This window comes from Marmota flaviventris, chromosome 6, assembly GCF_047511675.1.
Source record: "Marmota flaviventris isolate mMarFla1 chromosome 6, mMarFla1.hap1, whole genome shotgun sequence".
NCBI classification, from domain to species: Eukaryota; Metazoa; Chordata; class Mammalia; order Rodentia; family Sciuridae; genus Marmota; species Marmota flaviventris.
This window is the reverse complement of record NC_092503.1, coordinates 109,968,197-110,037,538: the sequence shown is the minus strand read 5'-3', so window position 1 is coordinate 110,037,538 and position 69,342 is coordinate 109,968,197. Positions and strand designations below refer to the sequence as shown.

Here is a 69,342-nt window from a genome sequence, read left to right as displayed (position 1 = left end):
CCAGGCCCAGGGCTCGGTGCCAAGAACACAGCGTGGATGAGGTACAAGCCCTTCCCCTGACAGGGTCTCCCAGATAAGCAGGTGCCACTGGTAATTGGAGAGGTCAAGATTGAAACTTGTCAAGTCAATTCATCTCCCATGATCCCCAGTTAAGAATCCCAGCTTCATGGAACTCATAACCAAGTCAAAAAGCAGAAAAAATTCCTACTGGGACAAGCCCTAGAAGAAGACAACCAGGTAAGGGAGAGCAGAACAACAAGGCAGGAGATTTAGAGCCGGTGGTCCTAGAGGACCTCTCCAGGAGGTGACACTGGAGGTGGAGGATGAGAGGGAAGCCCGTTCTAGGTAGAAAACAGCAGGTGCAGAGGCCAGGAGGGAAGAAAGGGCTCGGTGTGCTCAGGAAGAGCAGGGGGCTGGGCCAGGGCTGTGGCTCAGTGGCGGAGTGCTGGCCTAGCAGGCGTGAGGCACTGGGTTCGATCCCCAGCACCAAAAAATAAAGAGAAAGAAAAATGACTCTGGTGCAGGAGCCTGAGGTTGGGGAGGGGGGGTGGGCAGCTGAACTAAGTGGGAAGACAGAGGCTGGTGGAGGGGAGGGAAGGGAGATGGAGAAACGTGATCAGGGGGTGCAGAGAGTCACAGGGGTGGAACAGGCAGGGCTCCTCAAACCTAGAGGGCCCAGGACAGCCAGTTGCCCCAGACAGGGGCTCCTTCATCCCCTCACACACTCCCCATCAGCCTGGCTGGGGAGGAGACGGGGGAGCAGAGAAGCCCAGGCTGAAGCTAAGGGAGCACTGCACAGACCCCGAGATGGGATGTCCCCACCGACTCACTCTGCCTGTCTCCCAGCCTGGTCGGCACCCATAGCTAGAGTCCATTCCCAGTCAGGAACCCCAGAAACTGCTGCCAGTGACCCCAACAGCACAGGGCTTTTTTTTTTTTTTTAGAATACTAGGGATTTGAACTCAGGGGCGCTTAACCACTGAGCCACACTCCCAGCCCTTTTTTTTGTATTTGATTCAGAGACAGGGTCTCACTGAGTTGCTTAGAGCCTCACTAAGTTGCTGAGGCTGGCTTTGAACTCAGGATCCTCCTGCCTCAGCCTTGCGAGCCTCTGGGATTACAGGCATCGGCACAGGGCTTCCTCTCCAGGCTCCACAGTCCCAGGCCCCACCCTCCCCAGAGCCCACAGCCCCCACTCTCTGGCAGAGAGTCGGCTTCACAGGGGTGGGGAAGCCCTCAGAGAGCAGCCAGCACACAGGTAGTCCTCACCTGGAAGGGGTGAGGTATGTGCTTTTTTTCCATTCACAACATCCTCATAAGAAAGGCACTGCTGCATGCCAAGGAAGGGAAACGGAGGCACGAGGGACTAGTCCATGCTGCAGGGTCCTGCTTGCCGGCTCTCCTCTGTGCCACATCCGGGTCAGTCTGCGCTCTCAGAACTCTGAGCATTTCCAATCCCGACTCTTCTCTGTCCTTTTGCTTTCACAAAGGTCCTGCCAGATGCTCCATTTCCTGCCAGGACCAAGGGCCACGTGTGGGGATTGGGCTTCTGAGACCCAGGAACCACCTGCCTGCCTGCCACAAGGGGTGGTGAGGAGTGGCCCCTAAAGTTAGCAGGCCCTCTGGGGAGTAGGGGCAGGCAAGTCTGTCAGGACCCTCCCCACCCTGCACCAGAAATGGTTGCGTCCCCAATAGCCAGACCACAGCAGATTGCTGAGCCCCAGGTGACCCTGGTCAGCTGTCACACCTCACCTCTGCTCCGGGGGCCCAGGCTAGGAGCTCCTACCTGTGGTGTCCGCATGCTAACTTTGCACACCACTTGGGATGGGGCAGCTGGGAGCCTTCATGTCATGTCCACTAGATGGCGTAATGTGCACAGAAATATGGGTTTGCCCTCGGCCTCCCTTCCCATGGCAGAAGGACTGGGTTTCACCACCCACCCTTTATATTTCTCTTCCTCTCTTTCTCTTCCTCTCTCCTTTTGGTACTGGGGATGGAACCCAGGGACGTTCTACAATTAAGCTGTATCATTAACCCTTCATATTTTTAATTTTGACACAAGGTCTCTAAGTTGCCCAGGTTGGCCTTGAACTTGGAATCCTCCTGCCTCAGCCTCCTGAGTGGCTGGGATTACAGGTGTGGACACCACCACACCCAGCTGTATTTATCTCACTTTTATCCCACTCCCTCACCTGCCACCCGTAGCCAACCATTTGCATGTGCTCTTGCAAATCCAGAACACGTATCTTTTTAGTTTCATACTAGGTACCTTAGATATTTCTTATTTTCACTCAGCACCATGTTTTTAAAACCCACCCATATTGATGTGGACAGGTTTAGTCCCTGGTGGGCACTCCTCACTTACTTACCCAATTTGAGAGTGAGGGGCACCCAGGTTCCCTCCCACACTCCTACCGCTGTGAGCATCCTCACAGGATCCCTATGGCCCTTCCTGAAAAGAGAGAGCATGAAACTGCCGGTGGCAGGGTATGTGCTGACTTCATTTGACACAGGACGGCCAGCTAGCTCCCAGGACTGCTCAGCAGGCCATCCCTTCCTGAGTGAGGGCTGGACCAGAGGATCTCAGCTTGGACCCTAGGGAGATGAAGAGCTGCTGGCCAAGCTGTCATGAGCATCTTGCGATTGTAAGACCTCAGGCCCTGCACCCTCCCCTGGGCCTGCACTCATCAAGGGAGCGGCTGGCCATTAACTCCCAGCATGCCCCTCTTCAGCAGACTTTCTGACTACAAAGCACATTTGGCCCTTTCCCCTCCCACGGGACTACCCTGATTCTCTGCATTTTCTCATTGCTCTTCCTCGGTCCAGCTCTTTCCAAGTGATTAGCTCTGTGATCCCAGCTGTGTATGGGGGCAGGTTAGGAGACTCTCCCAGTCTCTTCATCTATGACATGGAAGTGAGCCACCCAGGCGCTCCCTCTCCGGCCTCTGCACACAGCCTATCTCACTTGGCCTCACTTTCCATAAAGAATGAGCAGTTCCAACTTCTCCTCCTCCAGGAAGTCTTCTCAGATATATCCAGATAGTCCCAAAGTCCTTAACCCAATTGTCACCTCATGAGAGCTTGAATATTTTTTTGGCTAAAAGTTGAAAGAACAATAAAGCCTATGATGCATTAAGTACCTACTGTGTGCTAGATCTTTATCTTACCCCACATCCTCACAAGAGCCCTGGAAGGCAGGCATAACCATCTCCATTTCACAAACAAGTGGGCTGAGGCTCAGAAGGTTAAGAGACTTGCCCAAGGTTATTGGCAGGTCATTGTCAAGGTCAGAATTGGAATCTAGGCTTGTATAACAGGAAGATTTTCTCCTACCCTATACCACCTCCTTCAAAATCCCTCTTCTTGTCTCTCCTCTTCCCATATACCCAGAGTGCATGCCATATACATTTGTGTGTGTGTGAGTGTGTGTGTGTGTGTGTGTGTGTGTGTGTGTTGCCTTACCACTGAGCTACATCCACAGTACTTTTCATTCTTTATTTGGGGAGAGGGTCTCAGTAAGTTGCCCAGGCTAGCCTTGAACTCTTGAACTTGCCATCTTCCTGCTTCAGTCTTCCAAGTCACTGGGATTACAGGAAGTACAGCACCACAGCCTCCCAGTGACATGGCTATGGAAGCGAATTGTCCTCTACAGATGGCCCAGTCAGTGCTCTATTTCACAAAGTTAGTTTTAAGTATATAAATAATAAAGGGATGCATTCTCCTTATTTAAGAATTAAGTACTATAGATAGGGCTGTCTCCCCTGGACTGGGACCTCCTCCCTCCACCAAAGGAACCTCTGCTATTGGCAGTCTTGAGTGTCGTTCCAGGGCTTTTGTGTGCATTTACATAGAATTTTCTACATCTGTAGGAAATAAGTAATATGGTTGAGTGCTTTTACTTTATTTGACGTGAGTGATGTGTGCCTTACCCTTCCATGTGCCTTCTCCCACTCAGCCGCACGTCTTTTGAGACCTACATCCATGTCTACTCGCACGGCGCCTGCTCAGGACTGCTATGCAGTATCCCGTGCCATGGTGGGCTTGGCTTATTTACCTGATTATTTACCTTGTCTCATACAGATGACATCATCCGTGACCTTGCTAATAAACCCCTTTCTAACTCTCCAGGGGGTTCTACACCTGGGAGTCACTGGAGGCCTTGGGGGCTCCCACTTCTAAAATTGTACCCAAAGTTACCTCCATGCACACACTGGGGAGAGCGTCCCTCTCCTTACTGAGCTCCAGGCTTTCAAAGAGCCCCAGAAGAGCTGAGAAGTGCTGACTTGCATCAGCTTTTGAAACCTTATGTCCCAGCAGCGCCATGTTTCAGGCTCAAAAGGACCAGTGGAAGCACGAAGCCCCTCTCTCCCTCACTTTGCCAGCCCCGGCTCCATCTAGTGCTAAAAAAGAGGATCTTGGGGGTCAGTCCCTATATCAGAGCCTGGCTCCGCCCCTCACCAGGTGGTTTGGGCAACAAATTAACACCTGAACCTCATTACAAAGGGAGGCAGGTAATACCTGCCCAGGTGGAAAGTAAGTGAAACCCCTTGTGCTCCATGCCCAGCCTAGGCACGCTGCAGCCTGTCCCTCCCAGCCAAGTGCTTTAGGCAAGGGGACTTTCTCAAGGGCATCTGCAGCCCCCTTGAGTTCTGAGCCTAAGTCTGTCGTGGACAAATTAGGAGCAATGACACCAGATTCCTGGCCCCGGCCCTCGAAGTTGTGCAGCAGCATTGTCACCGGGAGGCTGCAGGCCAGGCCTGCCTTGCCCAGGCCTGGGGAGCAGCTCTGACAGAGGCAGTGTGTGTGTGTGTGTGTGTGTGTGTGTGTGTGTGTGCGCGCGCGCACTGTGTGCTCAGGCGTGTGGGTGAGAAGACATGTGACTGTATGTCCTGGTGCGTGAGCGAATGAATGGGTGATTTTCAGAGAGGCACTAGCCCTGGCCCTCCCCTGAGGAGTCTCCAGGGTGCTGGAACAAATTTCAAATTTGATCATTGCTCTGTGCCAAGCACTTCTCATTTTTAACCAGTGATTGAACCCAGGGGTGCTTACCCACTGAACCACATCCCCAACCCTTTTTTGTATTTTATTTAGAGACAGGGTCTCACTAAGTTGCTGAGGCTACCTTTGAACTCATGATCCTCCTGCCTCAGCCTCCCAAGCTGCTGGGATTACAGGTGGGCATCACTGGGCTTAGCCCATGCTGGACACTTCTTTTTTTTAATATTTATTTTTTAGTTGTAGTTGGACACAATATGTTCATTTTATTTATTTATATGTGGTGCTGAGGATCGAACCCAGGGCCTCCCATGTGCTAAGCGAGGGCTCTACCGCTGAGCCTCAGCCCCAGCCCCACGCTGGACACTTCTATCCCTTGAGGAACTCACAGGACAAAAGCAATACAACTAAGTTCAAGCGATATTCTCAGGTGCTGACATTGCACTAAACACTAGAAATGCAAAAAGATATTTCCTGCTCTCCCAAATGACACATTTTCTAGAGTCACTGGACATGTAATTTAATAAGTACAATCTCGTGTGGCACCGAGGGACAGAAGTGTATTCAAAACCCAGAGACAGTGGAGAGCAGAGTGACTCTGTCCTGGGCAGCAAACCCTGTAATAGAGAAGGGGCACATCCCCTCTCCTGCAGACCACAACCAGGATGTCCCCAGCCACCTCCCCTCCTTCCTCACACCCACATGGCCACCAAGCCCTGCTGGACAGTCCTCCTCAGGTGGACAGGAAATGGTGGGGGGCATGATAACCCTTCTGGGTCCTTGTCCTCGCCTTTCCCACGCTGCCCCCTCACTCCCAGCACACAGCCTCCCCCGCCCCAGGCTTTCAACACCCTCCCACGCAGGCAGGCTTGCCTCTCGGAGCAGCCAGTCCACACCCGCCCCAGCCAGGCTCCGAGGGTGAGATGCCCGTTCACTTGCTCAGGTTCCTGGCATCTCTCCTCCTGGGGCTCCTTCTGTGGTCTCCTTGTCTCCACGGCCTCCCCTCCAGCAGCATCTCCCTCTCACTGCAGAGCACTTAGGCCCCACCATTTCCCAGCCTAAGACCTTAGGCAAGTGACCCCACCTCTCTGAGGTTTGGTCCCCACATCTGTCACACAGGGCAAAACCCAGTGGAATCAACAGAAGCTCACAGGGGGCCGCTGGGAAGACGCGATGATACTGGGCACATGAAATGCTTAGAACAGGAGTCAGGTCCGGAGCGTTCTAAATGTGATCTGTATTGCCGTAACCCTTGGCAACGCCCAGCATCTGAAAGGACACAAAGTCACTAATATGGTTTGGCTTTGGAATATCCCCCACCAAAACTCATGTGTCCAAGACTTGGTCCCCAGTGCAGCAATGTTCAGAGGTGGGAAAGTGATTTGATCATGAGGTTCTGACTGCATCAGTGGATTAATCCATTGATAGCTTAATGGGCCACTGGGAAGTGGTATAAACTGGAGACAGGTGGGACATCATGGAAAGAAATAGGTCACTGGAGGCATGGCCCTGGGGACTCTGTCTTGCCCCTGGCCCCTTCTCCCACCTGTTCCTCTGCTTCTCAGATGCCACCGGGTGAATTATTTTACTCCGCCACGTCCTTCTGCCATGATGTGTATGCCCTGGCGTTGGCCAACCATGGAGTGAAACCTCTGACACCATGAACCTAAATAAACCTTTATTGTCCAAGTGTGGGTGTCAGTTACTTTGGTCACAGCAACAAAAAGCTAACACAGCTACCATTAGGTGATCACTGGATGATCAGAGATACAGAATCCAGGGATGGTGTCAAATGGTTATCCACTGTCCCCATCAAAGTATCCTCCTATATAAGTCAGATTCTATCCCTCCTGGGGTCCCTGCCCACCCTCACCCAGGACCCTGGTCCTCAATCCGGCAGTCTTGCTTTACTTTCCTCCGGGAGTGTCAGCTCCACTGGGTCAGAGCACCCTGAGAGGGTCCTTGGAATGAAACCCCATCCCAGTGCCTCATCTCTTACTGAGCTTGGTGCCTCTTAGTACTTACCGTGCTAACATCTTCTCACCAGAAGCCTCTCACAGCAGGGGAAGAGCCTATGTGTTCACAAAAAAAGTCCTTAAGTCCCCTTTTGCTACAGCTCATCTCTCCTACCCTTCTCAGCCAAGCTCCTTGAAGAAGTTATGGGCACCTCCAGTGATCATCTCCTAACCCATCTCCTCCCCACCCCATTGCAGGCTGCCCTTGACCCCAAGTTCCACTGGTGACAGCTTGTGGTCGCTTCATATCCCTCTGTGGCATCACTTTGTCTGATGAGGTTGACCACGCTCTCCTCAAACCTCACTTCCCCAGTTCTCCTCACGACCTGACCATTTCTTCTTGATCCCTCGCGCAGCTTCCTTCTCCACGCTCACCTCTAGAACCTCCCTGTTGTCTGTGCCCTGGGCTATAGCTCCTCCCTCCCTCCCTCCCCTCTCCTTGGGTGACCTCATGATTTGAAATACCACCTGTATCCTGATGCCTCTGAAATCTCTCACTCTGTTCTCTCCCCTGGCCTGAGGTTTTGCATTTCCGGTCAACTCCCAAACTGTGCAACTCAACAGGCAGACAAGACTCCCTTCCTCCCTTCCCTCTCCTCCCAGGATCCTGGATCCTATGAGGATCCCACCTCACCCACTGAGCCAGAAGACCCAGGGGCCTCACCTCTTTCCAACTCTGTTTAAATCTTGCCCATCCCACTTTGGGGATGTATGAGTTGGGTGGCCCAGTAGGTTGAAAGTGCAGGGACACATGGATGCATTTTATTTCAAGGCCATAGCCTTGTCCCAGAGAGAGGCTGCTCCAGAATGCAAAGGGCAACAGCCCCCCGACTCAGATCACACAGCCTTCCAACCAGACCTCCCCACAGAACCCAGTGGCCTGCGCAGCTGCACAAAGAAAGCTGTGGACATCTCCCCTGGGGCGCTCTTAGCCCACGTCTCCACCAATCACCTGCTGAGCTGGTCAAGCTCCCTAACGGGCACAGCCTGCAGCCCCCCTACCCATTATTCTTCCCTTTGGAGTTCCTCTCCATACAAATCCCATCCCTCAACAGCTTATCCCAAAATATTTAGTTGTGCTAACTTCAATTTTTGGATACTTCTCTATGCCAAGCTACTTCAACCTGCTCAATGTCTTCCACCAAATCTCTCTTGACCCCTGTCTTCCACCCCTATCTTACCCCACCTTAATTCTCTCATTAACTTTTTTTTTTTTTTAAGAGACATGATCTCATTCTGTTACCCAGGCCTTAAACTCCTAGACTCAAGCGATCCTCCTAGCTCAGCCTCTTGAGTATCTGGGACTACAGGCAAGTGCCATCACCACAGGCTTCTCATCACCATTTGAGCTTACTGAATTCCCTGTCTCCTGCCTGGGCCCCCTTCCATCTCCTTAGAGGAGTTCTCTACACAGCCATCTATAAATATTCATCTGGGCCAGGCGTGGTGGCACAATTCCAGAGACTCAGGAAGCTGAGGCAGGAAGATCTCAAGTTCCAGGCCAGCTTTAGCAACTACTTCTCAAGAACCCAACTCAATAAAAAAAAAAATAAATAAAAAGGGCTGAGGCTAAAAAGTTCAGTGGTAAAGTGACCTGGTTCAATCTCCAGGACCAAAAATAAAGATAAATAAATAAAGACTCACCCGGGGTGAGGAGCCAGGGGTGTTTGAAGCAGGAGAGTGACAATGTTAAAGTCCCTGTCATGGTGCAGCCTACATGGCCCTCCCTGACCTAGCTTACCCCATCCCCAGCTCCCTGTCACCTCTGTGAACCTCAAACTGAGGGCAGGTCTCAGTATACCTCACTTGTTGTCACATGTCTGGCTTTGGCTGGAGCGAGGGGTGTTCCCACTTGAACCTGTCACTTGACTAACCCTTGCTGAGGTCTCAGCCTCCGGGCTCTGGAATCTCCTCTGGAAGTCTTTCTGGCTCTCCTGGGTTGACTGCCATAGCACACAGGCATCCCAATCCTTGCTGAAGTAGAATGAAACTGTCCGCGGGGCTGTGTCCTCCCAGGAGCTTCTCCAGGGCCGGGAGCACATTCGCCCGTCTAGGTGCAAACTTAAATGTTCGCACTGGGCAGGGCTGGAGCAGGCAACAGGTGGGCCACTCAGGGCCAAATTGGGATGATTTGAGTATCACGATGCCCAGGGTCCAGTCCCTGAAGAAAGTGGAGAGCAGCTGTGATGTGAACAGGGATGTGGCCAGCCCTTCCTGGAGAAAAGGGGGTAGTGACAGATACCCCATACCTTCCCTCTCCTCTCTCCTGTCCTTCAAGCTCCTGCTGGTACCTCCCACTCTAGTGAACCACACAGCTTGCCCCCTCCCCCAGGGCAGAGCAGGATAGAAGGGGTGGGAAGGACTCTCCAAGGAAAATTAAGCGTCCAACTTCATACCATAAATGTCAGTTGTTAACAGTATTTGCTGGATGAGGTGTCTGAGCAAAGTTCCTCGGAATGACCGGCCACCACCCTGGGGAGGAAAGGATGTTGCTAGCCAAAAACACATCAGTGGGCCCTTCATGGCTTGTGCTGGATGCAACAGCAGCAACTGTGTGGACAGGGCAGGAGAAAGGAGGAGGGAATGAGAAGTCTTGGAGTGGGACAAAACCCCATCTCCATGAAGAAGGGACTAGCAAGCTGAACTGTCTAGTGAGTCTCCACAGGACTTCCTTGGCCTGGATTTTCCAGGGGCTGAGGAACTAGGTTTGGTGAAGCAGAGAGGCAGCCTTCCATGGGGATGGGGAAAAACCCACACCCTCCACCGATAATTCATTCAGGGAACATTAGGAATCCAGTAGGCGCTGGGTGCTGAGAGCCCCGTGGTGAACCAAGACAAGACTCCAGCCCCAGGAAGCCCCTGTGGGCCAGGGGCAGAGAGGGGAAGATAAGGGCCCATTTCCTTGGCCACAGCAGATGACCAAGTTGTGGAGTGGCGGGAAGCTGTGTTGTTAAACAAGGCAGAGGCCAGGCTCCCCAGGAAGCACAGCTCTTGGCTTGGGCTTGAAGGAGGTGAACTGATGGGCAACTGGGAGCACGGCGGTGTCCACAGTGGTCATCCAATGGCTACTTCCGGAAAACAACTTTAATAGCCTAAGGAGGGCACAGTACCAAAAAATATTTCCACTACAGGTTGGTGCAGCAGAAAGGGCAGGAGCTATGAGATCAAGCGATCCTGGTTTCAAATCCCAACCTGGCACTTTCCCACGCGTCCCTGAGCTCCTCTTAGCCTGGTTTTTCTCACTCATAAATCAGGCACACAGTGACACAAGCACCACTGTGAGGACAACTTGGAAGAGAATCCAAAGTACCCAGCACATCATGGGCCCAATAAACCACTTTTTTTTTTTTGCTTATTGGGATTTAACCCAGGGGTGCTCTACCACTGAGTCACATCTCCAGTCCTTTTTATTTTTTGAGCCAGGATCTCACCAAGTTGCATAGGGCCTTGCTAAATAGCTAAGGCTGGCCTGCAATTTGCAATCCTCCTGCCTCAGCCTCCCAAATCACTGGGATTGCAGGTATGCACCACCACCATACGCAGCAGTTTTTTCCTCTCTGCTTCTACCAGCACGTGATGCAGATCCAGGCTGAAAGAGAGATGGCTTCTTCCTCCAGGAGCTGCCTCTGGTGGGTGGCTAGATTGTCGTGATGAGTTGGCAGTATGCCCAGGCTGGGTAGGAACCCTGGGATGGAGAAGGAGCAGATTGACCAAATTCTGGAAGGAGGAGGAATATTACTTCTGTAGGAGAATGTGCAACACTTTGCCAAGACCCAAAATGGAAAGGGAAAAACAGGACAAGCTCAAAAGTGACTCCACAGCTGTCAGATTCGTAAGGTGGGAAGGTCGCAAGCACCATCACTAGGACAGTCACGGAGAACAAGGGCATGGCAGAAACCAAGGCTCCGAGCAGTGACCAGCCAGGGTGAACCAACACGTGGGTCAGCAGCCAAGTCCAAGCCAAAGCTCGACCTTGGCCCCCAGCCCAGGAGCTTGTGCATGCGCTCATGTGGATCAGGTCCCCAAGCTCATTCTATGGGCCAAATCACTCCATTCCTCTATTGGTCCATGTTGCAACCCTTCGGGAAGCTGCAACCTTTCTGAATTTTCTATTACCTGCTCCAGCCACTAGGTCTCAAATCATGACTGGTCAAGTGGTCAAGTAGAATTCCATAGGTCTCATCCTACACCATTATTTATGAGCCAACAGTTAGTTTACTGAATCCCAGGTACTCTCTGTCCCTTCTACACATTACAGGCCCCACTAAGTCTCATCCTCGGTGCTATTGACACTTGGGGCCAGAGCTGCTTTGTTATGAGGACCGTTCTATACATTGCATGGCCAGCAGTATCCCTGGTCTCTACCCACTAGAGCTGCCAATGTCACTATGACAACCAATAATGTCTTTAGATGTTGCCAAATGTCTCCAGGTGAGTACCATGGCCTATCTCTTATACAGCCTTTTTTTCCCCCTCCAAAAATGGAAAGGAAAAAAACAATTGAACTTTAGTCCATCAGTAAATTTTATTCCACAACATTGTGGGTGGAGAGGGTAGAGAAAACAAGGGGAGGAAAGAGAAGGCTTGTCAAAAAGAAACAACAGACAGCCAGCTGTGGTGGTGCACACCTATGATCCCAGCTCCTAAGGAGGCTGAGGCAGGAGGATCACAAGTTCAAAGCCAGCCACAGCAACTCAGCAAGGACCTAAGCAACTTAGCAAGACCCTGTCTCTAAATAAAGTATAAAAAAGGGCTGGGGATGTGGCTCAGTGGTGGAGCGCCCCTGGATTCAATCCCCAGTACAAAAAAAAAAAAAGAAGGCTGGAAATGTAGCTCAATAGTAGAGCACCTCTGGGTTCAACCCCTTTTGAGAGAGAGAGAGAGAGAGACAGAAAGAAGGGAAGGAGGGAGGGTGGCAGAAAGAGAAAGAAGAAACTGATACCCTGAGAATGAGAACTGAAGAACACTGAAGTCAAGTTGTAGTGACACAGAGTCACTTTCCCTCATGTGCATCTGCTCTTACTGCCTTATCTGTACCCTGCCAAAGCCCGAGGACTACTACTGCTTCCAAGAATACCATTTAAACCCAGGTATGGTGGCATATGCCTATAATCCCAGGCTTTGAAGGCTGAGGCAGGAGGATTGCAAGTTCTGGGCACCATAGCATGACCCTGTCTCAAAAAAAGCGGGGAGGAGGTTTGCAGATATAGCTCAGTGGTAGGGTGCTTCTGGGTTAAATCCCCAGTACCACAAAAACCAAAACCAAAAATAACAAAAAAACACACCACACCATAGCTTCTCCCCAAGAAAGAACACGGTGATTCTTTGCACATAAAATGTGAACTCCTGTTTAACTGGGTCATCGGTATAGACTTGGCTTGGGAAGACACCCCATGAGCAGGAACCACTGGGCATCTGGCCAGAATGGGTCAAGTCCATGGGGTAAGGATCTATGGGAGCTGTGTATAGATCCTTAAGCAAGGGTCCTTGTAAACAGTCTGCAAATGTTTGAATTTTTACCAACCCCACACTAGACTTTGATATACAGACTTCTAACTTGAGGATTCAATTTTTATTTTAATATTTTTAGTTGTAGATGGACACAATAGCTTTTAGTCATTTTTATATGGTGCAGAGACTCGAATCCAGTGCCTCACACTTGCGAGGCAAGTGCTCCACCGCTGAGCCACAGCCCCTCAATTTTTTTTTTCTTTTTTGAGAGTTCAAATTTTAACCTTTGAGCGCTCAGTATTTTTCCACATTGACTGACAGATGATAGAGCTATGTCCAAGACAGACTGCTACCATCCTGATAGGGTTTGTCTAATGCCACCCTAGTGTGAGACACGTTCTGCTGGGGAAGGACTGGACACAGCAGCCCCCCGCAGCGGAAGAACAAGAACACTGGGCCTAGTGTCCCTGCTTACATACTCAGTTTCCCATCGCCCCCCTGCCACCACAGCGTGGGACTTGAACACAGGGCCTCTCACCTGCTAGGCAAGTGCTCACCACTGAGCTGCACCCCCCAGCTCTCTCCCATCTTTAAAACAGGAATATCAGCCCTACCTTCACCCAGAGTGATCATCGGGCCTGGAGTCATAGAAATTCAAGGCTGGCAAAAGCCCTAGCAGCAGGCATGGAGGAAGACCACCAAGGCAAAAGCACTCCAAGAAGGGAACAGTGTTCCACAGAGGAAGCCTGCCAGCAGGGGCTCAGAAATCATGGGGTCCCAGTGAAGAAGCACCCACTACTCAGGAGGAGGGAAGAAAGCAGGAAGGGAGCTTCCAAGCTCTCGGTCCAGGGGTGAAGAACGGACTCAGAGAAGAGGAGTTAGACCATAGCACTCCCCGCCTGCCTCCCTCCCTCCCTTCATTATCGCTGGGTCACTCTGCCTCAGGAGGCCACTCGGGGGCAGCCAAGATTCCCTAGCTCCTTGCAGGCTGTGCTGCCTCCTGTCCCTTCAGGATGCATCATGATGGCCCCATGCAAAATTATTCTTCAGAAAGTTCATCAGATTTTCAAGCTGTAATGGAATAAAATGCTGTGGCCCAGGAGGAGAATCAGAAAACCCACATTCCCGACCCGAATCTGATACTTTCATAAGTTAAATCTGGGGAGTCTTCAGCCCCCAAGTCTCTGTGGTCAGTGAAGGGTCCAAACCTAACTGATGGGAGTTCACTTTAGCTTTGTTTGGAAATAAACTTTTTAAGCCACAGATGGGTTGACTCTGACAAGGCCTTGGCCTTGGGAGAAAGATGCCCTATACACTCCCAGCTCAAAAGGAAAACTCCAAGTGCACTCTAGACTAACACTCGTTACTTAGGAGGCACTTCAGGAGGTTCCCTTAAAGCCTTAACCTTGGGCTGCAGTGTAACTCGGTTCTAGAGTTCTTGCTTAGCATGTGTGAGGCCCTGGGTTCCATCCCCAGCACCACAAAAAAATAACCATAAAAACCTCACCACAAGCTTGAACAGGAATGATTTATTAAATCAACACTTAACTGTGTGCCTACTATGAGCCAGATGATGGGAATACCAAGTTTGAAGACATCATAGAGCCACAGTCCTAAACTGAAGGGAAGAATACAGCTCAGGCCTAGTCCCTGGGGAGAAGGGACAGGAAATGAGACAGGCAGAGCCAGAAGCCGGGCGTGGTCAGGAGTGAGTAGACTCAGGCTCTTCTGGTTCCTACCATTAGCAATTCCCATCAGGCAGCCCAGAGCCACGAGCTCAGGTTTATGCTTGGGGATAGCCAGTGGAAACACATTTCAAAGTGGGCTTGGTTTAGTCATGAGTCATTTTTTTAAGGCATCAGTCATTAGTCATTTTTTTAAGGCAATACTTATTTTTTCACCACCACCACCCCCAGCACTGGAGATTGAACCCAGGGACACTCTGCCTCTGAGCTACATCCTCACCCCTTTTTGTTTTGAGACAGGCTCTTATTAAGTTTTCCAGACTGGCCTGGAACTTGGAGTCCTTCTGCCTCAGCCTCCTGAGCAGTTGGGATTAACACACACTCCACTGCATCCAGCAAGATTTTACATTTCAAATAATATTAGGAATATAAGAAATATGGAAGAATTATTGCAGCCAGGCCCAGTGGCACATGTCTATAATCCCAGTTACTCTGGAGGTTGAGGCAAGAGGATCTCAAGTTCAAGGACAGCCTTAGCAACTTAACAAGACCCTGTCTCAAAATTTAAAATTTTTTTTAAAGAGCTGGGGATGTAGTTCAATGGTAGAACACCCTGGAGTTCAATCCCCAGTATCAAAAATATAAAATAAAACAAAAACACACCACACAAATACATGATCTTATAAAGGGAATGAGTAAGACTAAAATTCATTGCTATATGAAACAAAAGAAAATGAGTATGTATATATGGATTAGCTCTGTGTAAACAGTTACCTATCCAAAAGTAATTTCATTAAGTACAAGGGGTCAGGAGGTCTAAACAAAGGCTGTTGGTAATAACTGGAGAAGCATGTAACTATTTCAATTGTGAGCACCCATCCTGAAGAAACAAGGTCCACAGAACACCCTCAAACTTCAGTTCAAGCAAGGGGTTCATTCTTCTGTACCAGAAACCCTTTGATTGGAACTGGCCGAAAGCCAATGAATTAATGCAATTGGCTAAGGACACGTGCCAGTGAGCTATGTGGACACACAAATGCTGTTCCCTGGCCTTTGTTTGCCTGTCCCTTTATAGGCATCAGCTATGGCCAACCAGGAAGGCACTGGATTAGCCTGGATGTGTCAGCTCACCCTCTCCCAAGCCCTGGAAATCCACCAGAGGCCAGGTGTGGTATCTCTCGAAAAGGCCAGCACCTGGAAGAGAAGGTCTCTCTTTCCCTGCTCCTCCTATGCCAGGCAGCCCCTTGAGAGTAGGTACAAATTAACAGGGAGCCCAGAGTGGGCAGCAGGGAGGACAGCTGTGATTGCTTGCTGGATCCTTAGTCCTGGATGACCAAGTGCTGCTCTATTGACAGCATATAAATATTGACATGTAAATATTTGGCCTCACATCACTCACCCATCAAGGTTTCATAATACTCAAGAATATCCCAATTGTGCAAGAGCTCTTTTGATAATAAAATTATCAAAATAAGTTTATTTTTTTAAATGACTCTGGTACGTCTTAGGGGACAGCCTGTCATAATACCAAGCCAATGGCAACAGGTTATCACTGTTGGGAGATCTGGGAACCACTGGCTTGATGCCGAAATAATTTGGAAAATTATTAATATTTGGCAAAACAATTTAGCAAGAAAGTATCTAAAATGCTGAGAACTGAATTTCCATAAGCACCCTCCAGGTGGGAAAAAATAAAACAAAATCCCCCAACGTTTTTAAAAAGATTGAATTACAAAATTAGAAGGAGGAAAGGAATGCAGCAATTGCAAGGGGAGAGTTGAATTTCAGTTCAGCATTTGATTTCAGTATCATGCAATTTTCTCGGCCTCTGAGGAGGACTCTGAGAGAACAAAAGGCAAAGGGGAACAGGGAGGGGACTGAGATGGAAGCCGAGTCGGCAGGGAGCCTGCCTACTGGAGCTGTGCCCTGCCATGCTGTCTGCTGAGGGTCCCCCTCACCCTGCCCATGGGAGCAAGGTGCCAGCTGCCTGCCTTACAGCAAGCTTAGGTGTGGGGATTCCAGGAAGGGGCTTCCTGACATTCAAGGCGCAGCCTGACACCCCCTGCCACAGTTGGTTGGTCTCAGGAGTGTTGACGGTGAGCACCGTCTGCCACACTTTGGCCAGGCCCCCGTCTGCAGCCAAGGGCACGCCCTTCAAGGTGACTAGGGTGAGGGCTGTGGTCAGTGTCACCGTGGTCTCCTCTTCCAAGCACCAAGCCATCATGCAGTAAGCTCCCACTTCCCCCTGAGGCTATGCCCTGCTCAAAGTCACACAGCTAGGTGGCAGCAAGGTCCCAACTGGAACCCCGGTCTCTCAACCACAGCTGTCAATCTAGAGCTCTTTCCACCATATTTCTTCTGAAGTGGCCTAGCAGGAGTCACAGCATGGGTGGAGTCAGACACTTCAGCAAAGACACTGCAGTGAAGTCCATTAGTCCAGAGAGATTGGCCCGTCAGGGGTGGCTTCTTGAGGGCACAGAAGGGGAAAAAACAAAAGCAAGTTTATACTCATAGAAGAAACATAATCTGTGATTATAAATATTTCATGGGCAAAGAAAGCAGCACTGGCTGAGAGACTGGGGTGGGGGAGGCGGACAGCAAATTAGATCCCAGTTTGCAAAGTGATAGGGCAGCTGGAAAAGCAGCAAGGCTGGGCTATTCTGAGCTGAGTGCCGTGAGAGCCTGCGTCACAGGCCTGGCCACCCGGTGGTGTTGAAACCGCAGCCTTCCAGTGGTCAGCGCAGAATACCTTGGGAGGAGTGCCGAGGTCCATGGGGGATCAAAGGGGACAGCAAGGACAGAGTCATCTGGGTGGCTCTGGTGAGCTCAATAGCAGGGAGGAGGGCAGGGGGTGCAGCAGAGCAGTCAGCACCCTGCGAAGACATAACTGAGGGCAGAAGGAAGAGGGCCTGACCCCAGGAAGCAAGTGGCCAGAAGCAGCAGGACAGTGAGATCAAGCTGTCCCAGAGGAAAGGTTCAGCCCCAAAGCAGGCTGAGAGTAACAATTCCACCGCTCCCGTGTGCCAGGCCCGGGCTCTCGTCCTCCCACAGCCTCTGGGGAACGGCACAGACAGCAGAGAAGTCGAGAGCCCACTGAGTACCAGAGAAACACCCCGCACTGGCCATGCTCGCCAGCCCTTCTGGAGGGCCAGATGGAGAGGGGCCTGAGGTTCCCAAATCCCCAGAGCACCCTAAGTCAAGCTTAGTCAGAGGGGAGCAGAGAGTTCCTCAGCTGGAAGATGCAAAGCTGGCAGCAGTGGGCTGCAAGAGGGACCCGTGGGACCCGGAGAATCAGCACAGTAGCCTGCAGGATCACAGCTGGCCAGAACCGAGGCAAGATGGCAAGGACTCGCCAACTACAAAAACGACACCCAGTGATGCTGTGGCCAGACCCTGAATTTTAAGTCACAGGATCTGGCTTTGAAATCAGCTTTACCACTTATTAGGAATGGGGTCCTGAGAAACCATGATACCTCTGAAACTCAGGATACATCAGAGAAATGGGACCAATGCCTGCAAAGCCCGAGGACTGTGAGGAGCACCAAGAATATGCATGCACCCAGATGTTTTCAAAATTTACTTTTATTCCAATGTTCAAGATATTTTACATACAGCTACCTGCTTGACATCTCTTGAATGTACCAAAGGTACACACACCTAGCCAGCCTGCTACTGCTCGCCCTCCCCAACCCTTGGCACCCTAGCTGAGTGCTCAGCATGACTAACCACCCAGGTGTGGAAGCCAGAAACCTCAGACCCACCCTTGGCCTCCCCATCACGTTAGCTAGCCTTAGCCAAGTCCGGCAAACTGTTTTTCCCCGAGGCGTCCATTTGCGTCCATTACCCTAGTCCACTTCAGTCTCTTGCTCAGTCTATCACAAAGCCATGCTCTTCCACTCTAGCCTCCCTGGGCCCCTCTGAAGAGAAGGGCTGACCTGCTATCCCCTCCCATGCCCCAACCCTGCTTGCGAAATTCCCTCCTGAGCAGCCCAGGCCCTTGGGATAGCGCCTCCTTCCTGAGGCCAAGGCCCTAGCCAGAGGAGCCCCACTCTTCTCCTGGCCTATTAGTTTGGATCTTAAGTGTCCCCCAATGGTCCATGTGTTAGAAGCTTGGTCCCCAACCCATGGGGCTATTGGAGGTGGTGGAGACTTAAAGAGGTGCGTCCGTGGGCTGGGATGTGGCTCAGTGGTAGAGCCACTGCCTGGCATGGGCAGGCCTGGATGCCACCCCCAGCACCCCCCCCCCACACACACACACAAAGTGATGGGGCCTAGTGGGAGGTCTTCTGGCCACTCTGGGCATGCCCCTGAAGGGAACAGTGGCCCCTCATCTCTTCCTTTTCTTTCACTTCTGGGCCTTGAGGTGAGCGGCTCCGCTCGGCCCCGGCTCCTCCATGATCTGCTGGAAGCCAAAGTGAACCTTCAGGTGTGGACGATCTCAGGCAGTGGTTACAGCAACACCAAGGTGACTAATGCACAGCCTCGTGCTCAGCTGCTCCTGCCACACTGGTTTTTCCTCCAGTCTGTGGTACTTACCCCAGCCCCTGCCCCAGGGGTTCACCCACATGCTCTTCTCTCTGCCTGAAACCTTTCCCCTCCTCTCACCTAGCTAATGCGTATCTCTTTATTTCCACTAGGGTACAGCTCATTAATTATTTACAAAGATATACACTCATCTAGATTTAGAGCATGTACATCACTAAGAATAATTCCTCACTGGGTTCAGGAGGCTGAGGCAGAAGGATAGCCAAGTTCAAGGTTACCTTCAGCAACTTAGTGAGCCCATATCACAAAATAAAAATTTTTTAAAAGGACTAGGAAATATACCTCGCAGTGAGCACCCCTGGGCTTAATCCCTAATAACCGTCCCCCCCCCCAACACACACACACACACACACACACACACACAAAATAAGGTTCCTCTTGTCCATTTCTGGTCTACACACTCCCAATCTTCTAGGAACCCTATTTTGACTTCCATCATAACACCTATTCAGACTCTAGCTGAGGCAACCCTTTCTTTGGGAATCTGCCTCTAATCCCACTGAGAATCTAACCCTTTATCATAGGCCCTTGATAGGCTTGGTGTTTTGCATCCATCTGGGGAGTTAATTCATGTTGGCTTGGTCTCCCCTGCGAAGCTGTAAGCTCCCTGAGGACAGGAAATCTCTGAGAGCAGTTAGTGCTTATTATTGCCAGGTACTGCTCTAAGCATTTACAGGCACATCAACCCTATCAAGTATTATATCATTAATATATCCCCATTTTACAGGTGAGGAAATTGAGGCAGAAAGGTAAAATAATTTGCCCAAAGTCATGAAGTGTAAGTGGTAGAGATGGGATTCAAACCCAGGCAGTATGGCTACAGAGCTGTGTTCTTTACCATTACACTACTCTGCCTCTCAGAGGCCACTGAAATATTTAAGAAGCACCCCAAAGTATTTTATTTTTTGACACCAGGGAATGAACTCAGGAGCACTAGACCACTGAGCCACATCTCCAGCCCTATTTTGTATTTTATTTAGAGACAGAGCCTCACTGAGTTGCTTAACGCCTCATTTTTGCTGAGGCTGACTTTGAACTTAGGATCCCCTGCCTCAGCCTCAAGAGCCAAGCTGTGTGCCACTGTGCCCAACCCCCAAGGCATTTTAAATGAATGAATTTATAAATGACCTGATAAGATTCCATTAAAGACACTAAGAGAGCTCCTAATCTTCCCAACGAGGCCAACAAGTGATCAGAAGATAAACTGTCACTGAATCATGTGCACAGGCCCAAGATTATGTCATCTCAAAATAGAAGGACCTGTCCATTTCTCCACCAGTCCTGGGAGGAGGCCCTATGCCACTGGGCAAAAAAGGAGTGTTCTGGGGGCTGGGGATGTGGCTCAAGCAGTAGCGCGCTCGCCTGGCATGCATGCGGCCCGGGTTTGATCCTCAGCACCACATACAAACAAAGATGTTGTGTCCACCGATAACTAAAAAATAAATGTTAAAATTCTCTAAAAAAAAGGAGTGTTCTGAGAAATACTCGAGTGAAGAAAGGCTGCCACTGTTCCACTGCTCGATTCCAAAACCCAGTAATCTTTACAACCATTCCAAAACTCAAGTCCTCTAAAACATGGAGAGGATACTGTGGATGGAAAACAGAACAAAACCCTTTTTAGTTAGAAAGTGACAGACTCCGTGGTACATTATAAATTGTCATTTGATTCATACCAGTTTCCCAGAGCCTGACAATCCTGGATAAACTCATAGCATAGGATCCAAACCAGAAAGGAAAGGGCCCAGCCCCCGCATACAGCCTGTTCCATACAAAGACTGTCATCACACGTGGCCAGACAGGTTGGCCACCTTTCAACTGCTTGAGTGTCATTTACCCCATGCCCACATTCCAGAAAGCACAGAAAGAAAACATACATGAAAACGTTTATTCTCTCATGGAACACTGTGACCCTGCACAGCAGCCACATGGCAGGCGGCTCCTCTCAGCCAAGGTGCAGCTCTTGGAGCTGCTCTATCCACACGCCCCCTGCAGCCAGAGGCCTGGGCTCTGTTCACACAAAGTTCTGAGCGATGGCCAGCACCTTGGAATATTCTCCTTCCTTCTGGCGCAGGCTGCTGGGGATGGGTACTTTAATTCGGGTCCCCACAGGGTTCCCATTGTCCTCAATGAGGACGACATTGTTAGAATCAAACCTGGGGGTCATTCGGGGGCCAGGCATGCGATGTCCCACAATGAGCGCCTTTTTCTTCTGTCCCCTGATGGCCAGCAGTATCCGGTCACCCACCTTGCCCACCCCATTCTTGTTATAGACGTGGATGCACCGAGGAGGGCGATGGTATGGGGTGCTCCCCAGGGCGCTGTTGTCGACCACTCGCACCCGGGTCATCTTCTGAATTGCACAGAGGCTCCCAGTGGTGCTGGTGGGAAAGAAAAAAACAGGCTGTGACCTGTTCCCGCCTAGGCCAAGGTACATGGCCTTGTAAGGCAAGAGAGTTCATGTCAGACACACACACACACACACACACACACACAGAGCACAGTCAGCCCTGGAGTCTTGACAGGCAGGCAGGACTATGTATTCCCAAATTCCCTTACAATCAAGAGCTTCTGCTGCTGTGGCAAGATCTTGATTTGGATGGATTTTAAAGAGAACTCTACTTTTCTATTACACCATCATTCATGGCAGCTCTAACTTAAAGCCTCTGATTTCCAAAAGATCTCTGAGAACTCAGGAATCCCTTATGGACCAGGCTTACAGCCAATGCCTATCCTGCAAAACCTGCTTCCCCAGATACACTCGCTCCCAAATGCTCTCATCTACGTGTTGCTGGGAACCTGGAGATGGGAATGAGCAGGCTTGCTAAGGGAATCCGCTGGCACATGCTGCAGAAACTGGAATTAAGTCAAGGTAACAATCTTTTAATACTAAAAAGGGTTGGGTTTTTTTTTACTGTTTTTTAGAGTTTTTGTATTAAAGGCCGAGATGGTGTTTACAGAGTGATCTCTACAGTGAGATCTCTATTTTCCAGATGCTCACTGCTGGTAGTCACCTTAGGGTCTCTTTTCTCATTCTACACACCTGGGCAGTTTCAGCCACTCTCCTTGCTGCCAACTAGTGAACTCCATCTCCAGTCCTATAGTTCCACTCCCCAGGGCTCCCTAGAACCCGCCCTACCTCCAATGCACACTGACCTCCTGGGGCCCTTGCAAGCCCCGTTCTGCTGCTGCATTTCCTATCCAGGGAAGAGTTTCTCCAGAAACTTCAGCTCCCACCCATACACCTCTGTCACCATCAAACATCCACCAGCAGCATGTCCTACTGACGCCACTTCCTAAGCACTGCCCTTTCTCTGTACCCTCACTGACGATGCCCCTTGTTGAGCAGTTCCCTCTGCTCTGCAACTGTGACACAGGTGTGCTCACTGGTTCCTGCCGCACCCCACTCTGCTGGCCAGGGCTCTATTTGGAAGACAAAAACTGAGGCAATTTCCCGGCATAGAAATGTTCAATAGTTCTCCACTTTCACAACCTGATCCCAACTTACCCGCCTCTGAGGTCACACATCCTACCACTTGCACACCTATGCTGGGCCCCAGCAGCTGGCAGGAAACTCTAAGTACACTACCTCCCAGCCTCCCTGAGGACCTGGGCAGGACCTGTGCCCACTTCCCTTCTGGGAAGACTGCCTCCTTGCCTTCCTCCCCCCCAGCCCCCACTGGCAGCTCCAGGCTCAAGCCTTCCCAAGTACCCTATTATTATACTCATCAATTTTTCTTGGAGTTATTTGTTTTCAAGTTCCTTCCTGTAGCCCACTTGAGAGCTCTTTCATGGCAGGAAGCAACTCTCATTTGACGCTGTATGACCAGCCCCAGGCACAGTGCTCAGAAAATGCCTGTGGCCTGGGGACCCTGATGGGGTAGGGCTGTCCTAGCTTAGTGTCTGGAAGGAGGACAGGAGGTCACACTTCTAACATGCTTGATTTTTTTTTTTTTTATAACAAGCAGTATTATTTTGTAATTAAAAAACATTTTCCATTCTTAAAAGAGAAAGTTTTAATGCCCCAGGGAATGACAGGTCAGAGATGTCAGAATCTCTGTAAGAGTCTCACAGAGACTGAAAAGTAACAAGCTTCCATCATATGCTAGTCCCTGTCACCTGCCAGACAGAACTCGCCTCTTTACCCACTGTCACCATTCACCATCCTGCCAAATTCCAGCTCAGCTGATTTCCTTTAGCTTTCCCTGACCCCAAGACACTTCCCTGAATTTCTCCTCCCAATCTAGTTTCCATACTAACCAGCCCTGATGAGAGGTTTACTCAAAGGCACAGTTTTGAGAACTTAATGCGGAAAGTTACCTGAAACAGCGCTGGCTGAAGGCTCTGCTTGCACTGGTGACGGGGCCCCAGAGCCCACTAAAGACAGCCATAGGCGCCAGACAGCAAATCCTGATGGAAAAGGGGGAAGAAAAAATTGATTTCAAAGTCAAAGTCCTGACTCAGAGCCAGTTTTCTTTGGGGACTTGTGTGGGAGATGGCACTTCTAGCACAAGACTATTAGTCACTAAATATAAATCTTAGTGGTTAAAAGATATACAGACGATTAGATGGAGAACTCCAGCTCCAAATTCTGCTGATTCACATTCTGACTCTGGGGTCAGAGAGCAGGACTGGCCCTCAACACTTCCACAGTAAGTAACATCACAACACAGGGATGCCTGCATCGCGGTCACTTCCACAGGCAGGAGAACTTGAGTCCTCTAGCGTGCCCTAGCTAGTGACTACTGCCCAAGAACCCCAAGGAGCTGCACACACACTATTTCCCTTGAATACCTTTTGATATCAGACCTTAATCCCCTAAAAAAAAAGTAGATTGGCCAGGCATAGTGGCACATGCTTGTAACCCCAGTGGCTTGGGAGGCTGAGGCAGGAGGATTGCAAGTTCAAAGCTGGCAAGTGTGTGCGTGTGCATGTGCGTGTGTGTGTCTGTCTGTGTATAAAAGGGCTGGGATGTGCTCAGTTAAGCACCCCTGAGTTCAATTACTGGTACAAAACAAAGAGAAAAAGAAAGTAGGTGGTCTAAGCAGCTGCCCATCTGCTTGTCACTACATCACCTTTCCCCCAAATGTGAAAGTCAGAACACCTGTATATCTCAAGGTCAACAAAGTAGAGCCAAAGACCGCCCTTGCCAAGTCACTGACCAAAGTCTATATTTGGGTCAGTCTCCCCAACAACACTAACATGGAAAAACCACTGACACCATCTTAGAGCTGAAAGTGGGCTTGGGAAAGCAGGCGGAGGTGACAGAGCCAATACCAGCCTAAGATTCGTGACTCCAGTCTGCAGACCTCAACCTTAACAATCAATTATGGCAGTCACCAGTGTTCTGCAACACCTCAACACCACGCACGGGTGTGCTCAAGAGCACCTACAGCCTGCTGTGGTTCTAGCTGCAGAATATGCCTGTTCTTCCACCCAAACACTTGGCTGAGAGGGTCTCATTCAAGAGCTCTGCAGAGCCAAACTCTACACTGTAGTGTTTACACAGGGCTTTGTTTTGCACAAGTTCAAAGCACCTCAGATAAGACTTTATTTAATAAAGGTGGGTGAGGAGGACCCTTTAACTACCACAGAAATGCCTACACATTCCACAAATGCAAGTTAACTACAAGTTAGCCTCAAATCACAGGCTTACTCCCAAGTATTTTTCTTAAAACAATCCATGAAGCACTGGCCAAATATAATTATGATCAGAAAATTAAATCAAAGGCAGGCAGCTAGCCTATGAAACTATTAACAACTGACACACGGAATCACAGGCGACAGACAGAGAAGGCCACGTTCACATCTGCTAGCTGAATGACCCTGGACAAGTAATTAAAGTGCTGAGCTTCTCCCACGTGAAACGCTGGGACACTGACAGTCCCTGCACTCAGGAGGACTGGGCCAGACGCACTGCACAGAGCACTTGGCCCAGGGCCTGGTACCCCATACCTGCTCTCCTCCTCCTCCTCCTGATGTCGCAGCTCATCTCACAGAGACATTAAGTGACTTATATCGAGCCCACAACCTGTCAAGGGCAGAACTAGAACCAGAAATGACTGCGGCCTGGGTCTAAGGGCATTCCCACCACAAGCACCTTGCACATGAGGAGCTCCCGAGTTGAGCAGCTTCCAGGGTCATCTGGCCCGTCTCCTTTCTTTCTGAACATATACTGGCTGGTTACAATGTGTTGGGCACCAGGCTAAGTGCTTTACATTGCCATCTGATTTAAGGCTCACAAAAACTCTATGGAAATGAGTACTATTATTAGTCTCAGTGTTACACACAAGGAAATGAGGCCCAGAGAGGTTAAATAACTTGACCAAGGACACACAGCTAGTACGGACAAGGCAAAAATTTGAACCAAATAGCTGGCTTCCTGAACCCATGATCTTACTTATCAGGGAGTAAACCTGGCAACTGTAATTTAAATATTAATATTTTTCCAACTGTTAAATCACTCTTGTTCCATCAAGAAATTGCCATCATGAATGAATAAAGAAAATGTGGCATATATATATATATATATATACACACACACACACACACACACACACACAATGGAATATTACTCAGTCATAAAGAAGAATGAAATTATAGCATTTGCCAGTAAATGGATGGACTAGAGACTATCATGCTAAGTGAAGTAAGCCAATTCCAAAAACCCAAAGGCTGAATGTTCTCTCTGATATGTAGATGCTAACACACAATGGTAGCAGGGTTAGAAGTTCACTGAATTAGACAAAGTGGAAAGAAGGGAAAGGAAGGGAGGTGGGATTAGGAATTACAGTGGAATGGACTGGACAGAACTTTCCTATGTTCACATAAGAATATGCAAACGGTGAAACTCCACATGGTGTATAACCACAGAAGGGAAGTTATACTCCATGTTTTATGTCAAAATACACTCCACTGTCATCTACTTCTAAAAAGAAAAAAGAAAAAGAATACTGACATCACATGCTCATTCTACTCATAGCCAACTCTGTGCTGCCGAATCAATCAAAATGTAGACAAACACCAGGTGAAAATCATTCACTTTAATCCAATTTAAGTCTTGAGATAATCTGTAGAGTGTAGGTGGTGAAAAGAACTCCACACTAAGCAACAACTAAAACTAGGGCGGGAGGGGAAGGAGACACACAGGGGAGTAGTCCTTCTGGTCCTAGCTGCTGTCCCCTCTGGCCTGACGCTGGCAGGCCCCTGGTCTGGCTCCTTGGGAGAAAGGAGGCTCCCAGGCTACTCCTTAAGATAACCCAGCACCACCCACCTTCCCTCTCAGGAGAATCACAACACCCAGCCTCCTCCTGCCTCTCCACTCTGCACTGCTCCTCAGGAACACGGACAGAGTGTCTAGGGGCTTCCCAGAACTCTCCTGGCTTGGCTTTCACCACAAACCCCAGCACTCAAGGCACCCCACTAAACTCCTTAGATCAGTCAGTGCACAAGCCCAAACCTCCTCCCCACGCCTCGCTCTCAAGCCACCCCACAACCTATGGCCCTTCTCTGCCCACCCCTCTGACCTGGTCCCAAGCCCACTATCTCCAAGAAGCCTGTGTAAAACTGCAGCACCAGCTGCCGTCCCTCCTGCACACTGGGGACGCTGTGTAACCTGCTGGAACTGTCAGAGACAGCACGCACTACCTGAACACAGACACTAAACAAACTTGGACCCTTTTTTTGATGTCCCTTAACATTCTATTCCTTGCTACTTATTATCCAAAACACACAAACCAGAGGACCTGACAGCACGGCATCTGAACTGGCTACAGGAATTCAGGAGTCACACAGACTCAGATGGCAGTGATGACATGTCTTGCCTTGGACACAAGAGTGACAGTCATGCCTCCAGGGAGCGCTTCCATTTTTACAAGGAAAAAAAAAAAAAAAAAACCCTGAAAACTTTCACTACCTCTTTAGTGATTTTGATATTGACCTCCATCCTGACCCAGACAACTTAGTCACCAAATGGACACCCATAAGCATTACTATGACCTTAAAGTGCAAGAGTCAAATATTTCACTTACTATATTATATACCCCTTACCCCCCAAAAAACATAAAAATTAAAAAAAAAAAAAAAAACCCTATTATCTCCTCCCTATCCTCCCCAGCAGGTCCAAATAAATAGCAGGAGCATAACAGGCATTTGCTGAATGGAGTAAAGTGAGCCCCTGGGAGAAAACCAGGCCCCACCCCCACCCCACCCCAGCTCCAGGCCACAATCCCAAGCTGCAGGCACCTATCTGCACATGGGGACCTGCACCTCTCAGGTGAACACACTGCAGAACGCTGCTGGTGGCAGGAAGGTGCAGTCCTGGGAGGAGCCTGTGCTTTGTTTGCAGGCCCCTGGATCCACCTCTTGGCCTGGCGCCTGCCCTGCCCACTATGGAACGTGCCTCATCCCACCCCCGAAGATCTGCTTCTGACCTGGGATGAGCAATGGAGGCAGCAACTGACTTCAAAGCAACTTTGATGGACTTTGGTGGTTATTTCCCAGCATATATCCCTCCCGAGGACATAGGGCCTGGTTCACTTCAAACCTACTCTATACATAACGCTTTCACAGCCAACATTGTTCAGAGTAAAAACTCTCAAAGAGGAAGCCAGGTATTTGGAAGACAGTGGTGCCAGAGAGGGGTTTTCATGCTACTTCCCGGTCGGTACGGAGCACTACCCTCCATTTCAGGGTATAAATCACAGCCTCTTTGTTAAAAGAGAAGAGGGAAGAGAAATTGCTTAATGCCATCCATCCAAGAGCCAGGCTCATTTTTCATCTTGGCTTAACTTTAAGATCCCTTCGGTTGTAGAAGCACAGTGGGGGGAGGGAGTGCAAGGGGCATGATGGCTTCAGTTTCACAGATACACAAATGAGTTGTTTCTTGGCTCATCACCCTACAGGTCCATTGGAATAAACGCTCCCTGGGAGCAGAGACCAGAACCTGCCTTGGTCAGCGTGCAGCACACAGCGAGAGCCAAAGAACCGTGTGTCAAATGGACAGAACTGATTTGCAATTCAACCTCCAGCACAAGAGAGTTTCCATGTTGGGGGTTTGAGGAGGTTTTCTTGCGCCCTTTACCCAGGCTCCCAGTGACTGCTTGGGGGACTCATTTTTAGGTAGATCTCATACACAAAGTCTGAGTTTATAAAACAGACAAAAAGAACCGACACCTCAAATGTTTGGTGGAAAGCTGGAAAATAACCATTACTTGAGTTTTGAAGATCAGCCAAATGTACTGCAGCTCTACCCACCATGCAGCAAGCCTAGTAACCAGCGCACATCTATCCATACATTGTCTCCACCTCAACAATGACAATATTCAGGTGCCTGGAATGGGTCATACATTTCAAAGGCTTTTCAAGGGGAATGGGCTCTATAGAAAAGGAAGAAAACAAAAAGTTCAGCATAATTAGAAATGAGTGCTTAAAGGAGATTTTGTTAGTATGTAACAGAAGGGAAAAGAAACACTAAGAAATCAAATGCAAAGCCCAGCCACAAAAAGAACAAACTGCCAGTGTGAGCTTGTGAATGTCCTTCTTCATCAAAGCAGGGAAAGGCAACGGCCTGGCAGCTTTGAAGAATCAAATAAAGGAACTCTCAGGCGGGTGCGCTGGCACAGGCCTGTAATCCCAACGCCTTGGGAGGCTGAGGCAGGAGGATCCCAAGTTTGAAGCCAGCCCTGGCAACTTAGCAAGACCTTGTGTCAAAATTTAAAAAAAAAAAAAGCTGGGGATGGAGATGTAACTCAGTGGTACAGCAACCTTGGGTTCAATTCCCAATATTAAAAAAAAAAAAAAAAAAATGAGGAACTCTCAAGATGCTTCACCCATCATGCAGGTTTGATACCTTGATCTTGGCAGGGTCCTCCCAATCATCCTGGACTAATAAATACTTCTACTGATACTTAGAGATTCATTTCTATTTGGCTATCAAAAAATTCCCTTTCAGAAAGATGAATGTGTGTTCACACAACTGTAACATGCTGCAATTCCCAAAGTATTCTTGCCCAGATCATTTTCTTTGATGATTTCATTCCTAAGCACCCAATGAAAACACAAACACAGAAAGCAACAGTCTTGTGAGGTTGAACAGACTAAGGACTTGGACTAGATATGAGGGCTCAGGGCAGTTAAGTGTCATTTTACAGATGAAGAAATAAAGTCAGAAACACTGTGACACTTGCCAACTCATCCCAGGTTAGAAGGCAACAAAGCGCAGACCAGAACCCAAGGCTGTTTCTATCACACCCTGCACAATAACGGCACACCTAAGATGCTGCTTAACCTCTAGCAGACATAAATAATTTTTTAATATTTGACAGGGACCTTCCTACTCTTTCCCATATTTCCCTAGTGAATAATAAGCTACCTGCATCTTTCTTAATATTCAGCATATTACCTAACCCAGAGAACAACAAAGCTGAGACCTGAATCTCAGTCCTCTCTTGCACACTGGTTGTCATTGTTAACATACCTATAAAATCATACCAGGGTGAGCAACAACCCAAACAACCATCAGCCTCTGAAATGGAAGGTTAAATCATAACCTGACTTTGAGTGACACTCCCAAGCCCCTCCACCCCAAGCTGTAAGAATTACCCAACTAACACAAACAATAGAAAAATACAACCAGGTGCAGCGGTGCCTGTAATCCCAGCAGCTTGGGAGGCTGAGGCAGGAGGATCACAAGTTCAAAACCAGCCTCAGCAACTTAGCGAGTGAGATCCTGTCTCAAAGTAAAAAAAAAAAAAAGTGCTGGGAATGTAGCTCAGAGGTAAAGGGCCTCTGGGTTCAACCCTCAGTACCAAAAAAGAAAAAAATCTATCCAAATATCACAATAATGAGGACAGGAGTGGAGCAAAATAGGTTTTAAAGGACCTTTGCATCCTCTAAGATTCTAGGAGCTGAGGAGATTCTAAATTACTATGTTTGCAGCCCTCCTGAGAAACAGACTGTTTCTTTATGGATTCTACAATGCACCTAACTCAATTCTTATCAGGCTTGCTGAAATGCTTCCCATCTTCTAACTAGAAAGAGTCACCTAATGGTCCATATACTCCTTAATAGGTGATGAATCTAACTAGGGATAGGCAGGAGTAGCTCAGGAATCAACCAACCATATGTTCAGATTCATAACTTTATAATTTTTAAAAATAATATTTAAGAAATGTCTTCCAGTGATCTTGGAGGTCCAAAACCAGGTAACTATGCCCCCAATTTCCATTTTCAAGTATCCACTACTAGTGTTCTTTGGCCCTAACGTGAATTTGATTGATCCATGCAAACAATGGGTCACATTAGTTTTGGGGGTGTTTGTTTGTTTTTTGGTACCAGGGTTGGAACTCAGGGGAATTTGACCACTGAGCCATATCCCCACCATCCCTATTTTGTAATTTTATATAAAGCAGGGTCTCACTGAGTTGCTTAGTACCTGGCCATTGCTTAAATTGGCTTTGAACTCTCCAGCCACTGGGATTATAGACACCGCGCTGGACTGGTCACACTAGTTTTATTACGATAAAGTTAAAAATGTAAAAAGTTCCACACAAAATATATATCCAAAAAGGTCTAAGGGTAAAATGAACAATCCTTTAAAAAAAAAAAAAAAAAAAGGAAAGGAAAAACTAAAGCAGTTTAGTTCATCTAAACTGCTTGCTCCTACCCAAAACAATTCTTAGAATCCAAGCCTACAAAGACTCCTGCCACCAGAAAGTTCACAAAAGCAATTTCACCCCACCCAACTTTTTGTCACAGTTGAAAAACTGCCCTTTCCCAAAAAAAAGCCAATCTATCTCCTACCCTCAACGAAATCCATTTTTCGGTATTTCCAGTGAACTTTCTCTTTCCCAGGAAGTAACCTCTTGGAAGATACCACTCTGTCCTTCAGTGTGTATTCCTGGTATACTAACTGCATCCCCTGGGCAATTTGAACAGACAAGAAACTCAAGCTAAGGAAGACAAGAGGGCAAACAGGGTACAGGAGATCAATGCTTTTCAGACTTTTCTAACTGTGACACACGGAAACACATTGTACAACACCTCTTTATACACTCACGTGTGTACACCTAAATCAAGTGTCAAGAAGCAATATTCTTACTAAATGCAACACCCTCGGATAATTTTTACTTCATCTTTTATAAAAGGATAGACGAGATTTACTAGACTGATTTCTAACTCACCGATAGGAATCAACAGTTTGGAAAACATTGCAATTAATCAAATCTTACAGTTGCAATTTACAAGCTACCCTAGAACCTTTGAAAAGCCATTAGACGGCACAGACAAGAACAAGTCGCTCCCAGATAGGCAGTCTCCTTCTGTCCAGCAGTGGTTGCAAGGTTTAAGTATTTCCCACATCGCCAGCATTTCCCAAGTAACCCAAAGTGACTGTCAACTATGGAAAGCAATGCTTCCTTTTTTGTCCCCTTCAGGAAAACGAAATTAAATTTGGTGCTCATCGGGTCTTCGTGATCCTATCTTTGTGGGGGTATATACAGAAAGTCAGTCTGTCTCTCCCTCTCTCCATCTTTCCAGTCTTAATTACGGCTAGTTGCAGTCTCTGGTGAAATGAGAAACCAGGAAACCCCCTGCACCAGGGGAGACACTCGGCAAACAGAAGTGAAAGCAAGGACTCACTCCTCAGGCCATCCAAGTGCCTAGCAAACTCATCTCCATTCCGAAGTTGGAAAGGGGAGGGAGGAGCAGATAACTGCAGGAGCCGCGCCAGAGTGACCTTCCAAAACCACCTCGCCAAGGCTTGACCGCAGCCCTCCCCTTCCCAGGCGGGCTCCACAACCCTGGGAAAGCAGGTGAGCACGGGCCAGGTGAGTGGGAGGGAGGCGCAGAAACCGCAGGGACCCCCGCAGCCCAAGGAGAAAGGGAGAGTGGGACAGAGGAGGGTCCAGGTCTAAGGCCTCCCTCCCCGTCGAAACTCCTCCCACTGACCCCCCAGGCGCAAAGGGCCCACAAATCCTTCGTCACCCACCCCCGAGGAGCGAGCCTCCCCTGCTGCAGGGAAGAAAGGGAGACCGGAGGAGCACAGCTAGGAACCTGACCCCCTCTCGCTCCCCCTCCATACCGCTCTCGCTGCCCCGGAATATCCCGCCGCGAGCCCCACTGGCCAAGCACCGCCTTCCCCCACGCGGACTCTCCCCTGCGCCTGCGCGCCGGACTCGCGGGGCGAGCGGCGATCTGCGAGTGCGCGCGCAGCTTGCGTGTGCTGGCGTGGGGGGTGGAACCCGCGGGGTCCCGCCCCCTCCTCCCCTCCCTCCTCCCGCTCCCCCTCCCCCATACACTGCCGCGGCCGCCGCAGGAGCCCAGAGCTCCAGCCGCCCAGCGACTCCCCCTCCCCCTCCCCCAGCCCCGCCCCGCCCCAACCCGGGGCTCCCAGCCGGAGCCGAGTCTGCGCCTGGGGGTGAGTACGCGACCCTCCCCAGCCCCCTCTCTTTGCTTGGAAGATCCCACCACCACCCAAGAAAAAAACAGGACTCAGCTGCGCGTCCCCTCCCTTCAACCTCCTGCGGGACCCAGAGGTGCCCGGGCCCGCGGGACCCAGTGGTGGCGCTCACTGCCCCCAAACCCCGCACCATCCCTAGCCAGAGGTGAATCCTCCGACCCCTGTCCGGGGTCCAGATGTGCACCGCCTTCTGACCCCAGGCCCTGGAAGATCCCAAGGGGTGGGACCCCTGTCCCGGCCCCCTAGTGCCACTCTTATCCCATCTGCCCCGACCCGGTGCTCGTCCCCTGCGCGCCCTGCCGGGGTTCCAGCTGCGCCCCACCAGCCCGCCGCCGCTGTGGGGAACCAGCCGCCCCCGCCCCCGAGTTTTGGATTCCGGGGTCGCCAAGTCTGATGTCCTCGGTTTCTTTTATCTTTTCTCTTGTTCCGGGGGCAGTGTATACAAGAGGCTGGCCCAGAGCAGGGGTTCGGGCTCAGGCAAGGGCAGGGTTCGTGGGTGCTGGCACGAGGCCGGCTGCTGCCCCCGGCCCTTCTGGGGACTGATCGGCGGGCCGGAGAGGCGACTGGCCCGGGGAGCGTGTCCTCTCCTTGCGCCCCACACAGGGCAGTTCATTCATGAGCCGCCCGGGCCTGTGTTGGAGGGTGCGGTGGGGAAAAGATTGAGACGCGGAACTGGGAGTGGGGCAAAGGCCCTGTTGGGGGGAGGGGGTGCGCTTTGTCCCTCCTGGCTGTCCTAACCGCCCAGGGCAGACTGTCCCAAAGCTTTCCGCGGGTTTCCCAAGCAAAGGGAAGGACGCTTGGGAAGTGGCAACGAGAGGTCAGAGGGGCCGGCTGCCCTTGGGTCTCTGCTGCCACCTGCCTGGGTCCCTGGGGCAGAGAACTGGCAGCTCCAGGCAAGCCTGAGCACTCTACTGTTCTGGAGGTTGGGGCCTGCCTTCCCGGTACCAATCTGGCCTCTCCTCGGGTCTGCAGAAGCCCAGGAAGAATGAGGCTGTGCCCAGCACCTCCTGAGGAGGGGCTCACAGTCCTGCCCCCCAGGCACAGGTGAGGAGGGGAGTAGGAGTGTCTGCCAGGCTCCAGGTGGAAGTGTGCTGGCAGCATGATTGTCCTCCAGGGCATCAGAGGGTCCAGGCCCTGGCATGCCCCAGATGGCACATGCTGGGGCCTGCTGTCAGTTCACCCCATGCAGTCTTGGCCTGTGGGTAGGTGGGTGGGTAGGTAGGTGGAGATGTTGTAAAGCAGAAGACAGGTGGTAGGTACCTGAGTGCCCTCTTTTAGAAGTCATACAAAGTCTCTCCAAGTATAACAGAATAATAGAGACCTGGGTTCAAATCCTAGTGCTGCCATAATTAAGCTGTGTGACCTTGACAAGTTACTTAACCAGTCTGAACCTATGTTTCCATTAAAAAGTATGGTTATTACCACCTCCTTATATGGTTTGTCAAGCAAGATAACACAAGTAAAGAGCTTGGCACCCTACCTAGTAATTGATCATGAATGTATTCTCTTCTCTGAACTTCTGACCCATCTTGGCAGAGCATCACCTGCCATATACCCCCACATCCCAGCCTGCTGCAGATGGATAGGAATGTTTGCAGAGTTTGGGGACGTTCTTTGCCATTCAGTGGCAGAGTCTTTAACAGTTTAAGTTCTTAAGTCTAAAGGAGAAGCCATCCTCCTCCATAGAGAAATTCTGTGTTCTCTTTTTATTTTGATTTTTACCAGTTTTCCTCCACTAAATCAATCCATCATATTCCACATCTTATTAATCACAATGGCTATTTTTAGAGCCTGTTATATGTCTTGAACTGTATTAAGAGCTTTGCATAGTCATCTTAATTCTTAAAACAGTCACACAACTGGATTATTGTTCCCATTTTACAGATGAAGGAACTGAGGCCCAGGGTGATTAAGTAATTTGCCCAAGATAAAAGGTCGGAGCTGGGCGTGGTGGCATATGCCTATAATTCCAGTGACTTGGGAGGCTGAGGCAGGAAGAAGGCAAGTTTGAGGCCAGCCTTAGCAACTTAGGAGACTCTCAGCAACTTAGAGAGACCCTGTCTAAAAAAAAAAAAAAAAAGGATTGGGGATGTAACTCATTATTAGATTGCCAGGGTTCTACCATCCCAACTTCTGTACCAAGAAAGAAAGAAACAAAGAGAGAAAGAAGGAAGAGGAGAAGGGGGGGGGGGGGGGGGCGGGGAGCCAGGTCTTGAGTCTTTGCTCTTAACCAGACTATTGCTTCTGACACTTATTTCTACTTCCCATCTCCACCCCCAGCACCTGAACTCACAAACCTAAGGCCAAGTGGAAGGTCTAGGAGCCCCAAGAAAGAGGAAAGACAAGCAGGTAGAAAGAGTATGGCATTTCTCCAGAGCTGTGGCTGGCAGCCCCCAGCTCCCTGGTGGAAGTGGGCTCCTCTATTTGCAGAGGCAGCAGTTAAGAGCATACATTTGAGCCAGGCTGCCTGGGTCCATCTCTGGATCCACCACAAACTGGCTGAATGTGGGCAAGTTATATACCCTCTGTATACCTCAGTCACCTCTTGAGGTTGTGATGGGGAGCAAATGAGTTATATTTACAAAGTGCTTAGAACAGTGGCACAAAGAGTTAAAGAAACATTTGATAAATGCATTGTTACAATTTTTGGGGGGGAAGGTATCTGAGATTGAACTCAGGGGCACTTGACCACTGAGCCACATCCCAGCCCTATTTTTTGTTTTTTATTTAGAGACAGGGGCTCACTGGGTTGTTTAGTGCCTCGCTTTTTTTTTCTTTTTTTTTTTTTTTGCTGAGGCCAGCTTTGAACTTGCAATTCTCCTGCCTCAGCCTCCTGAGCCATTAGGATTACAGGCATGGACCACAGTGCCAGGCTTGCATTGTTACTAATTTATTCTTACTTATAGATACATTTTTGCCTATCCCTCTGAAATCTGCAGCAGCAGGGGAGGCCCCCAATGTTAGTATGTCTGTGTTACAGACTGGAATACTGAGGCCCAGGTTACACAGTATCACAGCTGGCTTCCATCTTTACCTTCTGCCTCCCTATGATCCCAAGCCCCAAGTTAACTCTCCCCACAGTAACTCCATAAGGAAAAACATTTAACTTCTACACACACTCCCTAATGGTAAAGTCACAACCTTAACTTAAATATACAACCCTTTATCACTCTGCCCACTTCGAGCTAAAGCCTCTGTTTCAGACTAGAGAAACTTCAGCAACAACTGACTGGGGCATGTCAATGAAAGAACTACCCGCTGCCACCTTCACCCCCCAAATAGCCCACCTCTGTCTCTTCCTTCCTCTTAGCTACTGGGCCTTGTGCTGGCTTTGAGAGCAGCTGCCCTTGATGAAACTGTCCAGCAACCCCGCCCCCACAATAAAGAACTTGAAGTAACCCTGTCAACCTGCAGAGCCACCAGCCTCAACTCCATCGTTTACCTGCCCTGTTACCTTGTGCTAGTCTCTTTACCTCCCTGGGTCCTTTCCTCCCCTGCAAAATGGGGATAGTGAGGGCTGGGGCTGGGGCTCAGTGGTAGAGCGCTTGCTTAATATATGTGAGGCACTGGGTTCGATTCTCAGCACCGCATATAAATAAATAAAAAATTAAGGTTCATCAACAACTAAAAAATAATTAAAAAAAAAAAAAAACGATCCATTGACAACAAAAAAACATTTTTAAAAAATGGGGATAGTGATCTGAGTTTGCCCCATCTTCTTCTTGTGTAGGGGGAGGCGCAATACAGTTTTGGAGGGGAGAGTGCTTTGTAACATTAAAGAGGGTGGCAGCAGAAGGACTGGTGATTTCAGCTGGACGCTCACTACCCTGTTGGAGCCACTTAGTGTAGAAACTCCCAGAATGTTCCATCTTTCTGCAGCATGGGGTGGAGGCCATGGCATTCTGGCCTTGGGGTTTGGAGAAAGAACCAGTGAGGTATAGGAATGGGCTGTTGAGATTTCTAGAGTGCCTGGGAGTGGTGAGATGAGAAAGTGGGGCACAAGTTAGAGTCCCCCACATCCACACCCCTAGCCCTGGAAACATACGACTGCCTTTAACCTGCTCTGGTGCCCCAGGGTCTGTGCACTTTATGTTTACGTACCCAGGCACCCAGACACACCCACATTCATGCCTCCACTTAAACCCAGCAACTCCCTTCTTTCTGTGGACTGCAGTCACCTCAGCCACCTTAGCTCTCCTAGAGCGCGGGCACATACACACACACACATTCAAGCACACAGAAGAGCACATGTTTGCTCATCTAAACACACATTCCCACAGTGCCTTTGTGTTCTTTGGCCTGAGAGTGTTTAGTGAGCATTTTATTTATGAAGCTTCAACAATCTGTAGAGTTTCATTCTAAGCATGTTGGGGGGTGGGGGTGGGAAAGTGTTCTAGGGCTGGGCTTGTGGTTCAGTGGTAGAGCACTTGTCTAGCATGTGTGAGGCACTGGGTTCGAGTCTCAGTACCGCATATAAATAATTAAAGGTTCATTGACATAAAAAAAAAATAATAAAAAAAGTGTTCTAGCTTAAGAAAGAAGTTGACCTAGGTTTGAATCCTGGGTCCATCATTTTAGTGGCCATGAGACCTTGGGAAAGTTACTTAACTTCTCTAAACCTCTATCCTCATCTTAAAATGGCAATGGCACTCATAGGATTGTTGAGGATTAAATGCAACCATGTATGACTCTTGAAATAATGGACACTCGATAACTTAGTACTTTTAGTGCCTGCTAAAAGTACTAAGTTAATGTAATTTTTAAAGTCAGCTTAGGCTAGAAAAGAGGGAGGCATGTATACACATAGGACAGTTACTCCCTGAGCCTCCCTAACCCATGCTTTTTGCAAAGACTCCCTGGGACCAAGGAAACATGTAAACAACCCCAGCTTCCTCCTCCTCCATCTGAAAGCTCCTGCCTCTTGCCCTCTGGTTGGAATGTTAGGAAGGAGAAGGGAAAAACCCAGGGCTGGTGGGTTGGAGAAACCCTGAGTCACCCCAGGGGGCTGAGGAACACTTGCTTCCAAAGTTGCAGTCACCCATTCTAGGTTTGTTGTTCTCTCTGTCAGGTTTCCTTTCTTCCCTGGGGACATCCCCCGCCTAGGCAGAGCTTCACTGTTGTCAGCAAAAGGGGCCCCCAAGGGACCCCCAGTAGGATGGGGTGGGGCAGCGGGTGCTGCTGCCACCCCGCTGCAGCTACATGTCTCCTCCCTGGGAACCTCCCCAGAGCCCAGCTTAGCTCTGTCCCCTAGCACTTCCAGAGCCCAGGCGGCTAGCTGGCTCCCCTTCCCTCCTCCTGCCCACCCCATCCTCCCAGAGAACAGAGGGCCCTGGCAGGGAAATGGGCAGGAGGGCAGTACCCTGGTTGCAGGGGCTTGGACGGGCCAAACAGCTGCCCACTCTCCCCTCTTTTGCCAATGGAAAAGCTTGCTGGAGAGGATAGCTTTCCCAGCCTGCCCTGCTGTGGGGGTGGAAGCATGGCATTCTGGGAGTTGTAGTCTTCATACTGTTCTGGTGACCCCTGTGCAGAGATCTGGGAAGGTAAAGAAGCTGGAGAGGGAATAGTGCAGGGGTATCTAGTGCCACGGCAGGAGGAAAGGAAGAGGGTAAGCATGAGTGGCTGGGGTTAGGCAGGTAACACAAACCCAGAAGTCTTGCTTTTTATCTGGCTTCCTGTGATCTCATCCTCAGACCCCTGCTCTGAGGACACAGGGCTAAACATCTTGGTTTTGTTAGTGTTATTTTCTGGTACTGGGAATTTAATCTAAGAGCCGTTTACCACTGAGCTACATCCCCAGCCCTTCTTATTTTTTTTTTTAATTTTTTATTTTGAGACAGGATCTTGATGAGTTGCCCAGGCTGACCTCAAACTTATGATCTTCCTGCCTCCAAGTAGCTGGGATTACAGGCATGTGCCACTGAGCCTGGCCAAACATCTTGTTTAGAGGCCAATTATATTGAGGCAATTAACAGAGTTTAAAACTCTAAGCAGATATAATTATGCCATTTTTCTTTTCTTTTCTTTCTGCTGTGCTGGGGATGGAACCCAAGGCCACTGAGCTACATCCCCTGCCCTCTCACCATGTTCTAATAGAGATAGAGAAGATGAGGATGAGGCAGCTGGCTCCTGGGCCATCTTCCCCTGGCATGGAGATCCCTTCTCTTAACCTTGGATCCTTAGACCTAAGACCCTTCCCCATGTTTCATCAGCACTGCTCTGCCCTTACCTGAGGCAGAGAAAACAAGAGACTGGGAGAGAGTGTGTGGGGCGGGGTGGAGTAGACACAGCCTCGCGGATTCCCTCTCCCCAGAACAGGCCTGACATCTGGGCTGAGTTCCCCAAGCCTGGGGTAGGGTCACAGCTCGAGAGCCAGTGAAGGTAAATGCATGTGACTCAGCCCTCCCCTCACCAGGCCCTTATCTCTGGAGGCCAGAGCTTCCACCCTTCCAGGCAGCCTGGCGATCTGTCCTCACCGCCCCTTCCCCATGCCCATTCTGCTGGGGCCTTGAGGGGAATAGGGCGCCAACCCAGCTGACTGCTCTGCCCTCTGCCCAGGAGGACCATGCGGCAGTAGCAGCCATGCTGCCCTTCCTGCTGGCCACACTGGGCACCACGGCCCTCAACAACAGCAACCCCAAGGACTACTGCTATAGTGCCCGCATCCGCAGCACTGTCCTGCAGGGCCTGCCCTTTGGGGGCGTCCCCACCGTGCTGGCTCTGGACTTCATGTGTTTCCTTGTGAGTTCCCACAGGCCACTCTCCACCCTGGGCACCCAGGCCTTGTCCATCCCAGGCAAACACCTCCAATTCCGTCCACTCTCCCACCTGACCCTGACTCCTCAGGCTTCCCTGGGGAGGAACGCCCACCTTCCAGCCCCAGTCTAGCTTCCGAGAATTCACCCAAGCCAGGGGCATCCCCTTCTGAACCAAGAATTCAGGCCCCTTTGTCCCACTTCCCTGGCCGGTCCAGCAGGGGGCAGTGTCTCCACCAGCCGACTTCCCCTTCTTCCCCCAGGCACTGCTGTTCTTATTCTCTATCCTCCGGAAGGTGGCCTGGGACTATGGGCGGCTGGCCCTGGTGACGGATGCAGACAGGTAAGGGTGTGAGACCCTCCCTCCACCTCTGCACACACCCTCCTTATTCCACGTTGCTCAGGAATAGGAAAGAGCCAGCCCTCTCTTGTCCCCCTTTGTTAAGGGGGACAAGAGAGACCAGTCGCAGAGCCAGCATAGGGGGCCCAAGGACCCTTAATTGGGCCTCAATCCCTTGCCAGTCTCCAGGGACTCTCCTCTGCCCCTGCTAACCCTGTCTGTTCTCTGTCCTCAGGCTTCGGCGGCAGGAGAGGGACCGAGTGGAACAGGAATAGTATGTGGGGCGCCAGCCCCTCATCCTCACTAAACCAGCTTTCCTTTTTCTTCCTCTCTCATGTTTCTCTTCTCTTCCTGCCAAGTTGCTGATTTCTTTTTGCAGTTTTCTCCTCTGCAGGCTCATGTTTCAGATTAACGCAGGCGGTATGCTTTGCAGAGCAGGGGACTCCCCAGCTTGTCTCTGCTTCCCTACCCCCCTCTGCTCCCCCTCTGGGTCCCTGCCTGAGAGAAGTCCCTGCCTAGGTGTCTCTGCCTTCGCAGCCTTTGACCTTCACTGGCAGGAGGGGGAAGGACCATCCTCCAGGAGATCCCCAGCACAATCCCCAACACAATCATGCAGAGACAAGATTGGGTGTCCCCACTGGCTTCTCATCCCTAACAGATAGTTCTTCATGTTCCAGGGTCCCCTGCTCACCCTTTCTGGAGGCCTGGGAGGGGGGCTGCTCAAGGAGCCCCCAAGTCTGGCCTGTGTCTCTCATTGTGGTCTCTGTCTATAGGACTGGAGTTGGAGCTATGGCAGCTGCTGGGACAGGGAACGGGGAGGTTAAGGCCCCTCCTGAGAGACATCTTCCAGTCCCCCATCCCTATGAGCTGTCCTAGTCCAGCTTCCCATTACTGGCCCTTTGCCCTGCTGGTCAGCACTGGAACTGCAGAGCCCTGTAACCTTGTTTCTCTTCCACCTGGGCCTTGATGAGGACACCCTCCTCTGTCGTGCCCCGCTGCCCAGCACCGGTGCCCCTGAAGGGAACGGGCTCATCTGAGGGAGGCAGGGTAGAGGGCGACCACTCCTGCTTCAGCCTCTGCGCTTTCTATGCTTCCTGTAGTGCTAGAGCTCTGGGTGCCCACAGCCGCTCCCTTGGGGCTCACACCTGCCTCTGATCTCTCATCTCCCCCACCCCTCAGCGTGGCCTCAGCTATGCATGGGGATAGTCATGACCGGTATGAACGCCTCACCTCTGTCTCCAGCTCCGTCGACTTTGACCAAAGGGACAACGTGAGTATCCTCCCCAAAACATTTTAGCCCTCCCAGCACCAGGGCATGTGGGCTGAGCAACCTCTAGCTCACGATGGTACAGGCCAGGGACGCTGCTGCTTCTCAGCAAGAAAAGTGAATTTACTGAGAGTCATAGAACAGCCACCCCAGCCCAGAGCTCCTGGCTCCTGTCCATGTCTCAGTCTCTCACCAGCCTAAGCCTAACGTCTGTAAATCCCAGATTTTGTTTGTCAAAATAGTTCTATGCTCACCTCTGCTGTTGATTAATCCTAAGGCCACCTTTCCTCCTTAGACATGTTTATAGAAATCATAATAAGCCTTCCGGGCCTGTATAGCAAAACATACAGTCTCTGGAAGATTGTTCAGAGACTGTAGGTTGGCAGCCCTGACCGAGAGGCTAGCTGACCTGCTGGGGTCGGGGCTGAGTAGCAGTGGCCCCTCCAGTCCTGGCAGTTCGCAGGAGTCCCACACTCCCTTCCATATCAGACCCAGCATGCAGGTGTTACCTGCCTGGCCCTCTGTCATCCTGAGGGTGAGAGTCCCGGGCTGAACTCTAATCCTCAGACTGGGTTAGCCATTTCCAGTTCAGCTTAGACTGGGGGTCTGGGGGTGGCAGCTCCTGCAGCAGCCCCGGCGGAAGATGGCTGTCAGCTTCTTGAATTGGACTCCTGTGGGTAAGTGGCAAGGCTAAGGTTTCATCTCTGCTAGCCAGAGGTGTTCAGATGGTCCCTAGACCCTGGCAATGCCCAGGGAGCATGATGTGCATCTAGACTGAAGGTGCCTTCTTCCCAGTCCGCTAGGCCCTGGCCTTTTCCTGATAGGAGGTTTGGTGCTAGTTCTCTGTGCCCAGCTCTCCCCTGTAGCTCCCACCTTCTGCCTGAAGGCAGGCCTGGGGATAGAGGAGGGAGACCCTGGGTTTGGGTCCCTCCAGAGTAGACTAGAAGACAGAGGCAGGGAATCAGGCAGCCTAGCCGTCCCCTCTGATTTTGGCAGCCATGTTGCAAACTTCTCTTAGCTGGAGGTTAGTGGACCCCACTACTCTGCCTATAATCTCAAACTGTCCCGTCCCGTCCTGGCCCACACACCACAGGGTTTCACAGGATTCTGTAGCTCTGGACATGAAGGTCCACAGAAAACCTGGTTTGGCCTTGGGCCTTTTTCATCTCTGATGGCAGGAACATTCCCTCTCCTCTCTCCCCATCCCTGGGATTGGGCTCATTCCTGGGGCATGGGGTTTTTCTCCAGGAGCGTGGGCGGTTGTGGGAGCTGTGCCAAGGTGAGCCATAGCCTGGAGGTGATTATGAGAGTGGGGTGCGTTGGGCTTGAGGAGGAGGGGAGTTGGGGTTGCTGGGCTAGGGCCTCCAGCTGATAGCCTTCTGTCCCCCCCCAGGGCTTCTGTTCCTGGCTGACAGCCATCTTCAGGATAAAGTAAGTGAAAGGTCTCCAAGCTCTAAAGAAAGAGAAAAAACAGAAAAAAACGTCAGAACCTGACATCTCCCTACAAAATCCAGAGGCCAGAAGCTTTGAGGGCCCTAGTACTGCTAACCAGCCCAGCGCTCCAGTCCCTGCTCCCGGAGGCCAGGCCATGAGGCTGAGCAGTAGGGGTGCCTGGCCTCTGCACTCTCCTGGATACTCACTTTATCCCAGTCTTTTCTGTGGTACCCTGCCTGGGGAGGGGGCAGCCCTGCCCTCATCTCTCCGTGCCCCAACCCCACGCCTTGAGAGCGGGGGGGGGGGGGGGGGGGGGGGGGCTGGAGCCCCTGCCTCAGCCTCCGTGCAGCCAATGGGTGGGGGCCTCAGTCAGGCCAGGATCAGCCCGCCGGGCCTCAGGCAGGAGCCAGTGTCCAGCAGGCAGAACTCAGGAGCCCCAGCCAGAGGCAGGCAGGCCGTGAGCGCTGGGACAGGCAGGAGGCTCGGCAGGTCAGCACTGCCCCCAGCCCCAGGCCCCTTCCCAAGTATGGCTGCTTCCAGCTCAGCCAGCTCCCCAAGGGCACTGCTGCTGCCCCCACCTCTGCCCCTTTCTGTCACCACGCCCACTCCAGGTCCTTCTCCCCATGCTTCCTCCCCCTCAGATTTTCCTCTTCCTTTCACTCCATTTCTTCTCTTCCTCTTTTACTCCTTCTTTCCTTCTAGCCCCTGAGTCCCTTCCCTTCTCCATGCATTCCTTCTATCTTCTCTCTCCCACCCCGCTTCCCCCTACCCAGGAATCCCAGACCAAGAGGGCCCCTTTCACCCCCATGCTGCTGCCAGGTCAGTAGGGCTAGGGTGGATTTAGGGTGAGAGAGAACAAGCAGGCTGGTCCTGACCCCGTCCTCTGCCCCGCCCCCACGGCCTGCAGGGACGACGAGATCCGGGACAAGTGTGGGGGCGATGCAGTGCACTACCTGTCCTTCCAGCGGCACATCATCGGGCTGCTGGTTGTCGTGGGAGTCCTCTCCGTGGGCATCGTGCTACCTGTCAACTTCTCAGGGGACCTGCTGGGTCAGTGAGGGCCCATAGGGTCAGGGTGGAAGTGGAGGCACAGGAGACACATGCCCGGCCCAATCATCAACCTCTTCCTCTTCCCCCTTCCAGAGAACAATGCCTACAGTTTTGGGAGAACCACCATTGCCAACTTGAAATCAGGGTGAGGCCGGAAACTGGTTGTGGTCTGGGCTCTGCAGCCAGAGTCTGGGCAGGGGGTGGGGGAGATGGAGCATCATCAGTGGAGAAGGTGGCTGAGGCCACAGAGATGGTTGGAGACAACCAGGGCAGAACCTGCTAGGGATCTCTAAGGATGACCACCTGTGGAGGAGGGAGTGACCTTCAGTCCAGGGAAGGCTGGCCAGGGCAAGTTGAAGGATACCATAAAGCCAGTGGGTCAGGCATGAAGCAATGACCTCTTGAGGCCACTTTCATTAGAATAGAACAGTTTTGGGGCCTAGGGGCTGTGAGATATGGGGCCCAGCCTGTGAGCGATCAGTGCCGAAGACTGGTGGCAGTAGAGGGGACTCTTCCATATGAAGGGGTTCACTCAGCAAGAGGTTGGGAGTATCTCAGTGTGTCCCAGCCCAGTGGCCCCCAGGGATCCCCTCTGCCCCCCACAGGAACAACCTGCTATGGCTGCACACCTCCTTCGCCTTCCTGTACCTGCTGCTCACAGTCTACAGCATGCGCAGACACACCTCCAAGATGCGCTACAAGGAGGATGATCTGGTGAGTGAGGCAGAGCCTCCGGCCCACCCGTCCCTACCCCCAGCCTCATCCATGCTCTGAGGCCATGACTGCTCAGCCTTCAGGGGTGTTGGCTGTGGAGTTAGGCCATTTGGCTTAGGAACCCCCATCCTGTAAGTTGCGTGCCCTCCCTAAAGCCTTGGTTTCCTCACCTGTGAAATGGGATAATAGTACCTTTCTCAAGGCTATTGGGAAGGTGAAATATGGCAGTGCCCCTGCACACCCATGCGGGGCCTGGCCTGGGGAAAGAGCTGCAGCTGGTATATGGTAGTCACGGTCCTTTGCCACCTAGTCACTCACCACACCAGTGCTGGGTGCCTGTTCCATGCAAGCCACAGCTGCGTCCTCAGGCTCCAAGCATCTGAGAGTAGCACCCACCCACCCTGTAACCTCTCACAGAGCAAGGCTAGCGGCCTCTTCTTTTGTCTTTGTCATTTGGTTTCCATTAGAAGCACAACTCTGGTTTCCCTGGGGCCTGTCATACCCCTAAGATCTCTCCCACCCCGTCTGCTCCTCTCCGCTCACCGTTTCAAAACAAAGCCCCTCCCTGCACACCCTGGCTCCCCTGGGTGAGACCTCGGGAAGGAAAACTTGCCCCCCTCTCATCCAGGTGAAGCGGACTCTCTTCATCAACGGAATCTCCAAATACGCAGAGTCAGAAAAGATCAAGAAGCACTTCGAGTGAGTAAGCTGCCCCCTCCCCAGCCTTAGGTCTGCAGACTCTCTCTTGTCCCTAAGAGCATCCCCATACTCTGGAACTCAGAGGTCTACAGCAGGGTAGAGGTCAGATCAGGAAAGATGGCGTCTCATTCCAGGGTAATATAGCACGCAGCCTGGGTGCTAGGCCCCTTTAAGAGTAGGAGAGGGCTGGAGGATTGTGTGCTTAGCATGCTCAGGTCCCGGGGTGTTCAATTAGCATGTTCAATTCCCAGCATCCTCTCTCTCTCCACCTAAAGAGCAGGAGAAATAAAGTAAAGTATTGCCGAGTACAACATTGGTTCCCTCCACCATCCCACAACTCCTCCCAACTTGGACTAGGTTGTTGGCCCAGGGTACGTTGAAAATGTGCTGCTTCTTTAAAATTATCAGTGGCATTCTGAAGTTCATGGGTTCCCCTGGGCTGTGTGTGGTGTGGGGCTTTTTAGCTCTGGAGTTCTGTCTGGAGGAGAGGCATCTCCAGGACAACCAGGTGGCCAGACACTGGAGAGAAGGACAGAGACACTGAGGGGCAAAGAGGGCACTCACCTTGTCCCCCCATGGCCAGGGGTGTACCTTGGGGCAGCTCATGGGGGGAGGGAGTCTTAGTTAATGGCCCATCTGTGTGAATATGTAGGGACAATTTGGTACAGAATTGGGGGACCTTTCATACATTCCTCTATTCACTCACCAAAGTTTCTCAAGTGCTGGTGGTCATGAGTTGCTCTTATGGGCTTTGGGACTCCAAAAGATGAATGAAAAGTCATCAGGCTCTCGGGGTTCACACCGTGGAGATCAGCCTCAGGAGCTAGACCAGGATCTGATCAGAGATGGGTCTCAGTGTGTGGTTAGAGTCAAGAGTCAGCAGTGGTCATGATAATGGTGGTCTTGACCAGGACATGAACTGTGGTCAGAATCAGGGTGTATTCTTGGAATTGGATCTGCAGTCACCTGGCCTGAATCAGAGTTCAGTCACTGTCCTGGATCAGGCCAGCATGCGATCCAATCAGGGACAGAGGTTGGGCAGGGTTAGGAGTCAGTATTGAATCAGGGTCAGATTTCCAGGGCCCAGTGTTACAGGGTTAAGCCTGGGTTGAGGTTGGCATTATTGAATGGATACTCATTCACTTATTGTACGCGTTCTATGTGACAGGCATAGATACATTAGAAATAAGCCCTGTCCTCACACAGTTTACAGAACACCTGTCAAAATTAGATCTTCCTTGCTGGGCGCAATGGCGCATGCCCGTAATCCCAGTGGCTTTGGAGGCTGAGGCAGAGGGATCACAAGTTCAAAGCCAGCCTCAGCAATGGAGAGGTGCTAAGCAACTCAGTGAGACTCTGTTTCTAAATAAAATACAAAATAGGGCTGAGGATGTGGCTCAGTGGTCAAGTACCCCTAAGTTCAATCCCTGGTACCTCCCGCTCCCAAAAATTAGATCTTCTTTGGTCAGCGTGAGGGAACTATCTGGGGTCTCATCCAAGGTTCCAGCTGTGTTCAGCATTGGGGTCCATTTGGGTCAGGACTGAGGATAGTGTGTGCTCAGAATTCAGTGACATTTTCATATTCTTGTCCAGTTGGAATCAGCTGTCAGCTGATACCTATTGTGCTGATGTCTGTTCTCTTAATGCAAATACCTGGTGCACTGTGTCCCTGTGCTGGGGAAGGAGCAGAGGCTACACCAGGAAACAAGGAAAGAAAGGCCCGCCCTCACTTGCTTGCATCTTAGTCAGGGGAGGCAGATAACGAACAATGAGCTAGCAGCAGACACTATGTCAAGTCAGGGAGTTGCTAAGATCCAAAGCAGGGAAAAAGGCAGAGTGACAGGGGTCAGTATGTGTTGCTCTTTCCAGTGGGGTGGGCACCAGACGACCCTATCAGGGCAGAAACCTGAGCACAGTGAGGGAGTGGACCTGCTTGTAGCCTCCTGTTCGCTCAGTACTCGGTGTGGTGCACCTACTCGGGGTTTCAGGCCAGGAAGACGAAAGAAGAACCAGACCCGTTGGGAGTGACTAGGGAAGTTACAGTCCTGGTTGTTTGTTTAATGGGTTGTTCTAGAGCTTTCTTTAGCTTTCTTTAGGAAACAATCTGTGATTAAAATCAGTGATCAACTCATAAGCAGGGGTGAGAGAGCTCTTAATTGGAGTTTTGGGGATCAGTGGGAGGAGCACTGTGGAATAGGCATATCATTGGTCCATTTGGTCAGCCCAGTTTATTGAGCACCTCTATATGCAAGTGATTAGGACAGGCCTGGGTATACAGTGATAAGCAAGAGGCAGCTCTTGTCCTCGTTGAGCTTCTGGGGTGGTCATCAAGGTCAGTGAGAGCTGTGATCCAGGTCTGGGGTCTGTCTGGATTGGAGGTCTGTCTCAACAGACTAGGGAACATCCCGTTTGCAAAATCAGAGGCCTGTGCAGCTGGTTTAGAGGATCTGCCATTAGTCTAGGGAGAATGAGAGCATGCCCTTCCAAAGAGGAAACCTAAAATGTTGTGAGCAACAGCAGTGTCAGGGAAAGTTCTGTCAGCTCCTGGAAGGTTCATTTACAAGGACCCCATCTCGGATTTAAATTGCTAAATTCTCATGAGTTTGCCAAGTCCATCTCGTTGCTTTAGAACTGTATCTCAAGGATCTTTAATACTTGGAGGTCCTTCATTAAAATTTTAATAAAACATAAAAAGATAGGGACTCAGTCTAGGTTAAGGTTAGGATCCAGGCGCAGTATGCAATCAGATTTAAAAAGGAACTGCTGGGCTGGGGATATAGCTCAGTTGGTAGAGTGCTTGCCTCTCGTGCACAAGGCCCTGGGGGTTCAATCCCCACTACCACAAAAAAAAAAAAAAAAAAAAGGAACTGCTCCACCACTCAATGAGGGAGCATTCAAAGAGCCCTGCCAGACACTGAGCGTTGGTGAGTCAGACATGTCTCTCTAGTCAATCTCAAATCAAGGTTAGGGAATTCGTTTGGGGACTAGGTCATCTGTAGACAGGACTATACGTTGGTTGGGGTAGTCAAGTCCGAGTGTTGGATCAGGACAAGAACTCTCTTCTGCAAACAGGGTTAAGCAAACAGCTTAACTAGAAACAGTTTCTTTCAACCTCAAGTTCATAGCCTTGCATAAGAATCAAGCCCCAGCCTTGTCCTAGCCCGGGTGTCCTCACCACATCTGGGTTCATCACACACACTGCCTTCACAGCTCCCATGCATACCTGTGCCCCACCCCACTTGGATGAGCATGAGGAGGAATTTCAAAGTTTCAATCTTGCCAGGCATGGTGGCACGTATACCTATAATCCCATCTACATGGGAGGCTGAAGCCAGCCTAGGCAACTTAGCAAGATCCTATCTAAAAATAAAAGGAAATCAAAAGGACTGAGATGAAGCTCAGTAGTAAGACACTTGTCTATTGTGCACAAGGATTGGGTTCAAGCTCTACTGTGCAAAAAAATAAAAAAAACCTGGGTTCAATTCCCAGCACTGTAAAACAAAACAGCAAAGTGGTTTTTTTTTGGTTTTGGTTTTGGTTTTGGTTTTGGTATAGGGGATCAAACCGAGGAGCATTTAACCACTAAGCCACATCCCCACCCCACCCCACCCCTTTTTATTTTTTTATTTTTTTATTTAGAGATAGGGCCTCACTGAGCTGCTTAGGGCCTCACTAGGTTGCTGAGGCTAGCTTTGAACTTAACAATCTTGCTGCCTCAGGCTGCCAAGTCACTGGGATTACAGACGTGCACCACTACCCCTGGCTAACAGGAAAGTCTTATTTCTGGGGAACTGTCACTTCTGTAGACTGTGAAAAGCGGTGCTCGGATTGGGGATGTGTGTCTGCAAGAAATGGAGTCCTGAGTGACAGGCCGGCAGGTGGCCAGTGTCACTGCAGAGGATGACAACTGGATTCTGTTTTAGGGAGGCCTACTCCAATTGCACGGTTCTTGAGGCCCGCCCCTGTTACAACGTGGCTCGACTTATGTTCCTTGATGCTGAGAGGTACCAGGGCTGGGGGCAGGGGAGGGTGACACCAAGGGCCCCCCGCCTATTGTGGAGAGCATCTTGACTGCCACATGAGAACCTAGGTCCCCTTCCAGGTGCTTCAAGGGCATTTGAATTTAATTCAACCCCCAAAGTACCTATTATTTCAACTCTGGAAAGAGCAAGGCCTGGGTGGGGGCGTGTCTGGACCACGCATCCTAAACAAATCCAAGAACAGGCAGCTCCTGACCTTAAGGAATGGGTCTCTCCAGCTGAGCTTCCTACCAATCCTCCCAAGCCAGACCCAGCCACACTGGATGCTGGGTGACAGGCACTTGGGTTCCACAGGAAGAAGGCCGAGCGGGGAAAGCTCTACTTCACTAACCTGCAGAGCAAGGAGAACGTGCCCACCATGATCAACCCCAAGCCCTGCGGCCACCTCTGCTGCTGCGTGGTGCGCGGCTGCGAGCAGGTATGATGTGAGCTGGTGGCTGGGCCCCCACAACCCTTGACAGGTTGCAGGAGGACTGCATAGATCTGGGAGAGACAAGTCGTAGCAGAGATGAGTGCACCTCCCGCGACCCCAGAAATGAACGCACTAACAGGCATGGGGCACAGTAAGACCCAAAAGGAAACAGACTCCCAGAGGAGGCTAGACTGGGTCCCCTGCCCCAGTGGGTCCCCACCTGTCCCTGGAATCCTCAGAGCCCCAGTTCCCACCGTTGGGTTTGTCCTGTTCATATAGTGACCAGATTTTCAAACCCCAGATTAGAAAACATCAGAAAGAAAGAAAGAAAAAGTCAGATAAAAGCTGCGTGAACACCTATAATTTCAGAAGTGTGCAGAGGCAGAAGAATCACAAGTTCAAGGCCAGCCTGGGCAACTTGGCAAGACTCTGTCTCAAAATGGAAAATAAAAATAAAAAGGACTTGGGATGCAGCTCAGTGGTAGAGCACCCTGGAGTTTGATCCTTAGAACCATTTAAAAAAAAAAAATAGCCTTGTGCTGTATTGATTAACAGCAGTGACCTTGGGCAATTTCTTTAACTGCTCTGTGCCTTGTTTCCTTGTTTATAAGATGGGGCTAATTCTACCTACCTTGTAAGATACTCCACACATGTAAAAAAGCCTCAAGGATGCTGGGCACAGTGGTGCACGCCTGTAATCCCAACAACTTTAGAGGCTAAGGCAGGAGGATCTCAAGTTTGAGACCAGCCTCACCAACTTAGGGAGGCCTTGTCTTAGAAAATTTTTTTAAAAAGGGCTGGGATTTGGGCTGGGGTTGTGGCTCAGTGGTAGAGCGCTCGCCTAGCATGTACAAGGCACTGGGTTCAATCCTCAGCACCACATAAATGTAAAATAAAGATATTGTGTCCACCTAAAACTAAAAAAATAAATATTAAAAAAATAAAAGGGCTGGGATGTAGCTCTGTGGTAGAGTGGGTTCAATCCCCAGTCCCGCAAAAATAAAATAATAATTTAAAACAATTCAAGGATCAAGACTGGCAGGTAGTGAGCACACGGCCTCTGGGTACCAGCCCGTCCCTATGACCAGAGCCCCTGGCCCTTGCCCGCCCTGGCAGGTGGAGGCCATTGAGTACTACACAAAGCTGGAGCAGAAGCTGAAGGAGGACTACAAGCGAGAGAAGGAGAAGGTGAACGAGAAGCCTCTAGGCATGGCATTTGTCACCTTCCACAATGAGACCATCACCGCCATGTGAGCCCCCCACCCTGCCCTCACCCCTGGCCCTTGTCCCCAAACAGCCCGCTGGGACTCCCAGGTCCCTGTGCTCACAGCCAACATTGGCAGTGGGATCCCCAGCAGGGGCCACAGTAACTGGTGCCCGTTCCCCAGCATCCTGAAGGACTTCAATGTGTGTAAGTGCCAGGGCTGCACCTGTCGTGGGGAGCCACGGCCCTCCTCCTGCAGTGAGTCCCTGCACATCTCTAACTGGACGGTGTCCTATGCCCCCGACCCCCAGAACATCTACTGGTGAGCAAAAGGGATGCCAGCAGTGGGGAGGAGGAGGTCGGGGAGGGAATCGGTGTCACTGGGGACCAGTTGGGTCCTCGGTCCCTGGAGTGATCCCTCCCTCGCCTTCCCAGGGAGCACCTCTCCATCCGCGGCTTCATCTGGTGGCTGCGCTGCCTGGTCATCAATGTCGTCCTCTTCATCCTCCTCTTCTTCCTCACCACCCCGGCCATCATCATCACCACCATGGACAAGTTCAACGTCACCAAGCCTGTGGAGTACCTCAACGTGAGGCCCACACCCACCCAGCCCTTCAGGACCATAGATGCCAGGCCCTGAAGGCCTCCTCCCCACTGCCCAGCCTGGCTCTGGTCCTGTTTGTCCCTGCCTGGCACCTCCAAGATGCCCCCAGGGGAGGCCACCCTTGGGTTTACAACTCCTAGAGAGACACCCAGGGAAGAGAGTCCAGTCCTAATCAACCATGTGACCTTGGAAAAGTCCCTTTTTCTCATCCCTCTGTCTTTTCAACTGGGAATTGGAAGGGTTAGACTAGATCCTTGGCTTCACTTAGAGTCCGATCCCTTTATCAGCATGAAACCCATGTGGGAAAGCAGGCTTTGCAGGTAACAGTGGGGTGGACATTTCTGCCTGGCCTCCCTGCCCCCCCACCACCAGGTACACAGCATACTGCTTTAGAATCCAACATTCAAAGAAGGACAGTCTGCCAGACGCTATGGCACTTGCCTGCTTCTCCAGCTACTTGGGAGGCTGAAGCAGGAGGATTGCTTGAGCCCAGGAGTCTGAGGCTGCCTAGGCAATGTAGAAAGACCCTGTCTCAACAAAATCAGCCGAAGGAAGACAGTTTGAAAATCACTGAGTGATAACAGCATAGAGGATAAGACCCAGACCCCCTGTGCAGATCCCCCCACTTCACAGCTTGCTAGCTGGGTCAGTTATCTGCTCTCTTTTCCCCATAGTTGACCCATCCTATAAAATGGGCCAGTGTCATTACTGAGAGGATTAACATTTACAAAGTACATCAGTGCTTGCACATAGTAGGTGTTCATCAAGGGCGTATCATTCACCCTGGAACTGTACTTGTTTACGGCCTGGCCCTCCAGGTGTTTTGGACTTCTGACATGGGGCCCGGAGAGCTGTGGGCCCAGGACTCAGTGGGGGAGGAGGCAGGTGTGCAAAACAAGCTGGGCCCACTGAACTGACCCCTGTCCCATGTCCCTTGCAGAACCCCATCATCACCCAGTTCTTCCCTACCCTGCTGCTGTGGTGCTTCTCGGCTCTGCTCCCCACCATCGTCTACTACTCTGCCTTCTTTGAAGCCCACTGGACACGGTGAGGTCACACACTGTCTGCGGTGGCCTCTAGTTGTACACTGACCCCACTGGGGAAAGGGTAGCCCTTTGCCATTCGGGCTGCCTGCCCTGCCAGCCCAATGCTGGCAGGGAATGGATGGAGCCCTGCATCCTCACCTTGGGGAGCCCCCCTTCTCTGGGGACCATCTAGGGACACTGTCTTGGTCTTGGAGGCTGGGCTTATCTGACCTCTGACCCCTGCTTGCCCTTCAGCTCCGGGGAAAACAGGACCACCATGCACAAGTGCTACACCTTCCTCATCTTTATGGTGCTGCTCCTGCCCTCTCTGGGACTGAGCAGGTGAGTCTCAGAGGATGGGATGGGAGCCAGGTCCGGGGTTGGGAGGGAGACAGTTCAGGCTCCTGCTCTACAAAGCAAGAGCACACCACCCAGAGCCTGGCCATCCCCAGGCCTCCTGAGATATGTGTCCTGTGTCTGGGGCCTCTCCAGAGGCTCATGAGGGGACACCCCCTCCCTTGGTATTCTGTGCCACCCCCACCCCACCCCACCCCATTTCTCTCCTCCCCTCCAGCCTAGACCTCTTCTTCCGTTGGCTCTTCGACAAGAAATTCCTGGCTGAGGCAGCTATTCGGTTTGAGTGAGTGATGGGGGCCCCTGAGGAGTGAGACCGGATGGCAGGGGCAGGCATGCCTGAAGGACCCTGCCACCCCCCAGCCCCCGTGGGAAGAGGGGCTGACACCACCAGGGGTCTGCAGGGTCATTCTGAAAGAGGTGCCCACAGGGTTCCTGGGGTGTGGAGATGGGAACCTGTCTGGAGGCTGAGCTCACCCTCAAGGTACTTAAAAGAGCTTTTGGGCTCACACTTGGGGGTTTCTGTGGGATCTCAGCTCACATTCCAGACTGACTATGGGAGTCTTGAGTCTTGCTTGGACGGCGGGAGAAGTAATGGTAATGGGATCTCGGTCGTACTTTGGGAGCGACTTGAGGATTCCCAGGGTATCCCTGATGGTCCCTGGAGCTCACACCTTTGAGTGGCCATTGGAGACTCTTGGTCTCACAGCTTGGCATGTCTCTGGGAGCTTTGGGGTTCACACTTCGTGGTGCTGATGCAGCATAAGTTGTGGGAACATCTGAAGTTTCGGGCTCTTGTTTGCAGTGTGACAGGAGAGTCCTCTGTGGGCGTCTTCTCTGAGAATCCCTGTGGGGGCATGTTGGGGGAAATAGCATGGCTGTAGTTATGTGCAAAAGCTCCAGGGCTTGCCTTAGTCCTGTATGGATCTTGGACCCACACTTGAGGGGTCTCAAGCATTGACAAAGGTCTTGGGTTCCCTCCCCTGCAGATTCCTGGGGAAGGGTCTCTGAAGCTTGTCTGTAGAGGTGTCTGAGGTTCACCTTCTGGGTATAACTCTGGATTAAGCTCTAAGGGGAGAACTTTCTGGGTGCTCCTGCGGCTCACATCCTTGGGAGTCTTTGAGGGTCCCACTAGGGTTATCTGTGGAGATCTCAGACACACCCTGAACACTCTGGTAGCTTGGGACAGTCTTGAGCACTTTCTCCATGAGTTTTTATAAGGCAAGTTCTAGAGAAGTCTCTGGGCTCATTCTCAGGCTACGTCCATTTACATTCTGAGAGTACCTGGTCTTGCTTTGGGGATGTCTGCTGACACTCAGGCATCTGTCTCCGAGGTTCACACTGCTGAGGGACTGGGGCACAGGTGCTGTGGGGTGCTGAGCTGGGGGTGTCCACCTGAGGATGCAGGTTGAGGGTGAGGCGTGGTGTGCTGTCATGCTGGCAGTGGGCAGGCGGCCACTGGGTGACCCCAAGGGTGCAGTGCTGGAGCACCCGGTGCCCGCAGGTGTGTGTTCCTGCCGGACAACGGCGCCTTCTTCGTGAACTACGTCATTGCCTCAGCCTTTATCGGTAACGCCATGGACCTGCTGCGCATCCCAGGCCTGCTCATGTACATGATCCGGCTCTGCCTGGCGCGCTCGGCTGCTGAGAGACGCAACGTGAAGCGGGTATGGCCGCCTGGGGCAGCCGCGGCCCGCACAGTGCCCCCTGGTGGCCCATCCAGAAAGAGCAGCAGTCGGGCGAGGGTTTCTGGGACTTGGGGAGCCCAGGTCTACCGTCCTGGGCCATCCCCTTCCATCCAGGGCCTCAGTTTTCCCATATGTATAGCTGAGGGTTGACGTAGATGACCCTAGCGGTCCCTGAGTTCTGAAGGTATAGTGTTTTTTCTGGGAATTGGGAGAGGTCTAGCTCCCTAGATCTAGCGTCCTTCTGCCCCAGTTCCCCAAGAGGGCTCTAGGCACCCCATCCCCAATCCTCCCGACTTTTGCCCCCCACCTCCCAGCCTCTGGTCCCTGGAAGGCCCCTTTCTAGGCCCCATTACGACCCCCCACTCCCCTCAGTCAAGTCCCTCTCTCCACCTGCTTTGCCCTCCCTTTCCCCAAACATCAGGTCCCTGCTCCCCATGGCTTCACTCCCAGCCCCAGAGTTCCTGGCTTCCCTCTCCCACCTGCCCTGTCCTCCTGCAGCCTGTCCCCCTCACCCTGAGCCACCCTCCTGCCCATGTCCCCCCCAGCATCAGGCCTACGAGTTCCAGTTTGGCGCAGCCTACGCCTGGATGATGTGCGTCTTCACGGTGGTCATGACCTACAGTATCACCTGCCCCATCATCGTGCCCTTCGGTAGGCACCGCCGCGCCGGGACCTGGGCCCTGCTCGGGGGAACCCAGGGCCTCACCCGCTCCACTCTAGTAAGGCAGGCCACCCCGAGTGGACAGGGCCCCGGTGGGAGACCGGCCCCTCCGACCTCCCGCCTGGTCCCTGGCCCAGTCTGGGGCCCGGCCTAGGGGAAGAGGGGGAGAGCATCTCAGCTCAGGAATGGACCTGGACCCACCTGGTGTGCTGGGTCCCCCAGCAGAGTCACCCCAACAGGGCCCTATGTGTCCATACTGATGCCCTTACCCAACTGGATATACGTGGGCACATCACATTCCCACGACGTGTCACACACAGACACTCCTACACAGGCATCTACACTTGTTCACAGTCCTTGGAACCCAAGAAAGACCTTTGGGTGGGGATCCTCACTCCTCACGGAGCTGCCCTCCGTAGCAGAGCTGTGTGACTTGGGCAGTTCTCTCTTCCTTTTTGATGATGTCTAGCAAAGCTTCTCTTTCCCCACCAATAGCCTCTGCCTCCCCCCAGTAACATCCCTAACCCCTTAACCATCCTCTCTGGCTAGTGAGACCCCACACTCCCAACTAGCATCCTTGTCCTCGTGAACCATTCCCTCCGTCTCCAGGGAAGTAGAACGTGTTGCTTCATTTGTACTCATTGGTTGAGGGACAGGAGTAGGAAAAAGCAGGATGGGTTTCAGGAGGATTCTTACTGACCAGATGAGTGGATTCCTGAGAGGAGAGTCTCTAGTGAGGGGCCAGAGAATGAAGGCCAGGAGTGGAGGAGGCTAGAGCTCTGTGCTCTGCCAAGAGTGTGGGACACCATCCTGTACTAGGGCTGGGAAGGGACCGGAGGTGTGAAAGGCCACCTCGGGAAGCCAGGGCAACCTGTGGCAGACCCACAAAGGTCCCGTAGCGCTGGTTCCGAGGTCCGGGCCGTGTGGCTTCCCCCAGGGCTCATGTACATGCTCCTGAAGCACCTGGTAGACAGGTACAATCTCTACTACGCCTACCTGCCGGCCAAGCTGGACAAGAAGATCCACTCCGGGGCCGTGAACCAGGTGGTGGCTGCGCCCATCCTCTGCCTCTTCTGGCTGCTCTTCTTCTCCACCATGCGCACGGGTGAGGGCCACCCGCCCCCCTCAGGGAGCTGGGAGGTGGCGGCAGAGGGGAGCTGCCCAGAGCCAAGGCAGAGTAGCACAGGAGGGCCGTAGGCTGGGGGTCACAGCAAGGGACCAGGAGAGGTCACGGTGAAACTGTAGCTCGCGGAAGTGGGGGAGTACATTCAGAAGGCACCAGAAGTGGGGGTGGTGAGCCCCTGGGAAGGAGCCTGAAGGACAGGTAGCAGCCCCGTTCTTTGCCCACCACCCATGCCAGGGTTCCTAGCGCCCACATCCATGTTCACGTTCGTCGTCCTGGTCATCACCATCGTCATCTGTCTCTGCCACGTCTGCTTCGGACACTTCAAATACCTCAGTGCCCACAACTACAAGGTGTGGGGTCGTGACTCTGAGCAGAAGCTGGGGGGGGGGGGTTAGAGGGGGAAGGGAGGAGGCCGGGGGCAGGGTCAATGGAGTGTTGAGAGGATATGGGGCTGCGGTGGGTGTCAAGTGCCAAGACATGTCCTCCAATCCATAATTTATTCTGGGCCCTCAAGATTGAGCACACGGAGACAGATGCTGTGGGCCCCAGAAGTAATGGACGGCCCCCCACTGCTGTGGCTGTCCCGAAATCTGCGGTGAGTGCCCCACTCCGTGGCCAAACCTGGGAACCTCTGATGGAGACAGCCCCAAAACTGGGTGCCCTATGAGTCCTCCAGAAAAGGAAGCCTGTTCTAGGGGGAGATTTGCTTCACTGGAGGGCTGCCCCACCCTCCCTGTCTCCAGACCCTTGGTCCCCATAGCCCCCCACGACTCTCATTCCCCCCTAACCCTCGGGGGCAGCTGTTTACCCGAACCCCTACTCCTCCCCGCAGAAATACATCGCTCAGGTGCTGCAGGACTCAGAGGGGGACGGGGACGGGGACGGGGCTCCCGGGAGCTCGGGGGACGAGCCCCCATCATCCTCGTCCCAAGATGAGGAGCTGCTGATGCCACCTGATGGCCTCACGGACACAGATTTCCAGTCTTGCGAGGACAGCCTCATAGAGAATGAAGTTCACCAGTAAGGGGAGGGGGGGCCCTGGAGGCCGACCGCCCTGCCCGCCCTGCCCCCACGGACACTAAAACGCTAATAATTTATTAGATCTAAAGCCCCTTCCTCCCCCATCCCCTGCTTTCATTAAGGTATTTAAACCTGGGAATTCCACACTCTCCCCCCACCATGGAGGGAGGGAGGGAGTCCCCCAACCTCAGTGAGGAGAGCCCCGAGCCGGCCCCGGGGCAAAGAGGGGTGTGGAGGGAGTTCCCCCGGATCAGTACCCCCAGTAGTGCGGACAGGAAAGGGTTAATGAGAGCCAAGAGGGGTACCTGGTGCCATGGCTGGAGACCTGGAGGGGCAGGCAGATCAGGGGCTGCCCCCCCAGTTCTTTCCTCCCCTTAATTCCCCCAGGGATATGGAACCTCCAGCCCCTAAGGGATGCATGAGAGGGGAGGGGTACCGAGCTAGAGGAGGAGCCAGGCCCTGAGCCGGGGGTGACCTGGGGGTGGGGGTGGGCATGGCTGACACTGGAAAATGGGTTTTTGCACTGTTTTTTTTTTTTTTCCTTTAAAATAAAACAGAAAGAAAAACTCTATCTGATCTGTACTGTGCCCCAGTCGCACGGGCTGGACCCTCACCTCGCCCGCTGTTCAGCCAGAGGGCCTGGGAGCCAGGGCAAGGGGCTTCTCATCTGGAGTCTCCGTTTCTCCACTAGGGAAAGGGGACAGACTTCAGGGGTCTCAGAGGCAGGAGAGACCATTCCAGCCCCTCTGACTGTCCCCAGAGTCCCACAAACAGGACAGCAGTCAGGAGACAAAGCCATAAGCTCCACACTGGAGGAGGCCCTCCTGAGCATCTGAGAGTGGAATCCCCCCTACAGCCCCATGTCCCCAGAGATGTCTGAGCCCTCCCTGAGCCCCCTTCCCACCCTCTAGTCAGAAGACCCAACTCAAGCCAGATGCAGTGGTGCACACCCAGCCAGGGGGTGGGCCTCAGGGAAATGCTGAGGCAGGAGGATCACAAGTTTAAGACCAGCCCGGGCAACTTAGGGAGACCCTTATTCAAAATAAAGAGTAAAAAGGACTGGGGACATGCTAGTTCAGTGGTAGAGCGCCCATCCACACCCCTTAAATCTCCAGGACTATAAAAAAAAAAAATCACTGGGCAAAGTGGCGCATGCCTGTGATCCCAGCAGCTTAGGAGGCTGAGGCAGGAGGATCGTGAGTTCAAAGCCAGCACCAGCAGTTTGTCAAGACCCTAAGCAAACTCAGTGAGAGCCTGTCTTTAAATATAATATAAAAAGGGGGCTTGGAGGGGCTGGGGTTGTGGCTCAGTGATAGAGCACTTGTCTAGCATGTGTGAGGCACTGGGTTTGGTTCTCAGCACCATATATAAATAAAGAAATAAAAGTCCATTGACAACTAATAAAAATTTTAAAAATTGAATAAGGTAGGGCACTGCGGATGTGGCTCAGTGGTAAAGCGCCCCTGGGTTCAATCCCTGGTACCAAAAAAAAAAAAGAAGAGAATTAAAATCATCATACTGGGCTGATATTAGCTCAGTTGGTAGACTGCTTGCACAAGGCCCTGTGTTTGATCCCCAGCACCACTAAAAAAAATTTAAAATAAATAATGTCATCATACTACAGTGACACATGCATACCCATGTTTATAGTAGCACAGTTCACAATGGCCAAACTATGGAACCAGTCTAGGTGCCCATCAACAGATGAACGGATAAAGAAAATGTGGTATAGATACACAATGGGGTTTATTCAGCCATAAAGAAAGTGTCATTTGCAGGAAAAGGGATGGAACTTTAGACCCTTATGTGAAGTGAAATAAGCCAAACTCAGAAGGTCAAGGGTCATGAGTCTCCTCTCCTATGTGGAAGCTAGAGAGGAAAAAGGAAAAGAAAGGTGGGGTGGAGATCTCATGAAAATCAAAGGACCATCAGAAGAGGAAAGGGACCATGGGATGGGAGAAGGGGAAGAAGCGGGGACGTGCTGGGGAGTGATATTGCCCAAATTATACTGCTCCGGGGCTGGGGATGTGGCTCAAGCGGTAGCGCGCTCGACTGGCATGCGTGCGGCCCGGGTTCGATCCTCAGCACCACATACAAACAAAGATGTTGTGTCCGCCGAAAACTAAAAAATAAATATTAAAAAAAAAAAAATTATACTGCTCCACTGTGTGCCTGCATAGACATGTCACAACAAACCCGTCACATGTACAACTATAATGCACCAGTAAAAATACGCAAAGAGAAAAAAAATTTAAAAGGCTGGGGATGTAACTCAGTGGTAAAGCATCCCTGAGTTCAATCCCCAGTAGAAGAAGATGGAGGAGGAGGAGGAGGAGACAATGACCAAGACAGCGCACAGGAGAGTGCCATGTGGAGACAGCAGTGCCACAACTGCATGTCAGTGGGAACATTGGAAAGAAGACTTTCAAAAAAAAAAGAAACTAGCCTTGCTGGACATGCTGCAATCTCAGCAACTCAGGAGGCTGAGGCAGGAGGATCACAGGTTCAAGCCCAGCCTGGGCAATTTAGCAAGGCCCTGTCTCAAAATTTAAAAAAAAAAATTAAAAGGGCTGGGGATGTGATTCAGTGGTTAAGCACCCCTGGGTTTAATCCTTGATGCCAAAATAATAATAATAATTAAGAATAAGTAAAACAAGCCAGGCTCAGTGGCCCACGCCTGTAATCCCAGCAGGTCTGAAGCCTGAAGCAGGAGGATTGCAAGTTCAGAGCCAGCCTCAGCAACTCAGTGAGACCCTACCTCTAAATAAAACATAAAAAAGGGCTAGGGGTGTGGCTCAGTGTTTAAGCAGTCCTGGGTTCAATCCCAGATACCAAATAAATAAATTAATTAAATAAAAAGGGCTGGGTATGTGGCTGAGTGGTAAAGTGCCCCTGGGTTCAATCCCGGTACCAGAAAAGCCCAGCTAGCCTTGGACTGAGAGAGACTTGCCCTCGTGGAAGTTGCCCCAGCGGGGGGGGGGGGGGGGGGGGGGGGGCTGGGTGTGGGACCTGGGACTGACAGATAAGGAAGGGGCCAGTTACTGGCAGAACCAGTCTGAGGACAAGTGGGAAGGAGAGAAGGGGGAGGCAGCAGTTAAACACACCCCGCCATTGGAGAATTCTGGGATGGGGGAGGGGTGCCTCTGCTCCTCCTCCCCCCAGAACCTTCAACTGTCAAGTAGTCACATACCAGGAAAGCCACCAGCATGCTGTACTCCACAGGTAGGCACTAATGGGGCCTTTGCCACACGCCGCCGGTCCCTCTTGTAAACTAGAGCCTCCCTCCAGAAATGGAAATGTGGCCTCCTTCAGACCCAGTGCTCCCTAAGGAAGAGAGCTGGGCCTCTTCCTCAGACTGTTTGGGAAACAACAGGCTCCTGATGGTCAGACCAATTGGCAGGAACACTTCCTCCTTCAGCCCACTGAGGGGACAGCAGAGGGGCCCTCCACCCCACCATCACGGCTGCCTGGGGAAGGCATCTGCATAAGAGAGGCTCAAGGAGGCCACTAGAGAAATCAACCTTAGGAAACAGAGAATCTCCCCCAAGCCTAGAAAAGCAGGTCTGGGAACGTGGAAGGAGCAGGCCCACCTGGAGCAAGCCTGGGTGGGGTGGAGGGGTCCTGGGAGAGTGGGCTGAGACAGAAGGAGGTGGAACTGGCAGAGCCTAGTCCCATGGTGTGGGGTGCCCTGAGGGCAGCCGGCCAGCAAAGGGGCTCAGTGCTGCCCCCCAAGGGTGGGAGGAGAGAAGCTGTGTCACTCTGAGGCCATGGGGCCCTAGACCCAGCTTCCCAGCTTCTGAGCCCTCAGCATCTACCTGTCCCTGTAAGTTGAGGCCTAGCGGGAAACTCCCAAATCCAACTGCAGGCTCTGCAGAAGAAGAAAAGCACAGGATTCTGAGTCTTTCTCCATCCTGATTTTTTTTTTTTTTCAAGAGGGTCTTGCTATGTTGCCCAGTCTGGTCTTGAACTCCTGGACTCAAGTGATCCTCAGCCTCAGCCTCCCAAATAGCTGGGACTACAGGTGTGCACCAATGCACCTGATTCTTAAGAAACTTTCCTTAGTGGGGGACCAGGAGGCTCCAGGGACCCCCAAAAGGGACCCTGTAGAGACCTATGTGCTATGATCGGGAACCTGCTCATCCTCACACCAACTCTGGCTTCCCTAGTCTGAGCCCAGGTCTTTTTGATCCCCAGTCCAGGCGTCAGCACAGGGACAGTGCTGGGTAAGAGCCTGAGTGTTCCAGGGGATTCCAGTGCTGCTCCAGGATGTGCTTGTGAAGGGGCTCCCCAATGGAATGGGGAGTCCAAGAATGAGCCACATCCCCATGTATCCCTTCACAGCCTTGTTATTAGACCCTTCCTATGGGAGACACTAAGAAGCATAAATTTCTTCCTTCCAGAACTGCTTAGAGAAATCATTCAAAACACTTATTGATCACCTACTATGTGCAAAATACAGAAGCAAACAAAATGGACCAAAATTCCCTGCTCTCTCATGATCTTCCTTCATGAGGGACACAAGGATAAACAAAATATGTAGTATGCCAGACACTAGCAGGACAGGGGGTGAGAGCCAGCAAGAGAGAGAAAACGCAGACCAAAAACCACTAGAGCCAGTGCAGTGTCACACGCCTGTAATGCCAGCAATGTGGGAGGCTGGGGCAGGAGGATCAAAAGTTTGAGGCCAGCCTCAGCAATTTAGCAAGACCCTCAACAACTTGGTGAGACCCTTTCTCAAAATAAAAAATAAAAAGGCCAAAGAGGTAGCTCTGGGTTCAATGCCCAGTACAAAAACAAACAAGCAAACAAACAGTACTTCGCAAAGCAAGGCAATGGTTCATTCATTCATTGAAAGCATTTTTCTGCCCCTGCTGGGAAACCAAGTGTTAGATGATGTAGAGGAAACCCAGTGGGGTACAAGGTGACTCAACCTCCACCTTTGAGAACTTACAGGCTTCCAGGGGATCAGACAGGTCAACTCAGAGCTGGCAGGCAGTATTGAGTGTCATTTGGAAAAAAAACATTATCATAGCCAAGCTATGGAACCAACCTTCAACAGATGAATGAATACAGAAAATGCGGTATATATACACAATGGAATATTACTTAGCCATAAAGAAAAATGAAATTATAGCATTTGCTGGTAAATGGATGGAACTGGAGACTATCGTGCTAAGTGAAATAAGTCAATTCCTAAAACCAAAGATTGAATATTCTCCCTGATATGCAGATGCTAACACACGATAAGGGAGGGGGATAGAAGTTAGTTGGATTAGACAAAGGGAAATGAAGGGAAGGGAGCAGGGATGGGAACAGGAAAGACAGTAGAATTAATCAACATAACTTTCCCATGTTCATATATGAATACACGACCAGTGCGACCCCACCTCCTGTACAACCACAAGAATGGGAAGTTATACCCTATGTATGTACGTCAAAATACACTCTGCTGTCATGTATATCTAAAAAGAATAAAAAAATAAAAATAAATGAAAGAAAGTGTTAGACTAAGCAGCCCCAAGCTCTGCTTACATCAGTGGAGGCTCCACAGAGTTGAGGGTGGGGGCTGAATGGAGCAGGGACTGGAGGCCAAGCAGGGCTCTTCCCGGGGGACACAGTGTATGCACAGGATCAGGGATGAGTCCAGGCAGAGGCACAGCAGTGGGAACAGTCCAATGTCATTGAGGGACAAAAGCAGCCTGGACACCAAGGTGCTGGGCAAGAAAGTGGCAGCCTGGTTTGGGTTTGTCATACTAACAAGAGGCGAGCCATTTAAAGGACTGGGCAGGTAAGGGGAGTAGCTACAGTCAGTTTGCATTTAAGAAAATCTCAACCAAGCCTGTGAGGAACCAGTAGGGAGGGAGGACACTTAAAGAAAGGGGCAGGTTAGGAAATTATTCTCCTGGCCTAGGTTATCAAATGACTTTTGCTCTTTAAAGTTAACTTTTTTAGCCGGGTCCATAATCCCAGGGAGACTGAGGCAGGAGGATCGTAAGTTCAAAGCCAGCCTCAGCAACTTAGCAAGGCCCTAGGCAACTTGGCGAGACCCTGTCTCTAAATATAAAAAGGCTGGGGATGTTGCTCTGTGGTTATGTGCCCCTGGGTTCAATCCCTGGCACCAAAAAAAAAAAAAAAATTGAATATGCTTTGTGCCCCAAACCCACTACAGATGCCTTAGGCTATCACCCATTCTGAAGATGGAGAAACCAAGGCAGAAGAGATTAATGGCCTGCAGTCAGTCTTTTTTTAGACACTGGCCTGGTGCTCTGTGACCTGGGGTACGCCTCTGCTCCCTCTCTTGGTGATCAGGGCCTTCCAGGGACCCATCTCACTGCCACTGCGTCTGGAGTCAAGCTCTGTTGTGTTAAACGGAGACGCCTGCTCCTCCCTCTGTTGGGGGCTCACCTCTGACAATCACGGGGTCCTCCAGCCCCCCTCTGTAGCTGCCCCTTCTCTCCTCACTCTGAACCCTCCCAGCCCCCAGCCCCACACTGTTCTGCACCCTGCTGAAAACTTGGGGAGGCTGAGGGGGTCAGTACCTGCATGGGTGGGGCCTGAGATTCACAGCCAATTGCTGCCCTGGGGTCTCACCTCCTCTTCCTCCTCCTCCTCCACTCCCCTCTCTGCCCCACCCCTTCCCTTCCCCTGAGTGCTACAGGTGACAGGGAGAGGGTCGGGTGGAGGGGTGCACATGCGCATGCGTGGGCATGGTGTGCAGCGCATGTGCATATGGGTGGGACATAAGCACGTTGTGGTTTTTGGTGGCAGAGCTGTGGGCAGGGCACCCTGGGTCCCCAACCACCTGACTTACTCTAAGGCTCCCGACTCCCCACTAGGCCATTGCCTAATTTGGAATCTCCCCCATCCACCCACCCTGTCCCCAGCAACCCTTCCCCTCTGCCTTCCCACCCTCTCTATACACCATTATTTCTACTCTCCCCACAAACTCTGTGTTTGAGGCCATTTCTTTTTTCCTTTTTCAAATAGCTCATTTTATGTGTATGTGACCCCATAATAAAGTTAGCAGTCACAGGAAGATTTGATGAGCAGTAGAAGCTCCCTAATTTCCAGTTCAAAATGCTGTTTGACAATCATCACAGCATTTCAGGGTTCGCGGGTGTAGCTCAGTGGTAGAGCATTCACCGAACGTTAAAAATCAAGAAATAGTAATGTAATCATTTCCCAAATATGAAAAGTTAAATATGTATATGGTTAGCCAAGCATGGTGGTGCACGCCTGTAATCCCAGTGGCTCAGGAGGCTAAAACAGGAGGATCTCAGGTTTGAAGCCAGCCTTAGCAATTTGTCGACACTGTCTCAAAAAAATAAATAAAACACACACACACACACACACACACACACAGAAAAGTAGTTGTGGAAGCAATTTTTTAAACAATTTTATTGAGATATAATTCATATGCTGTACAGTTTACCCATTTAACTACAACTCTTGTGGGTATGATGGCACACCCCTGTAATTTCAGCTACTCAGGAGGCTAAGACAGGAGGCTCTCAAGTTCAAGGTCTGCCTCAGCAAGTTAGCAAGACCGTTTCAAAACAAAATTAAAGAGATTGAGGATATAGCTCAGTGGTTCATCCCTGGATTCAATCTCCTGCACAAGGGGAAAGATAAGTGTACAACCCACTGTCTTTCAATACACAATTTTTTATATGCACGGGTTTCACTTTCACAGATTCGACAAACCCCAGGTTGAAAATATTAAAGGGAAAAAACTACAGAAAATTCCAAAAACCAAAATAAATTTGTCACACAGAGTACTTACACTAAATCCATGCAAAGGAAGTGGTAGACTGGGTGTGGTGGCACATGTTTGTAATCCCAGTGACGCAGGCTGAGGCAGGAGAGTTACAAATTTAAACCAGCCTGAGAAATTTAGTGAGACCCTGTCTCAACAGAAAAAATTTAAAAGGCTGTGGATGTGGCTCAGTGGTAGAGTGCTTGCCTAGCATATGTAAGGCCCTGGGTCTCATCCCCAGTACCACCCCCCGACACACACACACACAAACAAAAGCATAGGGGAGGATGTGTGTAGATTATATGAAGATTATGCCCTTTTATATAAGGTACTTGAACATCTTCTGATTCTGATATGGGCACGGGGTCCTGGAACCCATGCCCTGTGGATACTAAGAGACCAGTGTTTACAGTTACACGTCCATCACCACAGTCGATTTTACATCATCTTCATTACCTTCCAAAAGAAACCAGCAGCAGCAGCCCCCCTGCCCTCCTAAGCCCTATCACTAATCTACTTTCTTTTCTTCTTTGTTTTTTGTTTAAATTTTTTATTAACATATTAACTGTATACATTAATGGGGTTTATTGTGTCATTTCAACGCACCAGTGTGCACTGCTCAAATCAAAGTAATTAGTATTTCCCACTCACTATCATTTCTTTCTGCTTGAACTCCTCTTTTCTGTAATTTCTGTGTCTACAGAAACTTGCCTATTTTGGACTTTCTCTCTCTCTCTCTCTCTCTCTCTCTCTCTCTCTCTCTCTCTCTCTCTCTTTCAGTACTGGGGATTATTGAACCCAGGGCTTGCCACATGCTAGGCAGGCCTCTGCCCCTGAGCCACACCCCAGGCCTATTTCACACGGTCTGTCTACATGGAATCACACGATGTGAAGTTTTTGTGGACTGGCCTCTTTTGTTCAGCATTTTTTGCTTTTGTTTTTTATTTTGTGGGACCAGGGGTTGAACCCATGTCCTTGAGCATGCTAGACAGACGTTCTCTCACAGAATTACATCCCCAGCCTTTTCTAAAATATTTTGAGACTCAGTTGCCCAGGCTGGCTTCCAACTTTGGATCCTCCTGTCTCAGCCTCCCGAATCCCTGGGACAACAGGCGAGCACCCTCCCGTCTAATTGGTTTAGCATGTTCCTAAGGTTCATCCATGTTGTAGCATATGTCCCTACTTCATTTGGTTTTTTTGTTTGTTTATTACATGTATAATGCATGTTTTGTTTGTCCATTCATCAACTGAGGGATCGTTTTTTGGAGTTTTTTCCCCCACTTTTTAGCTATTATGAATAATGCTACCATGAACATTCGTGAACAGATTTTGGTGTGGACATTTATTTTCATCTCTCTTGGGCACGTGGTAGAAGTGGATTTGCTAGGTCATACGGGAGGTCTATGATTCACTGTTGGAGAAACAGCCAGGCTGTTTTTCTGAGTGGCCACCTTGGAGACAGGTGCGTGGTAAGAGTTCTGGCCTAGCAAGATGGATGCCCCAGATTTGATCTCCAACACCACAAAAAAATAAACAAATAAGCAAGTAAATAAGTAAAATCAAAGGGGCTGCATCATTTCCATTGCCACTGGCAGCACACTAGGTTCCGGTTTCTCCAAGTCCTCACCAGCACTTCTATCACAGCCACCTGGTGGGCGTGAGGTTATACCTCACTGTGGGGTTTTTTGGGGGAGGAGCAGGGGGATTGAACTCAGGGGCACTCAACCACTGAGCCACATCCCCAGCCCTATTTTGATTTTATTTAGAGACAGGGTCTCACTGAGTTGCTTAGCACCTTACCTTTGCTGAGGCTGGCTTTGAACTTGCTATCCTCCTGCCTCAGCCTCCCAAGCTGCTGGGATTACAGGAGTGCGTCACGGCGCCCGGCTCTCACTGTGGTCTTGACTCAGTGTTTCCCCGATGATGAATGTTGCTGAGCTTTTTTTCATGTGACTGTTGATCATTTGTATATCTTCTGAAAAAAATACCAATTCCATTTATAATTAGATTATCTGTCTTTTTATTATTGAGCAGACACGGATTTTATTAATAAGGGCATGTTTGCCCACATAAGCCATAACCGACTCAAGGCCAAGGGACTCGGCCAACACCACAATGCCCAAAACTACAGAAACCAGGACTTTGAGGAGCTGCAAGCAGACTGCCTTAGCATGGGCGAGTTGTTTGAAGACCCCATATTCCCTGCAGTACCCAGTTCCCTGGGCTTCAAGGATCTGGGCCCCAACTCCAGGAGTGTTCAGAACATCTTGTGGCAGCGGCCCAAGGTGGGCGCTGTGGGGGGAGGTGTGGGCTCATGGGAGGGGACTTTTATCATCTCCAATCCCTGACACCACCTTATCCTGACCCCTGGGTTCCACCTCCATCAGAGCTGGGGACAGTTCTGAATGCACTTCGGCCACAGGTTACCCTTGAGTGGTCACTCACCAAGCTCCGCTACCCCAGCCTAGCCATGTCCTGTGGGTCCTGCACCTCCCCCTCCCTCCTCTCATCTATCCCCCTGGAACTTGGAGGGAACACCAGTCCCTAGTAAAGGTGTGAGGGCGGCAGGCAGCAGGTGTCCTGGGCCCCCTGACACCTTTGTTCCTTCACTGCAGGATATTGCAAGCAACCCCCAGTTCATCGCAAATGGGGTCTCTCCCACAGACATCTGCCAAGGGGTACTCGGTGAGTGGGGAGCAGGGGGAAGCTGGTCTCCACTGCAGAGAGGCCGGGGAGAGGGTTGGTGGGGATACCTACTGCAGTCTGGATTTGGGGGGTCTGTAGGGGTGCTGTATTGATAATAATGAACTATTCAACGCTTAGTGAGTTAAAAACATCAAGAGGCATTTCTTATCTCAAGGTTTCTGTGAGTCAGGAATTTCAAAGCAGCGTGGCTAAGCGGCTCTCAGTGGGCCACTCTTGAGGTCCTCAGCTTTGCTGTGTTCCTCTGAGGGTTCCCTGAGTCTGGTGGTCTGCTTCCAAGATGGCGCCCTCACTGAGCAGGAGGCTCAGTGCCTTACTGGCTATTGGCAGGAGGCCTCTGTCCCTTGCTATTTGGCTCCTCTGGGTTTGCTTGAGAGTCCACACAGCATGGGATCAAAGTTAGTGATCCAAGAGAGGCTAAGGAGGGACCTTAGCCTCTCTTAGGATCTAGTCTCAGGAGTCACACAGTGTGACTTCCATTCATTAGAAGCAAGCCCTGAGTCTGGTACACATTCAAGAGGATGAGAATTAGGCACCATCTTTTGAGGGAAGGAGAGCCAAACTTTTGTGGACAGGTTTTCAAACCTGTGCTACAACCTACTCAATCCAGGGCATCAAATAAGAGAGCAACTGACTTCATCTGACCCATGTCCCACAGGCTGCATGGACAGGTCTTCCTTCCTAAGCCTGGTCCTGTTCCTCAGTTTCCTCCAACCCCCTGTTGCCCCTTTAGGGATGAAACCAGGATTGGCTTCCCCTAGGAATGAAGTCTGTCCCCACTTGTGGCAGAGAAAAGGGGGTGTGTGGCCATGGTAGAGTCCAAGGAGACCTCGGGCCCCACGGCTGCCTCTGTGGCTTGCTGGGCTGCAGGGGCATTGGTTCTAGGAGGAGACCCTCGTGCTGGTGGGTCTGCGGCACACTTACTTTCCTTCCTGCCCTCTGCCAGGAAGCTGGGAGGTCACTGGTAATCACAGAGCTCTGCCGGGGCCCTCAGCTCAGCCTGGCCCTGGGGACCCACCCAGGCACCTGCTTCCTGGCCCACTAATGAGGGCCGAACCCGAGAGGCAGATGGCAGTGGGTGACTCATGGTGCTGTCCTCGCACAGGCTCCATTTAAATCAAGCCTCAGGCCACACACACTGCCCTTGGGCCCCATGCACAGCTAGTCCTGGGGACTTCACTGGCGTACAGATGGAGCCTCCGGGTCTCCATAGAATGAGGGTGACATGAGGGAGAGACATCTGGGAACCTTTGTCACTACACCAGTGTGCTCATGGGGTGGGAGGGAGCAGTGGGAGGGGAGACTGGCTGTGGTGGGGGGACAGGAGTGTGTTGACTCTCTCCCAAAGAAAGCAGGTCCCAGGGAGGGGAGCAAGATCCGAGAACAAAACCACCTCCCCCGGAACTCCCCCAGACACAAGCTTAGGGCTCCAGTTTGTCACTGTCTCCCAAAACAGAACGGGGGGCCAAGGAAGGGCTGCTCTGCTGGGAGCGAGGTGCCAAGGCCAGGTTCCTGCTCCCCCAGGGCAGGGACTCGGGGATCCACCCACACATGTGGGTGCTCAGGGGGAAAAGCCCTGCCTGCCTTTCAGGGGACTGCTGGCTGCTGGCCGCCATTGGCTCCCTCACCACGTATCCCAAACTGCTGTACCGAGTGGTGCCCAGGGAACAGAGCTTCAGGAAAAACTATGCGGGCATCTTCCATTTTCAGGTGAGGAACAGTGTGAGAACCAGAGTTGCTTTGTGGGGGCGGGGGGGGGGGAGCGAAGGAGAGAGAATTCGTAGGTGCATATTTATTTTATTATGGTCTGGGGGTTGGACTTTACCACTGGGCTACAGATCCAGACATTTCTCTTATTTTTTTCTTTTGGGGTCTTGCTAAGTTGTCCAGGTTGGCCTCTAACTGATGACCCTCCTGCCTCAGCCTCCTGAATAGTGGGCTTTTATTTTCTTTTTCAAAAATAACATGACTGGGATGGCTTTTGGCCTCATTATCAGAGAAGTGAAACTGTTCCCGAAAGAAATCACGTCGGCTGATTGTTTAAGCCCCCAAAGAAAATAGTTAGGAATTCATGGTTCTTCTCCCTTCTCTTTCTCTCCTCCTCATTATTTGTGTATGCGGTGTGTGTGTGTGTGTGTGTGTGTGTGTGTGTGTGTGATGTCAGTAATCTCCGTCACTTAATGTTTGTGATCTGTCCCTTAGTAACATTTGGACAATTACCCATGTCATAAAATATTTCTAAGAATAGTAGTAGGAGATTTTAAGATCTCAGAGATCCTAGCAAAGCTGCCTATTTTTAGAGGAGGCCCTTGGGTCAAGAGGGGATGGGGTCACCTGGAGACCAGG

The 69,342-nt window shown here is 51.1% G+C and overlaps 3 protein-coding genes and 1 long non-coding RNA gene across 6 annotated transcripts in view; 2 read left to right on the top strand and 2 right to left on the bottom strand.

Moving 5' to 3' along the window:
• Positions 1 to 6,651: 6,651 nt before the first annotated feature.
• LOC114104401 (uncharacterized) lies at positions 6,652 to 9,147 on the bottom strand. Its single transcript, XR_003584836.2, has 2 exons — positions 8,885 to 9,147; positions 6,652 to 7,067 (listed from the first exon to the last, which is right to left on the bottom strand). It is a non-coding gene; the product is annotated as an uncharacterized lncRNA (long non-coding RNA).
• Positions 9,148 to 20,562: 11,415 nt separating this feature from the next.
• Positions 20,563 to 31,876, bottom strand: Mrpl14 (mitochondrial ribosomal protein L14). Its single transcript, XM_027950536.2, has 3 exons — positions 31,770 to 31,876; positions 23,009 to 23,098; positions 20,563 to 21,069 (listed from the first exon to the last, which is right to left on the bottom strand). The coding sequence occupies exons 2-3, from the start codon at positions 23,077 to 23,079 to the stop codon at positions 20,703 to 20,705; spliced, it is 438 nt and encodes a 145-aa protein (XP_027806337.2). The 5' UTR covers positions 23,080 to 23,098; positions 31,770 to 31,876; the 3' UTR covers positions 20,563 to 20,702.
• A 106-nt stretch (positions 31,877 to 31,982) lies between these two features.
• On the top strand, positions 31,983 to 57,054 carry Tmem63b (transmembrane protein 63B). 3 transcript variants are annotated; one of them, XM_027950431.2, is made up of 24 exons: positions 31,983 to 32,105; positions 38,703 to 38,885; positions 39,163 to 39,242; positions 39,475 to 39,513; positions 40,419 to 40,509; positions 41,900 to 41,937; positions 42,848 to 42,990; positions 43,084 to 43,135; positions 43,596 to 43,704; positions 44,333 to 44,403; positions 48,327 to 48,407; positions 48,738 to 48,861; positions 49,972 to 50,105; positions 50,244 to 50,381; positions 50,495 to 50,648; positions 51,604 to 51,710; positions 51,944 to 52,030; positions 52,263 to 52,328; positions 53,547 to 53,709; positions 54,276 to 54,381; positions 55,329 to 55,496; positions 55,752 to 55,867; positions 56,032 to 56,112; positions 56,350 to 57,054. In XM_027950431.2, the coding sequence occupies exons 2-24, from the start codon at positions 38,727 to 38,729 to the stop codon at positions 56,539 to 56,541; spliced, it is 2,499 nt and encodes an 832-aa protein (XP_027806232.1). In that variant the 5' UTR covers positions 31,983 to 32,105; positions 38,703 to 38,726; the 3' UTR covers positions 56,542 to 57,054. The 3 variants fall into 3 exon arrangements, with proteins under 3 accessions (XP_027806232.1, XP_071469452.1, XP_071469451.1); XM_071613351.1 differs by lacking the exon at positions 31,983 to 32,105 and adding an exon at positions 33,173 to 33,191; XM_071613350.1 differs by lacking the exon at positions 31,983 to 32,105 and adding an exon at positions 38,458 to 38,525.
• A 9,296-nt stretch (positions 57,055 to 66,350) lies between these two features.
• Positions 66,351 to 69,342, top strand: part of Capn11 (calpain 11) — an 11,582-nt gene continuing 8,590 nt past the window's right edge. The window contains exons 1-3 of the mRNA XM_027950514.2: positions 66,351 to 66,578; positions 66,909 to 66,978; positions 68,588 to 68,706. Coding sequence (XP_027806315.1) covers positions 66,351 to 66,578; positions 66,909 to 66,978; positions 68,588 to 68,706 — 417 coding nt within the window. The remainder of the gene's footprint in view (positions 66,579 to 66,908; positions 66,979 to 68,587; positions 68,707 to 69,342) is intronic.

Excerpts from the sequence above, each read along its gene's own strand:
- Mrpl14 (XM_027950536.2), bottom strand. The coding sequence starts at position 23,079 with ATGGCTGTCTTTAGTGGGCTCTGGGGCCCCGTCACCAGTGCAAGCAGA. Across the intron at positions 21,070-23,008 it reads TTCAGCCAGCGCTGTTTCAG|CACCACTGGGAGCCTCTGTG; the intron begins GTAACTTTCCGC and ends CTTTCCCACCAG.
- Tmem63b (XM_027950431.2), top strand. The coding sequence starts at position 38,727 with ATGCTGCCCTTCCTGCTGGCCACACTGGGCACCACGGCCCTCAACAAC. Across the intron at positions 40,510-41,899 it reads ACTTTGACCAAAGGGACAAC|GGCTTCTGTTCCTGGCTGAC; the intron begins GTGAGTATCCTC and ends GTCCCCCCCCAG. Across the intron at positions 55,497-55,751 it reads CTTCTCCACCATGCGCACGG|GGTTCCTAGCGCCCACATCC; the intron begins GTGAGGGCCACC and ends CACCCATGCCAG.